The sequence below is a fragment of the Bidens hawaiensis genome, unplaced genomic scaffold (assembly GCF_021521415.1).
Source record: "Bidens hawaiensis isolate Kalapana, Puna unplaced genomic scaffold, B.hawaiensis_p1.1 tig00003004_1, whole genome shotgun sequence".
NCBI classification, from domain to species: domain Eukaryota; kingdom Viridiplantae; phylum Streptophyta; class Magnoliopsida; order Asterales; family Asteraceae; genus Bidens; species Bidens hawaiensis.
This window is the reverse complement of record NW_027491161.1, coordinates 1,333,478-1,405,566: the sequence shown is the minus strand read 5'-3', so window position 1 is coordinate 1,405,566 and position 72,089 is coordinate 1,333,478. Positions and strand designations below refer to the sequence as shown.

The 72,089-nt window shown below is 40.8% G+C and overlaps 2 protein-coding genes and 1 pseudogene across 3 annotated transcripts; 1 reads left to right on the top strand and 2 right to left on the bottom strand.

Annotated features, from left to right (window-relative positions):
• The first annotated feature begins 41,267 nt into the window (after window positions 1–41,267).
• On the top strand, window positions 41,268–45,582 carry LOC143622034 (protein NRT1/ PTR FAMILY 5.10-like; annotated as a pseudogene). The gene is made up of 4 exons (XR_013151623.1): window positions 41,268–41,379; window positions 41,450–41,688; window positions 43,599–44,128; window positions 44,717–45,582. The product of XR_013151623.1 is annotated as a protein NRT1/ PTR FAMILY 5.10-like (transcript).
• A 1,482-nt stretch (window positions 45,583–47,064) lies between these two features.
• On the bottom strand, window positions 47,065–49,140 carry LOC143622015 (patellin-3-like). Its single transcript, XM_077093272.1, has 4 exons — window positions 48,172–49,140; window positions 47,656–47,780; window positions 47,426–47,567; window positions 47,065–47,341 (listed from the first exon to the last, which is right to left on the bottom strand). Exons 1-4 carry the CDS (start codon window positions 49,093–49,095, stop codon window positions 47,087–47,089), a joined length of 1,446 nt encoding a protein of 481 aa, XP_076949387.1. The 5' UTR covers window positions 49,096–49,140; the 3' UTR covers window positions 47,065–47,086.
• A 12,308-nt stretch (window positions 49,141–61,448) lies between these two features.
• LOC143621975 (uncharacterized) lies at window positions 61,449–65,231 on the bottom strand. Its single transcript, XM_077093240.1, has 2 exons — window positions 63,999–65,231; window positions 61,449–62,009 (listed from the first exon to the last, which is right to left on the bottom strand). Exons 1-2 carry the CDS (start codon window positions 65,229–65,231, stop codon window positions 61,449–61,451), a joined length of 1,794 nt encoding a protein of 597 aa, XP_076949355.1.
• Between the last annotated feature and the right edge of the window lie 6,858 nt (window positions 65,232–72,089).

The window sequence follows — 72,089 nt, the reverse complement described above, 5'->3', positions numbered from 1 at the left end:
GATTTAAACCAGGCATATTTTCTAACAAACTAGTGAAGACCTCATTGAATCTATTTCAAGCTCTTAAATTTGCATATCTAAAATCGTATTAAAAACTTCAACCTCAAAATGATGATCTGTTAAGCATTGTTTATGTCTGATGTTTCTCGTTCATACTAAAGAAAAAATGGCTAATGGTTTCTATTTGCTTTAGGCATTTTGTTTGGGCTTTATTTGATTTGAACTTTTAAAAAACGATGATTCTGTTGAGCATGTATCTATTTGAGTTTGTGTTTGTTTAATGTTTCTTGTTCAAATGAAAGAAAAAAAGGTTAACGGTTTTTATTTGCTTTGAGCTATAAACTTTGTGCGGTCTTTATTTGATTTGAAATTTTAAATTGGTTGACTTTAAACAAATAGGGGTAACGTAATATTTTTTTCAGGAGTAACGAAATACGAAAATCAACCCAAAATGAAAAAAATTACACTACCGACGAAAAGTTGAGCTACCGTTGATTATGATGTCCGCCCCTAAATTATAAATCCTCATAAACCGTATTAGTTTTATTGGTTCAGTACTAGACTACTGGTTGATACACCATGCCAGTACTACTGGAAATACCAAAAACATAATACATGAAAACGAATACCAATACAATATATTTGTGGACGGTACCTGTTTGATACAGTACCGGGATAATACCATTACGGTTCCGTCTAAAATTTCTAATCCTTAAGGCCATGAGATATACTCTAACCTCTCTTAACTCCACGTAAGCAACAAATCACTCATTTTTCTCTTTTTCACTCCATCTCACCCAAAGGAAGTGGTTTAATCCATTTAACTCCATCTAACTCATATTAATTAACTGTTAATTTAATATGTTGTTCTTTGTCTTTTAACCCGTGAAAAGCATAATCCATAACCCCTTTTTAACAAATATAACACAAGTGATGAGTGGTTTAATCCGAGTTTTTCTTTTCTTTTTTTTTTTACTAAAATGAGGGATGTGAAAAAATTATTTATCAAAATAGGTGATTTGAAAAGTATTTATCAAAATACGTTTTCTTTTTAAGCTTATCTTTTCTCACTCCCATTCTTATAAATAAAATAATTTCTATATAAAAACATAGATAAAAATGAGTTAAAAATAGTAAAAATGATGTTTTATTTTGTTTAAAACAAAAATATTCAAAAAAATGTTTTTGGAAACTGTACATTCCTACACTCATATTTTATTTCTTAAATGTATCGAAACTGATTAGTAATAAAAGTCTTGTGTGTTTTTATTTTTTTATTATTTTTTGAGTTTTTCATTGCCTTTCTTTTATTGTTTTCTCACTTTTTTTAATTAAGGGTATGACATATATTAATATGAATGATAATACAATCATTTTAGATAGAAAAAAAAAATATCTTAGAGTTTTATGATCAAAACATGCTTTAGAAAAATATACAGTATTTTCTTTCTCTTTTAAAATTTCATTTTCATCTTTTTGCTATTAGTGATATACGTGAGAAGAAATAATTACGTTTCACTAACTTAAAATAAAAAATAGAATGCATGGTTGTGTTTTTTATTTATTTTTTTTCTTCGGCATTCAAGTAAACACTCCTAAACAACATCTATACCAATATCAATGTTAGGTCCAATTTAAATTTTTAACATTCATATACAAGAAAACAACTTGAATAGTAATATGGCAGTTAAAAAAAGACAATAAAAAAATTTGAAAGATATATTTTGTTTGAAACCTGTTTTGATAAATAAATAAAAAAATATGAATATAAAAAACAGTTGCAAAGAAACAATTTTTTCTTTTTGAATTTTTTTGTTAACGAAATAAAATTAAGAAATAAAAGTTTATATAGAAATTTCATGTTTCGTAACTAAAGTGCTTAAAAGTTTATTATTTTAAATTCACTTTCAATAAATTATTTTATACAATAAATTTAGGATTGAGGAAACATCACTTTGTAAAGAAAAACATAATTGGTTAAATAATTTTTAAATCATCAATTTTCGTAAATAATTTCCCCCTCACCCATTTTTGTAAAAAAATCGTTTTTAATCAATCATTAAAGTGTTATGTCATCTTAATTTAATTTAGGTTAGGGTTAAAGTATACTCCTAATTAAAAGGAGCATGTCATTAAACAAGAGTAAAACGATAATCTCCTTACGTAATAAATCTCCCTATGGAATAAATGAATAGGATTTGAGCAAAGAATTCACCAAATTGCTTCATTTTGCCACATGTCATCTCATCTAAGCATACCCATTTTTTAATTTTTTGTTTTTAGAAAAAATACATTATGCTAACCCAGGAAGACCCGATGTTAAAAATCCATTCTCAATGTAGGGGTATGGTACTAAACCCGGTTTTACGACCCTAAATTTATTATGTTTGGCTTGTTTTATTATATGGACTAATACAATGTTATTGGGCTGAGGGGGTTTTGTGGAGGTAACCCTAACTGGGCTAGGCCCATTAGGGTACCATGATGGTGGCCATGAGGCTCTCTATATAAGGAGGTCTCCACCTCCTTGTTAAGGGGTCATGCTCAATAAGAGCCACCACCATATTTTTGTGTCTGTAAACAAGAGATCCTTAGAATTTCTTAGCAGTCACCTCCACACCCCCGAAAAGCCATTGCAGGTCTCAAGCAACCGGAGAAGAAGATCAAGACGTGGTTCGTTCATCTCGAAATCCGTGGAAACATCGTCATGGATCAGGTCAGATTCGTTTCATGTTTCGACATTGGCGCCATCCGTGGGACGGCAACGAACTACCCTTCGATTTTCGTCTCGGCTGTCAGATCTCTCCCAGGAAAAACCCAGATCTGGAAGTTTACAGAAAAAAGCTTCAAGGCTTGTTCTATTAAAGCTCAAAAAGATCCATAGATCTAAAAGAGGCTTCCAGATCTGTGCAAGAAGAAACTACCTGATTCGGATGATCAAGCCTCCGGATCTGTGATGGTTTTAAATCCGCTCCGAGCTTCAGATCTATCTAGATCTGATTTACAGATCTAGATCTAGATTACAGACCTGGATTTTAGGTTTAAAATTGCAGATCTAACTCTCAAATTGCAGATCCAAAAATTACCAGACTTCCGCCGCCATGTACGCGCGCCCGCGGATTCTCACTCCGCAGCCATGCATGTGCCGCCGCGGGAACCACCATGTGGGTTTTGCGCAGAAGACTGCCACCACGCATGCTCACCAGCGGATCACCATTCCGCCGACAAGCGTGAGCGCCCGTGGAAACCACCACGGAAACCACCATGTGGGTTTTGCGCAAAAGACCTCCGCCATGCACGCGCGCCCGCGAGTCACCACTCCGTCGCCGTGCATGCGCACATAAGGCCAAGTGCCAAACTTAAAGGTTGGGAATCCTCATAAACCCATAAGGCCAAGTGCCAAACTTAAAGGTTGGGAATCCTCATAAACCCATAAGGCCACGCGCCAAACTTAAAGGTTGGGAATCCTCATAAACCCATAAGGCCACGCGCCAAACTTAAAGGTTGGGAATCCTCATAAACCCATAAGGCCACGCGCCAAACTTAAAGGTTGGGAATCCTCATAAACCCATAAGGCCACGCGCCAAACTTAAAGGTTGGGAATCCTCATAAACCCATAAGGCCAGGCGCCAAACTTAAAGGTTGGGAATCCTCATAAACCCATAAGGCCATGCGCCAAACTTAAAGGTTGGGAATCCTCATAAACCCATACGGCTTCGCGCCGAATACAAGACCGAACGCGGCTCCGCTCCATTCAACACGCCGTCATAATTAAACCTATTAACACAAGCCACGTTACATGCGCGCCACCGCGGATCAACCATTCCGCCATTCCACATGCGCACCGCCATGATGCTTGAGCGCAGTCGCATATCACATGCTCATGCACCACATATAATCACGCATCACATATGCTTACGCATCACATGCTCATGCATCACATGCCCACGCGTATCACATGCTCACGCACCATATATGCTCACGCATATCACATCTGCGCGTGGCGCATCTGCGCGTGGCGCATATCACATGCTCACGCATCATATAGCTCACGCATATCACATCTGCGCGTGGCGCATCTGCGCGGGGTGCATATTACATATGCTTGCGCATATCACATCTGCGCATGAAACATCTGCGCATGACAAAGCCAAAGCCTATGCGCAAGCGCATGAAACATCTGCGCATGACGCATGACACAGTCTACGCGCACGCGCATGCAACATCTGCGCGTGGCGCATGACACAAAGCCAAAGCCTATGCGCAAGCGACACAACAAATGAGAATAGTCTAATCCCAAATCAGGATAAGGACAACCTTATTTAGCAGCAATGAACTAGGGGACTATCGTGGTATACCACCACTACATTATCGCGATGGAAGACATCCGAATCTTAGGGCGGGAGCCTAACAATATCCCAAATGGCCACGCGCCAATGTTCGGCTACGAGTCGCACAAGCACCTATGACATTATTACTATCTGGCCGTTTGTGCCTCCATTATTATTTTGAAGACAAGCCGGGATAGTCATCCTGCGTAGAAGAGGCCCTTGTGGGCCAGTCATTATCATCATATTAAAGCTCATAAGCCGCAACTCGCGCAGGCTTTATTATTCTTATAGCTCGTAAGTCGCCTCGCGCGCAGGCTTTATTATTCTTATAGCTCGTAAGTCGCCTCTCGCGCGCAGGCTTTATTATTCTCAGATCCGTAAGTCGCCTCGCGCGCAGGCTTTATTATTCTTATATCTCGTAAGTCGCCTCGCGCGCAGGCTTTATTATTCTTATAGCTCCTAAGTCGCCTCTCGCGCGCAGGCTTTATTATTCTCAGATCCGTAAGTCGCCTCGCGCGCAGGCTTTATTATTCTTATAGCTCGTAAGTCGCCTCACGCGCAGGCTTTATTATTCTTATAGCTCGTAAGTCGCCTCGCGCGCAGGCTTTATTATTCTTATAGCTCGTAAGTCGCCTCTCGCGCGCAGGTTTTATTATTCTTATAGATCCGTAAGTCACCTCGCGCGCAGGTTTTATTATTCTTATAGATCCGTAAGTCGCCTCGCGCGCAGGCTTTATTATTCTCATAGCTCGTAAGCTGCCTCGCGCGCAAGTTATGTTACATTATTATCAAGATGCGCGCTCTATCTTTTATCAGGCCTCGCGCCACTATTGTTATGATGCGTGCTATATCTTATTCATGCCAGGGCACCATCATTATCATAAGGACCACAACATGTCACCATCATGAAAAAAACCTCCCAAAACTCAAAGATAATAAAGACAAGGCCGAAGAAAAGGGAAAAAACCGCCTCATGGCCTAACACACCTCATAAAGTCCAGCGCTCCACCTAAACGCTTGCGCGCCCAGGAGCAACGCTGGACTTGGGGGGCTTGTAGGGGTATGGTACTAAACCCGGTTTTACGACCCTAAATTCATTATGTTTGGCTTATTTTATTATATGGACTAATACAATGTTATTGGGCTGAGGGGGTTTTGTGGAGGTAACCCTAACTGGGCTAGGCCCATTAGGGTACCATGATGGTGGCCATGAGGCTCTCTATATAAGGAGGTCTCCACCTCCTTGTTAAGGGGTCATGCTCAATAAGAGCCACCACCATATTTTTGTGTCTGTAAACAAGAGATCCTTAGGATTTCTTAGCAGTCACCTCCACACCCCCGAAAAGCCATTGCAGGTCTCAAGCAACCGGAGAAGAAGATCAAGACGTGGTTCGTTCATCTTGAAATCCGTGGAAACATCGTCATGGATCAGGTCAGATTCGTTTCATGTTTCGACACAATGGATGGTTTAAAAATCATTTTTAATCCTAACCCTATTAAAATCTACAACGATTATCCATCCGAGTTCCTTCGTCATTTAATCAAAACTTCAAGAGGATATGTTTGATCCTGAGGATTTCAAAACCACGTTCAACATGCTCCCCTGCCGCCGCTAACAAAATTCAAATTGCAACTCAATCTTCCTCTTCCTCTTCCTCTTCCTCTTCCTCATCCAAGTTCTTCCAGGTTACAATCTGGTCTCTTAGTGATTGTACTTCTTTTCATCCAGTTCTATCTTTCTCGCCAATATCCTTTGGTCCTGATTTTGTTCCTAAAATGTAAATAAGATTCTGTAGTTGACTTTTTCTTATGGTTATCTGATCGAGGTGCCATAAAGATATGCAATTTACAATATTGATTTATATGACTTCTTATAATTAATAATTTGTATCCATTTAATCTCTTATTAAAATAGCTAGGATGATGGTGAGTGGGCAATCCCAATTTCTCTCCGTATCATGTTTCTGTTACTCTTAGGTACATATACATGTGATGAATATCTTGAAATAGTATGAATTTATATCTTGATATAATCGTGTGAATGATTTAGCATATTATAAGTCACACAAATTTGGAAGGATATATGGCATAAGTATTTAGTTCCAATGCTGCTTGGTATTGGTTTGTGATTAATGTGTAATGATTTTGCAAATATTACTCTTTCATTAATATAATTAGTTTTGATAATATGAATCCTTATCAATCTTTGCTTTTATTTATATAGCAAATATTAAAATTTTAATTTTATATACATCTTATGCAGGTGCTTCAGATGTAATTTTTTAACAAATCCAACTGGCACATGAGTTGTATTTAGCAAAATTCAAATGAATTATGGAGGATAATTGTTAACAAAGATAAATGAAGAGGTATGCACCCGCCTTAACATCGAGCGGGGCGGGTCAACCCACAAGATATAGACAAGAGGCTTGAAATCAAGATGTCATGAAGGCACAAAGCCAAAACCTATGCGCATGACGCATATCACATATGCTCACGCATATCACATATGCTCACGCGTATCACATGCTCACGCACCATATATGCTCACGCATATCACATCTGCGCGTGGCGCATCTGCGCATGGCGCATATCACATATGCTCATGCATCATATATGCTCACGCATATCACATCTGCGCGTGGCGCATATCACATCTGCGCGTGGCGCATATTACATATGCTTGCGCATGAAACATCTGCGCATGAAACATCTGCGCGTGAGAATAAAGAGAAGACCTCGCGCATCCTCAGGATAGGCGCATATCACACATGCACATAATCAACCTCGTCCTTATCCAAATCAGGATAAGGACAACCCTGATTGTGCTCATCAGACAACCTTCCAGAAGGTATCCTTTAAGGAATAAAGAATATGCTGATGTTGACAGCTGCCAATTAAAGGTGGACAACTCAGCAAAACCCATGTGCTACCACGTGATTGCATATGGGTCAGGTGAAATACCTTGGTCAGAGAATAATTAATGAAAAAGCACCAGGTGTCCTAAGGACACGTGGCGCGAAGCAATAGGAGGAGGCCAAAAAGGCTCTAATGGGATCTGAGCCCAATCATTGGAAACCCTAACACTATAAATACCACACCACCTCCACAAGGGGAGGGAAGCAAGAAAATACACTCTAAATCCTTACTCACTCTCAGATTATTATTATCTTCTCCTACAATCTCTTATTCTCACACCGGAGGGTTACCCCAATGAGGACCCCTCTGTCCCTTTCTGAGGGGTAAGTTCACGGTGCTGCTCGTTTTGTAGGTGGAAGAATTCATACTCCGGAGAACCATCGGTGATATAGCATACCCATACCCGAGGAAAGTTGATCGTCTACCAGTGAGCCGATCCACGTTTCTTCACAACGGCAACAAAACCACTATCTCATCAGTTCTCTCTAAAAATCTTCACCATGGTTTCCGGTGTTCGAAACAGCGATCAAGTTCTGGAGGATAATGAGCTTGAGGATGTTAATGAGGGACAGCAGTTTCTGAGGGCGCCGCGTGATACTGCGCGCACCACCAGTAACCATCCCTTCATCACAACACCTCATAGCCAGACTGAAACTCCTCCAGACGATCTCACGTTCCAAAATCTGACTGGTGCAAAACAAAAAGGACCAATGGGTCCAGAAGTTGAAACCAATGACCCTAAAGAATGGCTCATAAACGAACAACGGCGTTTAATGGACAAATACAATGAGCTGGTCAAACACAAAAAGTTAGCAGACTTAACACAAAGGCTCGCATTTGATAAGCAAACCATTCAGGGAACAACAAAAAGGGCGCGCGCGCCGGAAGATGGTCACTCTGTTCACATCGAACATGCTGATTTTAGTGATGAAGAAGTGCACAGCATGAGGAAGACGCGAGATACTCATGCAGGAGGCTCACAGCTCCGCGCGCACATGAACATAGTGCCTGGAGCCAAAGCCGATATGGATCTATACACACCGTACAACCCACCAGCGAGAGGGCAAGTGGACGTAACCACACCATATAGGCCAGCCATCTTGGTGAAGCATTCAAAATTCACTGAGCGCATCGCGAAGGCTCCCATTCAACACAAAACCAAGATGCCAAGTGGTTTGGGCAAGTACGATGGCACAACAGATCCAGACGATTTCTTACAAGGTTTTTACAACACTGGAAACCTAGAAAGCTGGACGATGCCAACATGGTGTCACATGTTTGCTCGCTGCCTCACGGGCGCAGCGCGTGTCTGGTTCGAAAGCTTGCCGACTGGACAAATCGATGGGTTCGAAGAGCTATTGGAGAAGTTCCAGGCTCACTTTGTACAGCAGCGCAGACACACGCGCGACCCCGATGACATCATGCACTGCGTGCGCAGGAATGATGAAACCATTGAAGACTACATAACCCGTTTTAATCAGGAATCTCTTGCAATTGGAGGTATCACTGAGCAACTCTTGCGCATGGCCTTTATACAAGGTGCGCGCAGTGATCAACTCCGCAAAGCTCTCGTGAGCAGAGATGGCATGCCAACCACTTGGGCTAAGCTAATGGAAGCATCGCGAGTCTTCGCGCGAAATGAAAAACAAATTGCCCAAGATAGAGCAAGAGATAGAGGGCATCAAACAGAAGCACCACGCAACAATGAAAGGAGGGGCAAACAAAACTCCGTATGGTCCAGGTTGCAACAAACCAGTTTTTCTCCCGCAGAAAAGCAGGCGCAACCAAGTTCACCCCAGCCCCAAAAAGACATTCGTAATCGCGGAGAAAGTGACAAGAGGGAAGGCGGCAGAGAGCCTAACAGACCTCTACCAAGAATATGGACTCCCCTCACTAAAACGCCTTCACAAGTGTTAAGCACAGAGAATGTCCAGTTTAAAAGCCCCAAGCCATTACTCCATAAGGGACCACCAAACAGTGGCAAGTATTGTGAGTTTCACAAGTCCACAGGGCACAACACCGATGCATGCCACCATTTGAAGGATGCGATTGAAAGAGATGTGAAATCAGGCAAGTTGGCTCACATGGTGAAAAACCCAAGACCAGAGAATGAACAACCAGATGGAGCCTCAGCCAGTAAAAAATTCAAAAGAATCTGTGTAGCCGAGGGAGGAAGGCAAAGGCAAAGATCGAGAAAGAGAAGCTCGCAAGTCCAAGGAGATTGGCGCGAGCAACAAGTAATCTTCCCAAGAATCAGAGGAGGCCCGTCTATCAGCAGTCCTCTAGTCATCACTACACACATTGCTCATTATGAGGTGTCAAAAGTCCTGGTGGACACCGGCAGTGAATCAGACATCATGTATGAGCAATGTTTCAGGAAGTTGGATCCAGCAGACCAAGCAAGGCTCGAAATTGTGAATGCACTAATCTCGGGTGTCTCAAATGAAATTATTCACCCCCTAGGTCAGATACAATTTGAACTAACTATGGGGGATGTGAAACACAAGCGAGCTGAAATTGTCAACTTCTTGGTCTTGCCCACCACTTCATGCCATAATATGATCTTGGGTAGAGGAACGATTGCCCAATTCAACGCCATACTGTCACCAGCGCACGACGCGTTGGGGTTCCCAACACCAACAGGTGTAACATTTGTATACCGAGATCATTTGTGCGCAGTGACAAGTATACCGCGGGAAGGGAGAATGAGACTTCCAATGGCAAACAACGCGCCGGAGGAATGGATTCTCAACCCAAAATTCCCAGAGCAAACAATCACAATTGGAGCTACGATATCAGACGACACAAGGTTGAGAATGAAAAGATTGCTCACAACGTATATGTCGGTCTTCGCGTGGTAACATTCTGATATGACTGGGGTTCCGCGAGACCTGGCACAACATTCTCTCAACACGTTCAAGTCTGTAGAGCCAATTGCTCAAAAGAAGAGAGTCATGGGGGATGAGAAATCAAAGGCCATGAATGAGCAAGTAGAAGATCTACTGCGCGCAAATATCATCCGCCCAACACGATACCAAACATGGGTAGCCAATCCTGTGATGGTAAAGAAGAGCAACGGGTCATGGAGGATGTGCATTGATTTCAAGGACCTCAACAAAGCATGTCCAAAAGATTGTTACCCCCTCCCAAACATTGACGCGAAGGTGGACTCTGTGGCGCCATTTAAGCTCAAATGTTTCCTGGACGCCTATAAGGGCTATCACCAAATTCAAATGGCACCACAAGATGAGGACAAGACTGCCTTCAGAACTGACAAGGGTGTTTTCTGTTACACAAAAATGCTCTTTGGTTTGAAGAATGCAGGAGCCACTTACCAAAGACTCATGGATGCGGTTTTCAACGAGCAAATTGGAAGAAACTTAGAAGTCTACGTGGATGATTTGGTGATTAAAAGCAGGGAGGAAAAACAAATGCTCAAAGACATCGAAGAAACCCTTTGGCGCCTAAAGGAAGTAAACATGAAGCTCAACCCGAGCAAATGCACATTCGGCGTAGAAGAAGGGAAATTTCTCGGTGTAACGGTCACCAAGGATGGTTTCAAGGTGAACCCAGAGAAGGTGGAGGCTATCCTTGACATGCCCTCACCATCCACCATGAAGGAAGTTCAAAAGTTGAATAGTAGATTGGTATCAATTAACAGGTTCCTAGCGAACCATGCAAGCAAATCTACCCCATTCGTTAACACATTGAGAAATTGCTTAAAGAAAAGCCAATTCAAGTGGATGCCTGAGGCCGAGCAAGCTTTCAATGAGATAAAAGAATGTCTGATAAATCTGCCCGCGCTTACAGCTCCACTACCTGGCGAAACTCTAACGTTGTACCTGTCAGCAGGAGAGCGCGCCATCGGCGCAGTGTTGTTGGTGGATCGCAAGAGAATCCAAACACCAATCTATTATGTAAGTCGGGTGCTGACAGATCCTGAGACGCGCTACTTCATCATGGAAAAGTTAGTTTTATCACTAACGCACGCGTCACGCAAGCTTCACAGATATTTCAATGGTCATCCTATTGAAGTCCTGACTGGTAACAACATCCAGCAAGTCTTGCGGCGTCCTGTAACGATTCCGGCAAATTCAGGTATACCCTAGCCGGAATATACCATTTATGTGTTATTTAATACTAAATATATGAATTATAATGTGTCTGTACGAGTATATAAGATTCCCAGTACGAATTATACTCGAATGTACAGTTAGTCGTATTGGAATTACGATTAACCGATGAGTTATTGAAACCCGAACGAATCGGGGATTACGTCATAGATGAAATATATGATGTTTAGTAAGGTTTACGAAGTATTAATGCTTCGGGATGAGTGAATTATAGCACAGAAAAAGGATTTCGATTTATTAGTACGTCGATACGTTAAACGAAACCTTTAACATCAAACCAAGCAAGAGACGATCGATCAAGCCGAAAAAGATGCACAATGACCGACAATATGATGTGTTGAGTCAATAAATGTCATGGTTTAAGTTTTTAAAGATTTTAAATCTGTTTTATATAAATTTTATTTTTAAGCCAAAAAACGACCGTTTTAGCCTCGTTTTAAGCCGAATTAAGTGTTTAACCGAAAAACGAACTGAACCAGATTATCCACAACATTATCCGGATTACACAATCCAAATGTGTGGCCATGGTTTGAGATGTGAGCCCCCCCCCACCTTACATTGGACCGATCGGTCCTATGCACACACACACACATTTCATTTTTCTTTTTTCTGCATCCCAACTCTCCAAATCCTCTCAACCCTTTACACATTCATCCAACCCCCTTTGATTTATACCAAGAAACCGAGGTAAAGATCGGATTATAGTCGTGTTCATCGTCTTTTTCTCGAGTCATTTACAAGAAAATGAGGTTTCAAGTGAAAAAGGGGTGAAAACCCGAGATGAAACCGATTCTTGCATGATCAAGTGATGTATACAAGTTATACAAGGGATCTTGGTCCAAGAAAGGAGTTAAAAGAGTCAAAAACGAATTTTTACGGTTAAAATCTTTGTTTTGATGTCTTAACCGAAACCATGAAAGAAATGGCTTGATTGTGGGTATAACTTGCTTGGTGTGGTGTTGTTGTGCGTGTAGGTGTTGTATCTAGTTGTTAGCAAAGGCTAGAAATCAAGATCTTTGCGATCTAAGGCTAGAAACACAAGGTAGTTCGGTTTTCGTATGATTTGTAAGATTTGGACAGATTGTGGTAGACTTAGAGTTGAGTCATGAAATTTCACAGAGATGATCTACACATGAAAATATGAGATCTGTGAAATTTTGGTAATTTTTGGATAAAGGATGAATATTTGGTGAATTTAATTCTCGGTTTTGGCTAAAAAAAGGTGAAAAATATCTAAACATCATGAAAAATTCTGGAAAATTTAATATAAGCTTTTTATAACATATAAAAGTCACACACAAAATTTCACGTTCATTGGAGAAGTCTAAGTAGGCTTTTCGGTAAAACGAGTTATAGGGATTTCTAGCTCGGTTTTGGTAAAAATGGCATGAAAAATGAGTTTTTGGTTCTGTAAAAATTACAGGGAACTATTTGGGTGACAGGGGTCATCCCAGAAAAATTTGGGATTTTTCGAAGGTCGTTTGGTATTTTCGACATATTTGGTGTTTAAATGACGTTTAAAAATGGTTAAATAAATTTTAGATATAAAAATTAATTCTGAAATAATTTTATAAAATTCCTTATTGTCAAAATATGGTTTGTACAAAATTTCAAGGTCCGAGACTAAACGGATATTTATTTGGGCTAAATGGAACTTAAAAACAAACTTTTAAAGCTTAAAACGAGTAAACCGGCGAAGTTCGCCTAAGCGAACTGACTGGTGTTTGAAAACCTTAAAAATGGATGATTTTTATGAAACTAAGTTAATCAAGTAAAAATAAATCATCCGAAAATAATTCGGATGATTTGGGTAATTTTACCCGACTTAACCGTTTCCGGTGTATTAAAGGCGGAAACGGGCCCCGCGGCCAAACGGGGTGTCTAACCGAGCTCTAATTTCACCACTTTAATGAAAATATCAATAATAACTATTTTCGGGTCGTATGTGGTCAAACTCTTTTTTTTGAAAACATAAAGACGGATAACCGTGCTAGGCACGTAAAACGAGAAAACAAATTAACGGTAGTTTTGACTAAAGAACTCTAAGTGATATCACAATCTAAGTCATGAAACGTATTTCGGGGTTAACATTGTCCCCGGATCGTGTACGGTACTGGGTTAGCAGTGTCCCCAGACGTACCGGTTAACACGAATTTAAGTTATATTGATAGAAATTGTGTAGTAACGATTTGGGGATCGTATTACAGATCTGTACCAGTAGCCGTGCACCGTAGTACATCTTTGCTCACAAGAAGGTGAGTTTTCACGAGCCCCTTTTACTGAACTGTTTTAAATATTTTCCCGGGGCGGAAAGCATGTTTTTATCAAAGTGTTTAAGTACATGCTGATCACATGGAAATGAACGTATTTATATAATGTTTATTGTATGGGAATCGTACGGTAATGAATTAAGATGGTAATTGTCTGAGTTGCTAACAGTGTAAGGCCCGAAACAGTGTTCTGGGGTAACCGAGTTCCCAGAGGTTATTAAATGTGTTCTGGGGTAACCGAGTTCCCAGAGGTTATTAAATGTGTTCTGGGGTAACCGAGTTCCCAGAGGTTATTAAATGTGTTTCTGGGGTAACAGAGTTCCCAGAGGTTATTAAATGTGTTTCTGGGGTAACAGAGTTCCCAGAGGTTATTGGAAGTATTCTGGGGTAACAGAGTTCCCGGAGGTTAATCGATATGTTTTGGGATTAACAGAGTTCTCACTTGTGGACTTAGCATAATTACATCGCTTATTTATGATTATTATAATGATTTGTTATGGTTTATTTAAATTAGTGAAACTCACCAACTATTCGTAGTTGACCCGTTTTCTTTACATGCTTTCTAGGTACACTCAAATTGGAATGAGTGATATGTGTTCGATGCTGTGTGCTATTTTGTGGAAGTCTAGAGATCTATATTTTGCATTAAATATGTTAATGTACTATCGGTAACACTTATGTGATAACGCTTAGATGGTTATGAAACTCAGAACAATGTAATACGTTTAAATTAATGTAGTGGTGTTTTCTTTATAAACAATGCTGTTGATATCAGATGTGTCTGTTGCATCCCGTGTACGTTTCCGCTGCGGTTACGGGGTGTTACAGAACTTGGTATCAGAACCATTGGTTATAAAGAATTAGGATGTCTTTAAAAGATACCTAAAATATAACCAGTAGCTCAAGTATTATAGGATCTGAATATCAACTAATAATTTATTGTGACGAGATCGGGATGAACTTGGATGGACAAGTGGGTTATTATGGTCCGGAACATAATAACAGACTTGTCTGCACGAGGGAATTCAGGGAAAGTCACGGGGGACTTTAATAGGTAAAATTGGCAACATACGTGCAAATATGTGATAATATTGTTATGTTGTCAAGTTGTATAAGTAAGTGTATATTAATTTGATTATGATTTACACTATGGAAAGGACTATATGTTTGCTAACTTGTGTACAGGTAAGCATGTCAAGATCAAGAAGTTTATCTGTAGAGGAGGACCCGGAGGAGGCCAGTTCCGGGGACTCTAGGAGTGTACGCTTAGCTTCCAGCACCGAGCCTTCTGAGACTAGCCTTAGGAGTGCTAGCTTGTCCTCCCCTGCTAGGGTTACCCGGTCTCCCACCCCACCCGCACCTCAGGTCACCCTCACCCCTCCCAGACCCGGTCCCCGCCTCATGGCGCGGATCAGTGTCCCGTATGTCCCACCTACCTCTACCCCACCCAGATCCACTTACCACAGAGGCGAGTCCTCCCGCCCCCAGCCCGGGCCTGTGCCGCCACCTGTGTAGGGTACCCCCAGGCCAGTGAGGGATGAGCGTCCCTCCACCGAGGCGGCGTGGCTCCGGGTGCTCACCGAGCGGATGAATGAGCACACCACCGCCTTGACGGTGGGTATTCAGAGGAGGAACCTCTTGGTGGATTGCATACTGGACAGCCAGCATGCGATCGTGCAGCTGAGGAGGGAGGACGCCTACTCCCTGGGGTTGATTGACCGGATGGAAACACGGATCCGGGGTTTAATGGCAGTGATTGTGGGGATGGCGGCGGTGCTGGTGTGGTTGGTATACCACCGTGTTTAGTTGTGTTAGGACGAGAGTAGACAGGGGCCGCTTTTTGATACTCTGTGTAAGCAGTTAGTGGTGATGCTAACATAGAGTGAATCTTGGGTAGTTATAATACAACCACTGGCCCTTAGAGGGTCTCTTTTGGGGTATATCGTTATAGATACTTTTGGGTATCATTCAAGCACTGACCCATTGTGGGTTATGTCGAGATGATGCCGACATAGGCCCTAAGTAGGAAAACTTAACTTATGTAATGATGACAGGAAACGTATGTGAACTGATATGGATGTAAAATGTACTAATGTTATTAATGAACGGAATGTTTATTGTGTTTTATGATTGGAACTTGTATTAATTATATATATTTTCTTGATGTTGTGTAGAATGGCACCAAAACGTTTAGCTCAATTGTCGGAAGTAGACGTGAGCCGTTTGATTGCTCAACAGTTAGAGGCGGCGATACCGGATATAGTATCGCGCATCGCCGCCAGTATTAACAATTCGACCAATCCAGCCCCTCCGAGCAATCAAACGACCACCAATAATGACGGGGAACAAAATGATAATCCTCCACAGAATGATAACACGATTCCGAGTAATGACGCACCGCCTAGGGTGGTCGTTACAGATAGTAATGGCCCTATACCTACGGTAGAGACGAACCGTACTGAACCAATTCCTGTATCCAGGGGATGTTCAATCAAAGACTTTATGTTGTGCAAACCCCTAGAATTTAGCGGATCTGAGGGACCCAATGGGTTGGTTAAGTGGATTGAGAAAATAGAGGCTGTTGTGAACATCAGCAACTGCCCTGAGGATTACGTTGTTAAGTATGCTACCTGCACGTTCACGGACCATGCCTTGACATGGTGGAACACCATAGTGCAGACTCGCGGACAGGCGGCGACAAACCGCATGACCTGGACAGAGCTCAAGGCTCTCGTACTGGAACATTTCTGCCCGAAAAACGAATTGCAAAAGTTAGAAAACGAATTGTGGAACCTGGAGATGCAGGGGGCAGACCACTTAGGTTATACAAACCGATTTAATGAATTGTCGCGATTAGTGCCTTGGTTAGTCACCCCAGAGTCAAAGAGGGTTGAGCGTTATATATGGGGACTAACTCCACTAGTAAGGAGTATAGTCAACTCTGGGGGACACCAGACGTTTGAGAGTGTAGTGACGCTAGCTGGTATCGTCACATACGATTTCGTGAGGAGTGGGTCACTGAAGGTGGCAGGAGAGTCTGCTGGGGGAAAGCGAGGTACGTATGACAATAGGATCCGGGAGAAGCAGCAAAGTAAACGTGCTAGGCCCGCTGCCCAGAACTACGCCATGACTAGTTCAGGCGGAAGGCAGGAATCGCAGAAAGGGACGTTCCCTAAATGTGGGAAATGCGGTTGCCAGCATGGTGGCGTGTGCAAGGAGGTAGTGTGCCACCGGTGTGGCAGGAATGGGCACTACGCACCGAGTTGTAGGACAACCCTACAAAATCTGAACCGACAACCGCAACCTATCCGTGCGCAGCCATTTAAGACTCAACCAGCCCGACAGCAGAACCCGCAAGGAAACCAAATGGTGACCACCAGCCGTGCTTGCTATGAATGCGGCAGCACGGATCACTTCAAAAGACACTGTCCGAAACTGAACCAGGGAGGAAATGGGAGACAAGCAGTGGGTCAGGCATCGTCGTCCAATCCGGCGAGAGGCCGAGCTTTTGTGTTGGGAGCGAACGAAGCACGCCAGGACCCCAGCGTAGTGACAGGTACATTCCTCGTCTCTGATCATTACGCTTCTGTATTATTTGATACAGGCGCCGATAGAAGTTTTGTCTCTGTCAAGTTTCTATCAATAGCAAACCTTCCGATTAGTGAAACCATAGAACCTTATACTGTAGAAGTAGCTAACGGTAAAACCATGATAGTTAATCAGATATTTCGGAATTGCCCTTTTATTCTGAACGATCAACCCTTTCTGATTGACTTGTTACCAGTAGAATTGGGTAGTTTCGACGTGATAGTGGGAATGGATTGGTTAGCACGTAACAAGGCAGAAATAAACTGTGAAAAGAAAATCGTCAAGATCCGGGTGTCGGATGACGAAGAGGTATTAGTGCAGGGTGAGAAGTCGGGTAATATAATACCATTTATATCCCACCTCAAGGTGTTAAAATATATACGCCAGGGATGCGTGGCGTATCTAGCGAGCTTGACGGCCACGGATCCTGAGAAAAAACGGGTGGACGATATTCCAGTGGTACGCGAATTTCCACAAGTTTTCCCAGAGGAACTTCCTGGATTACCGCCAACCCGACAGGTCGAATTCAGAATCGACTTATTACCTCAAGCTGGCCCTGTTGCTAAGGCGCCCTACCGACTTGCACCATCCGAGATGCAAGAATTATCCAACCAGTTGCAAGAATTGTTGGATAAAGGATTTATACGTCCTAGTTATTCCCCGTGGGGTGCACCGGTACTATTCGTGAAAAAGAAGGACGGAAGCCTTAGAATGTGCATTGATTACAGGGAGCTGAACAAGTTGACAATCAAAAATAGGTATCCTCTTCCCCGAATTGATGACCTGTTCGACCAACTGCAAGGTGCGAGCTATTTCTCAAAAATTGATCTTAGATCGGGATACCATCAGGTTAGAATTCAGGAGGAGGATATCCCAAAAACCGCATTCCGGACTCGCTACGGTCATTACGAGTTCTTAGTTATGCCTTTTGGGCTAACAAATGCGCCAGCAGTGTTCATGGATCTCATGAATCGAGTCTGTAAACCCTACCTCGATAAATTCGTCATTATGTTTATTGACGATATTTTGATATACTCGAAGAGTAAAGAAGAGCACGAACAACACTTAAGATTAATTTTAGAGCTTCTAAATCAGGAGAAGTTGTATGCAAAATTCTCCAAGTGTAACTTCTGGTTACAAGAAGTGCAATTCCTTGGTCACGTTATAAACCATCAAGGAATACACGTTGATCCAAGTAAGGTTGAAGCAGTTAAGAATTGGCAAGCGCCTAAATCGCCAAAGGAAATCCGCCAATTCTTAGGCTTAGCTGGATCTTATCGTCGATTTATAGAGAACTTTTCCAGCATCGCCCAACCTTTAACCCTTCTGACCCAAAAAGATCGAAAGTATGAATGGGGTGAAGAGCAGGAAACGGCGTTTCAAACGCTAAAACAAAGATTGTGCCAAGCGCCGATCTTAAGTCTCCCCGAAGGAGACGATGGTTTTGTCGTGTATTGTGACGCATCCCGGAGAGGGTTAGGATGCGTGTTGATGCAAAATAATAAGGTCATAGCCTATGCTTCTCGACAGTTAAAAATACACGAGAAAAATTAACTACTCATGACTTAGAACTGGGAGCAGTTATCTTCGCACTTAAAATCTGGAGACATTATCTCTATGGTACAAAGTGCACCATCTTCACCGATCATAAAAGTTTGCAACACATATTCGATCAGAAAGAACTGAATATGAGACAACGAAGATGGGTCGAGTTGTTAAGCGACTATGACTGTGACATCCGTTATCACCCCGGCAAGGCTAACGTCGTAGCCGATGCCCTGAGTAGGAAGGATCGGGTTAAGCCATTGCGAGTGCGAGCACTAGAAATGATAGTCCAGTCGAACCTTTCAGACCAGATTTGAGTCGCTCAACGCGAGGCGTTGAAAGAGGAACAATTGGTAAAAGAGGGACTTTATGGTAACGAGAAGAATTTCGAACAGCGCGTGGACGAAATTCTCTATTTCAAAAATCGGATTTGGATCCCGACCCTCCATGACCTTCGTGAATTAATCATGGACGAAGCGAATAAATCAAAATATTCCATACATCCGGGATCGGATAAGATGTACAAGGATGTGAAGGAATTCTACTGGTGGCCGGGTATGAAAAAGGATATAGCCACATACGTCGGCAAGTGTAAGACGTGTGCGAGGGTTAAGGCGGAGCACCAGAAACCCTCGGGAATGTTACAACAACCGGAAATTCCTGAATGGAAGTGGGAGCAGATCACGATGGATTTTATGACACATCTCCCCAAGACGTCCCGAGGACATGATGCAATTTGGGTAGTCGTTGTTCGATTAACCAAATCGGCACATTTTATTCCGATTAGAAATAACTATAACACAGAGAGACTTGCGCTGATTTATATAAATGAAATTGTGTCTCGTCATGGGATACCCATCTCAATCATCTCCGACCGAGATAGCCATTTCACCTCCAATCTTTGGCAAGCTGTACAAGAAGCGCTGGGAACGCGTATTAATCTAAGCACAGCTTACCACCCTCAGACTGATGGTCAGTCTGAGAGGACCATCCAAACCCTGGAGGATTTGCTTCGTGCGTGCGTACTGGATTTTAAGGGAAATTGGGATCAACATCTCCCATTCGTTGAATTTTCCTATAATAACAGTTACCATAGCAGTATAAAGGCAGCACCTTACGAAGCATTGTATGGACGGAAGTGCCGATCACCACTCTGCTGGACTGAAGTGGGCGACACACAGGTTATTAGATCAGATCTGGTCCAGGAAACTACCAGCAAAATTCTTGAAATTAAGAACAATCTGAAGGCCGCACGGGATCGGCAGAAGAGTTATGCCGATACCCGTAGAAAACCGTTATCATTTGAGAAAGGTGATAGAGTGTATTTGAAAGTATCACCTTGGAAAGGAGTAGTCAGATTTGGAAAGGCGGGGAAGTTAGCCCCTAGATACATTGGACCGTTCGACATTATTGCAAAAATCGGTCCTGTAGCATACCGATTAGAACTGCCTGATGAACTGAGTGCAGTTCACAACGTGTTTCACGTGTCGAACTTGAAAAGGTGTCTGTCGGATGAGACATCGGTGTTACCTTTAGAGGGTGTCCAAATAAATGATAAGCTCAACATTGTAAAGGAGCCCATAGAAATAGTAGACGGGAAGATCAAGCAACTTAGACACAATAAGATCACGTTGGTCAAAGTTAGATGGAACTCGCAACGAGGCCCAGAATATACTTGGGAACGAAAGGACGAATTTCGGAAGAAATACCCCCACCTATTTCCGCAAAAGGAAGTAGTTGATGCGTAAAATTTCGAGGACGAAATTTTTATAACGGGGGGAGAATGTAACGATTCCGGCAAATTAAGGTATACCCTAGCCGGAATATACCATTTATGTGTTATTTAATACTAAATATATGAATTATAATGTGTCTGTACGAGTATATAAGATTCCCAGTACGAATTATACTCGAATGTACAGTTAGTCGTATTGGAATTACGATTAACCGATGAACGGTTATTGAAACCCGAACGAATCGGGGATTACGTCATAGATGAAATATATGATGTTTAGTAAGGTTTACGAAGTATTAAGGCTTCGGGATGAGTGAATTATAGCACAGAAAAAGGATTTCGATTTATTAGTACGTCGGTACGTTAAACGAAACCTTTAACATCAAACCAAGCAAGAGACGATCGATCAAGCCGAAAAAGATGCACAATGACCGACAATATGATGTGTTGAGTCAATAAATGTCATGGTTTAAGTTTTTAAAGATTTTAAATCGGTTTTATATAAATTTTATTTTTAAGCCGAAAAACGACCGTTTTAGCCTCGTTTTAAGCCGAATTAAGTGTTTAACCGAAAAACGAACTGAACCAGATTATCCACAACATTATCTGGATTACACAATCCAAATGTGTGGCCATGGTTTGAGATGTGGGCCCCCCCCACCTTACATTGGACCGATCGGTCCTATGCACACACACACACATTTCATTTTTCTTTTTTCTACATCCCAACTCTCTAAATCCTCTCAACCCTTTACACATTCATCCAATCCCCTTTGATTTATACCAAGAAACCGAGGTAAAGATCGGATTATAGTCGTGTTCATCGTCTTTTTCTCTAGTCATTTACAAGAAAATGAGGTTTCAAGTGAAAAATGGGTGAAAACCCAAGATGAAACCGATTCTTGCATGATCAAGTGATGTATACAAGTTATACAAGTGATCTTGGTCCAAGAAAGGAGTTAAAAGAGTCAAAAACGAATTTTTACGGTTAAAATCTTTGTTTTGATGTCTTAACCGAAACCATGAAAGAAATGGCTTGATTGTGGGTATAACTTGCTTGGTGTGGTGTTTTTGTGCTTGTAGGTGTTGTATCTAGTTGCTAGCAAAGGCTAGAAATGAAGATCTTTGCGATCTAAGGCTAGAAACACAAGGTAGTTCGGTTTTCGTATGATTTGTAAGATTTGAACAGATTGTGGTAGACTTAGAGTTGAGTCATGAAATTTCACAGAGATGATCTACACATGAAAATAAGAGATCTGTGAAATTTTGGTAATTTTTGGATAAAGGATGAATATTTGGTGAATTTAATGCTCGGTTTTGGCTAAAAAATGGTGAAAAATAGCTAAACATCATGAAAAATTCTGTAAAATTTAAGATAAGCTTTTTATAACATATAAAAGTCACACACAAAATTTCACGTTCATTGGAGAAGTCTAAGTAGGCTTTTCGGTAAAACGAGTTCTAGGGATTTCTAGCTCGGTTTTGGTAAAAATGGCATGAAAAATGAGTTTTTGGTTATGGAAAAATTATAGAGAACTATTTGGGTGACAGGGGTCGTCCCCCAAAGTTTGGTATTTTTCGAAGGTCGTTTGGTATTTTCGACATATTTGGTGTTTAAATGACGTTTAAAAATGGTTAAATAAATTTTAGATATAAAAATTAATTTTGGAATAATTTTATAAAATTCCTTACTGTCAAAATATGGTTTGTACAAAATTTCAAGGTCCGAGACTAAACGGATATTTATTTGGGCTAAATGGAACTTAAAAACAAACTTTTAAAGCTTAAAACGAGTAAACCGGCGAAGTTCGCCTAAGCGAACTGACTGGTGTTTGAAAACCTTAAAAATGGATGATTTTTATGAAACTAAGTTAATCAAGTAAAAATAAATCATCCGAAAATAATTCGGATGATTTGGGTAATTTTACCCGACTTAACCGTTTCCGGTGTATTAAAGGCGGAAACGGGCCCCGCGGCCAAACGGGGTGTCTAACCGAGCTCTAATTTCACCACTTTAATGAAAATATCAATAATAACTATTTTCGGGTCGTATGTGGTCAAACTCATTTTTTTTAAAACATAAAGACGGATAACCGTGCTAGGCACGTAAAACGAGAAAACAAATTAACGGTAGTTTTGACTAAAGAACTCTAAGTGATATCACAATCTAAGTCCTGAAACGTATTTCTTGGTTAACATTGTCCCCGGATCGTGTACGGTACTGGGTTAGCAGTGTCCCCAGACGTACCGGTTAACACGAATTTAAGTTATATTGATAGAAATTGTGTAGTAACGATTTGGGGATCGTATTACAGATCTGTACCAGTAGCCGTGCACCGTAGTACATCTTTGCTCACAAGAAGGTGAGTTTTCACGAGCCCCTTTTACTGAACTGTTTTAAATATTTTCCCGGGGCGGAAAGCATGTTTTTATCAAAGTGTTTAAGTACATGCTGATCGCATGGAAATGAACGTATTTATATAATGTTTATTGTACGGGAATCGTACGGTAATGAATTAAGATGGTAATTGTCTGAGTTGCTAACAGTGTAAGGCCCGAAACAGTGTTCTGGGGTAACCGAGTTCCCAGAGGTTATTAAATGTGTTCTGGGGTAACCGAGTTCCCAGAGGTTATTAAATGTGTTCTGGGGTAACCGAGTTCCCAGAGGTTATTAAATGTGTTTCTGGGGTAGCAGAATTCCCAGAGGTTATTAAATGTGTTTCTGGGGTAACAGAGTTCCCAGAGGTTATTGGAAGTATTCTGGGGTAACAGAGTTCCCGGAGGTTAATTGATATGTTTTGGGATTAACAGAGTTCTCACTTGTGGGCTCAGCATAATTACATCGCTTATTTATGATTATTATAATGATTTGTTATGGTTTATTTAAATTAGTGAAACTCACCAACTATTCGTAGTTGACCCGTTTTCTTTACATGCTTTCTAGGTACACTCAAATTGGAATGAGTGATATGTGTTCGATGCTGTGTGCTATTTTGTGGAAGTCTAGAGATCTATATTTTGCATTAAATATGTTAATGTACTATCGGTAACACTTATGTGATAACGCTTAGATGGTTATGAAACTCAGAACAATGTAATACGTTTAAATTAATGTAGTGGTGTTTTCTTTATAAACAATGCTGTTGATATCAGATGTGTCTGTTGCATCCCGTGTACGTTTCCGCTGCGGTTACGGGGTGTTACACGTCCCGTGCTCTCAGGAAGGCTGACAAAATGGGCGCTGGAATTAGGAGAGCACACGATCGCCTATAAGCCCCGTCCAGCAATAAAGGGACAAGTCTTAGCTGATTTCATCGCAGAAATCCCTGAAGGAAAAATTGAAGAGGCTCAGCGCGAGGTAGACCCTCGGCAAGCCAATAATGAAGAAAATGTTTGGAGATTATTCATTGATGGAGCTTCAAACAATGAAGGATCCGGCGCAGGCCTCAAACTGGTGGATCCAGAAAGTCATGAGTATACTTACGCAATCAGGTTGGATTTCAAGAGCACCAACAATGAAGCTGAGTATGAAGCCCTGCTGGCTGGTCTGCGCATCGCGCACAATTTCGGAGTTAAAAAGCTAGAGGCTCATGTCGATTCATACTTGGTAGCAGCACAGGTCAATGGCCTTTATGATGCCAAGGAGAACACTATGCCTCTGTATTTAGAGCAGGCAAAGAAGCTCACCGAGCAATTTGACTTCTTCAGAATCATACATATTCCGCGCAGTGAAAACAAGTCCTCCGACGCGCTGAGCAAGATGGCATCAACCAGCTTCGATCACTTTGGCAAAGATGTCAGGGTGGAAGTAATGAGCAACCCGTCGGTGGGAGCGAAGTCTGTCCTTGTAATTCATACGACACCTTCATCATGGATAACTCCATTAATGGAATTCTTGAAGGAGGGAAAGGTACCGGACGATCGCGCACAGGCGAGGAAGATAAGACACAAGTCGCAGAACTACGAACTGCTTGATGGTACGTTATATCGACGCTCTTATCTTGGACCGCTCAAGAAATGCCTGGATGCCGAGGAAGCAAGCTATGTGATCAGAGAGATACACGAAGGAATCTGTGGAATACATGCTGGCCCGCGCATGGTGGTTGCCAAAGCAATGAATGCAGGTTACTATTGGCCAGGCATGTACTTGGACGCGTTAAAAGAGATCCAAAAATGCAAAGCGTGTCAGAGCTATGCGCCAAACACCATGCGGCCAAAGAACAACTTGATTCCGGTGACCTCCGCATGGCCTTTCCACAAATGGGCAATCGATATTGTGGGTCCCTTACCACAAGCGCAAGGGCGAGTAAAGTTTTTGGTAGTGGCAGTAGACTATTTCACAAAATGGGTTTAAGCCAAGCCACTAGCAAAAATCACAGCCGAGGCAATGAAGCAGTTCATTTGGAGCCACATCATATGCCGTTTTGGCCTGCCAATGGAAATTGTGAGTGACAATGGCAAACAATTCACTGACAGGAAGATATCCAGTTGGCTCAAGGAATTGCGCATCAACCAAGTCTTCACTTCAGTATACCACCCTCAAGGGAATGGCCAAGTGGAGCGCGCGAACCAAAGCTTGCTGAATGGGCTGAAGAAAATGTTGGAGGGAGAATCCCATTCATGGGTCGAGGAGCTACCTAATGTCCTGTGGGCGCACAGGACATTAAGCAAAACCAGCAATGGCGAATCCCCGTTCAGCCTAACCTATGGAATGGAGGCAATGATCCCAGCAGAAATTGGATGCCCATCCCATAGAGTGCTCATGATGAGTAAGATGGATAACGAGCGCGAAAGGAGGTTGGATCTCAACTTACTTGAAGGGCGCAGAGAGGCGGCTATCATCAGTGAAGCCAAATACAAGAAAAAACTAGAAAAATATTACAATCAGCGCGTGAAAGAATGCCACTTCAAGAAGAATGATTTTGTCCTTCGGAACAACGAAGCTAGTCGCGCGATACACCCGGGAAAGATGTCCCCCAACTGGGAGGGACCTTATCAAGCCTCGGAAGAATTGGGAAAAGGCGCATACGCTTTAAAAGATTTGAATGGAAAGAAGATCCCGCGCGCATGGAACGCAGACAGCTTAGAAAATGTTTCATGTAAAAATTGTCAAGTTTGTAATCAAGGTTTTTTAAGCCATTATGAATAATGATACGCGCTATTTTCTCTTAATGTGTGTTCTATTACCTTTTGCATACATGTTTCACACTTCCCTTTATTAATTTTGAGCAATATGACAACATTGTATTGACATCAAAACTAAAAATAAAACGAAGTAAAACATACATGCGCGAGCTCCAAGCTCAAACGCGTTAACGAGTTTTAACTCTAAAACGTCAAGGCCTTAGCCCAATAATATGAGCCTTAGCTCAGGGCCTTAGCCCAATAATATGAGCCTTAGCTCAAATTACTCACAACATTCATCCTACATGCTGCACAGCTAGACCATAGAAATACCTAAGCACAGCTAAGGCAAAGAGCTTGCCAAAACATAGTTATTAAGGTCTCAGGTCGAGGTCGCGCATGAGATTGTAATGGATATCACAGTAACACATACTGACACGTAAAGGCTAAAAAACTCATAATTCCCGATAATAAATGCGCGATAACGTCGCGCAAAAGAGGAATAATGAAATGCCAAAGCACGTGTCAACATATTCGGAATATTGCAAAATAACTTGAAATATGACAAGGACTGAGTAAAATAATTTCCTTACAACCTTGTTCAAGTTTCAATGTGCAAGCATATCTTATATTCAACAAGCAAACACACGCAATATAAAGAGATGAATTGGGAGTGCGCAAGATGTGAATAAGGGGAAAACAAAATTTCATTCCAAAACACAGAAGTTTACAAATTTACAAAATGATGAGATAAAAACTACAAAAAAAAAAAAAAAAAAACATGAAGGGCTTCTCAGGTCTCTATATCAACATCAGCCTCTTCACCGTTCTCATCATTACCCCCTCCCTCAGCATCTGGCGCAGCCCGCTCCTCGTCATCTCCAAACTTACCATAATCAAGCTGTTCGTCTTGAATGGAGTCGTCTTCTATCACGATAGTGTCAGGAGTAGGTCCTTTGGCCACGCCAGAGCCGCTAGCAGAGGCAGCATTGCCCGCGCCATCATCGCTGCCACCAGGCCCTTCACACTCGTTAAGTAATTTCTTTAGCGCGCCGAGATCAGGCTGGTCAGCAAGCGCGGCTATCTGCAAGTCAAAAGGAAAAGTATGAGTACAAAAGACTAGGAAAGTAAGTCAAGGTAAACTCATTAAGGTTAAAATACCTGCTCAAGGATGGGAATCGGAGTATTCAAATACTTCTCCCCCACCTCGGCCATGTCAGCGCAGACAACGTCGAGCTGATAAGGGTAGTCGGATGGGTTCTTCTTCAGCATGCTATATTCATAGCCATCCTTAAACCCTTCAGCTCGACCCACCAAGCGCGACGCAGCGTTGCAATCCATCACAAGGGTCTGAAACTCGTCTGAGTATTTCATCGCGTAAGCGCAACGAGTCACACCCTGTGAAACTAGCCATTGGCGATCCTGCGCGAGGGAAGAAACAGACGTCTCAAGAGCAGGAATCTGAGAGTTTAACAACTCAACAGTTTCCTTGGTCTGTTTTATCTCTTTTCTGTCGGACGCTGCTGCCGCCAAGGCCTCATTCCTTTCCGCTCGCGCAGCATCGAGCTCTTCGCTGTTAGACGCTGCTGCCGCCAGGGCTTCATCCTTTTCTGCCCGCGCAGCTTCGAGCTCTTTCTTCAGGCTCGCAACCTCACACTCTAATAAAGATTTGTCAGTGATAGCCTGCACAAGAGTTTGATCACGCGCCTCTGCCTCTAACTCCAAATCACGCGCTCGCCGGGCGTACCTGGCCGCATCCGCCTCTGCCGCCTGCAGCTTCTCCCGCGCAGCCTGCAGCTCATGCCCGCGCTTCACAAAGGCAGCGTTGGCACTTTCTCGGTTCTCGCTAAGTTCTGCTTGGAGTTTCTCAGCTCTCTCTCGAGCGTCAGAAAGATTCCAAGCAGAAACCTTAGCCTCTTGCTTGGCCTCCACAAGAGCATCACGCACTTTTATATAATCATTGCGATGCTGTTGGGAGGCAGCAAAGAACGCAGACCCAGCAAAAAGATGGTCGTTGAGCAAGTCCACGCGGGCGCGGTCCTCCTGAAACCTCCTTTCAGCTGGAGGCACAGAGTGAGCCCAGAAGTCTTCACACACACCCATGGACTGAAATGAGCTATCCTCAGTAATATTCCATCTCGGGCGGTATATGTGATCGGCTTCCTGCAAACACAAAGCAACGTTCTAGTCATCTAAACACTAATATGGAAGTCCGCACAGCAGAGCAAAACGAACTTATACCTGCGGAGAGCAAGCAGAAAAGTCAGCGCCAGCCCCACGAGAAGGCTGCGCCACGAAATCTCGTGGCGCTACAGGGCTTGCGCGGCCGCCATCGGAGTCTTCAAAATTGACCTCCTCATCATCCTCTGTAACATGTCTTTTCTCCTGCGACTTGGAAAAATCAAAACCAGTCTCGCGAGGAGGGATGTGCGCAGGAGGAGGTGAGGGAGGTCTCGACGCCGCTAGATCAGCGCGTAAAATAGTCTCCTGCTCCTTAGTAATCCCAATGAGAGGAGATTCAGTGCTTGTCGGAGCAGGAGCAGAACTAACGGCGCCGGCGCCGGCGCCAGCAGTGCCACCAGCAGCTTGCGTGCCAGCTATAATTCCTATGAAAAAACCAACAAGGAGAAATGATTCATGACTTGATCCAAAGGAAAAAATCAGAAAATCAAAGCGCAATGAATACCTTGGCGCACCGCCGTCCGCGAATTGAGCATCGCCATGAAGTCCATTTTCCCCCTCTTCGAGGGTAAAACAGGGGACTTCAAAGCAACCTTCGGCGCAGCCTCGGTACCTTGCTGCGCCTGAGGTTGAGCCACCAAAGTCGCCGGCTCTACAAACATTTGAGCGAGCAAAGATTCATTAATAACTCTATCGGAATCACGCTCATAAAACCACAAAATATAAACAAAGTATACCTGTTGGAGAAGAGGAAACAGCAGGCGCAGCGCCGCTTCCCTTGTCCGCCGCGCGAAGAGATGAGGTGGCGGCACCATACCTCGTGTGGACAGGAGGACTGCCCACACCTCGAGGTAAAGAAGACGAGGAAAACTTGGAGGTAAACCCCTTGGTTTTCTCAAGTCCCTTCGCTTGAGTAGGAGGATCCTGAGCAACATGGGCATCATTTTTCTTCTGTTTTTTACTGGCCCCTGCGCCAGTTTTGCCTTAAGCTTTGCGCTTGAGTTGTGGCGCCTCAGCTTCTTCCTCCACCTCTTCTTCCGCGAGCTCCAGCTCATAGTTCTCGAGCGCATCTACAATACGTGCAACAGAAATGTTAACCAAATTTGGTATTCTAAAGGCATAAGCATAAGTACAAAGGCTTACCAGGCGCATCGCTGTCAAAGCAAAATCCCAAATCAACAGGGATGAACATATCATCGAAGCGATCGGGGAAGGCAACTTCCCCAGCGCCCAGCGTGACAGAGACACCCTCCATATGCTCATCATAGGCGGCGTGGACGTATTCCTTGCTTACTGCATAATACAAGACAAATGATATCAGCAAAACGAATTATATTCGCGCAGAAATAATGCAATGAGCTAATAACTCACCTAAGCCATCAACTTGAATGACAGGCTCAGTCGCGCTGTCGGTCCACCTCTTGCTCATACTAACCCCCACCAGCGCCTCCTCGCAAATATTCTTGGCGGGGGATGGTTCAGCAATTAACTTGTTAACCCACGTGCCCCTGGGGTTCTTAAGAACATTCTTATCCGCAGGCGCAGAAGTGATCGCGCGCATTGTCATACGGATGGGAATCACACCAGCCTTAATATAAAAAAAATTCTAAGACCAGTCATGAAGGCTTTTGAAGGAAACAGTGCAGCACTTAACCTTCTGACTGCGAGGTATGAATGAGAACCAAAAATCTTGGATTTTCGGCTTGTAAAAATATTGAAAGCGCCGAGGGGTGGGCTCCTCGCGCTGAGCTTTGCACATGAACTCAAAATGAGTCATGCGCACTAGTCCACAAGGATGGACTTGGGATATGTGAATCCCAAAAAACTGAAGCGGCGCACCCATGAACCTTGTCATCGGGAGACGAAGGTTACAGTGAGTGAAAAAGTGACAGTATAAGGAGATATAGCCGGTGGGCGGATCTGCCGCCGTTTGCCCGGCCGCCGGGAGCAGACAGCCGTACTAAGGGAGAAAACCCTGAGAGGCGATGAGACTGTCGAAATCAGACTGTTTCAGTTTGCAGGGAATCTCATCCCATCTCTTCACTGTTTTGCCCTTCCCCACCTCCTCCGACGAGGCCTCGGCAGCCCGTTTTCCCTTGCCGGTCTTCTTCAAAGTGGACATGACTAATGATTTTACACGGCGTTTGCTGGGGGAGATTGTGGTGTCTGGGTTATCAGACATTCAACTGTGAATCAAACAGCGGTTACTTCAAGAACGGAAATCTGGAAGCAAAAGACAGGCTCTTAATCGGAATGAAAATGGAAGGAAAGAAAAAGCTCTGAAATAACAATGAAGATGAAGAATAGCAACTCAAAAGGCTTGCTTTTATAGGCCCGGGAGAGAGAAAGAAACAGGTACTGATCAGAGTTCACGCGCCCCCACTCGCAGGTGCAGGCCAACACGAGCGCGACACGTGTTCCTGACACTGTGTGAGGAGACATGAAAGGCAACTGTAGCACCTCGAGCACACGAAAAGTCTGACACATGTCTCCATCTCTGACGCATGTCAGCACCAACCAACCACGTACATGGACGATTCATTTCAACCAAAAGGATAGAATTTCGCGCAACGATGAGAAATAAAAAAGAAAAGACAAACCCTATTAAAAGAGCAAACTATTAAGTCTAATATCTATCTTACCTCGCTCGCGCGAGACAAGACACACATTAGACTGGGGGGGCTTGAAGAGGTATGCACCCGCCTTAACATCGAGCAGGGCGGGTCAACCCACAAGATATAGACAAGAGGCTTGAAATCAAGATGTCATGAAGGCACAAAGCCAAAACCTATGCGCATGGCGCATATCACATATGCTCACGCATCACATATGCTCACGCATCACATATGCTCACGCGTATCACATGCTCACGCACCATATATGCTCATGCATATCACATCTGCGCGTGGCGCATCTGCGCATGGCGCATCTGCGCATATGCTCACGCATCATATATGCTCACGCATATCACATCTGCGCGTGGCGCATCTGCGCGTGGCGCATATCACATATGCTCACGCATGAAACATCTGCGCATGAAACATCTGCGCGTGAGAATAAAGAGAAGACCTCGCGCATCCTCAGGATAGGCGCATATCACACATGCACATAATCAACCTCGTCCTTATCCAAATCAGGATAAGGACAACCCTGATTGTGCTCATCAGGCAACCTTCCAGAAGGTATCCTTTAAGGAATAAAGAATATGCTGATGTTGACAGCTGCCAATGAGAGGTGGACAACTCAGCAAAACCCATGTGCTACCACGTGATTGCACATGGGTCAGGTGAAATACCTTGGTCAGAGAATAATCAATGAAAAAGCACCAGATGTCCTAAGGACACGTGGCGCGAAGCAATAGGAGGAGGCCAAAAAGGCCCTAATGGGATCTGAGCCCAATCATTGGAAACCCTAACACTATAAATACCACACCACCTCCACAAGGGGAGGGAAGCAAGAAAATACACTCTAAATCCTTACTCACTCTCAGATTATTATTATCTTCTCCTACAATCTCTTATTCTCACACCGGAGGTTACCCCAAAGAGGACCCCTCTGTCCCTTTCTGAGGGGTAAGTTCACGGTGCTGCTCGTTTTGTAGGTGGAAGAATTCATACTCCGGAGTACCATCGGTGATATAGCATACCCATACCTGAGGAAAGTTGATCGTCTACCAGTGAGCCGATCCACGTTTCTTCAATAAACATTATAATTTAGGTTTCAGAATTTCGTCCTGATGCTAACCCGAATCTTATTAGCCATTTTGAAGTCTTGGGTTTTTCTTCAACTAGGTTGGAAATTAAATGTAATGCTCAACCCATGTAAATTCCCATAGAGGTTTATATAATTTTATGCATTTATATTGTCTATTATATAATTATCAAATATTGATAGTTAATACAATCTGTTTTTTTTCAGGTACCGTTTATACGGAGATATATCATCGAAGGCTGGTCATATGCTTTATGTGTATTGCACTTATATCGAGAAAAAAATGCATCAAATTTGCCTATTCAGGTTTGACTATTTGACTTGCTAAGCACGCCGTTAGTTTGATGCTTTTGACTTTTTGTTTTCAATTCAGGTTACTGATCTATTTGCTAAACTGATATTGAGAGTTGCACCTATGAGTTACCAGCTGCCTCTTCGTGAATTCTATGTTACAGTGAAGTTTTGTGAAAAGTTCTCTGAGGTACGTAATTGCTCGATACATATTATAATGTGTAATTGCTCGATACATATTATAATGTTATGTTCATAATGCTATTTTTTGTTTGTATGTGTTTTATTATTATTATTGTACAAGTTAGATTAGATGTATTATCTTATTGATTCCAAATTATACATTTTTGCTTGTATAATCTAATCTAAATATCTATATAACTACCTACCAAAAAATTCTACGTCTTACGCTCTGATCTCTCCCTGCCTCCCATGAAATCACCAGATTGTTTGATTTCTAAATGCCAAGATCTCATTGATTTACCCACCTGGTTTAGACCCATTTAACCCTTACATGGATCATAACATCTCTGTAGGGGTATGGTACTAAACCCGGCTTACGACCTTAATTTATTATGTTTGGCTTATTTTATTATATGGACTAATACAATATTATTGGGCTGAGGGGGTTTTGTGAAGGTAACCCTAACTAGGCTAGGACCATTAGGGTACCATGATGGTGGCCATGAGGCTCCCTATATAAGGAGGTCTCCACCTCCTTATTAAACAGGGTTGTTGTTCTCAATAAGAGCCACCACCATAACCATTTTTGTGTCTTTAAACAAGAGATCCTCGAGATTTCTTAGCAGTCACCTCCACACCACCAAAAAAGCCATTGCAGATCTCAAGCTACCGGAGAAGAAGATGAAGTTGTGGTTCGTTTATCTCGAACACCGAGGAACATCGTCTTGGATCAAGTCAGATTCATTTCATGTTTCTTCATTGGCGCCATCCGTGGGACCGGCAATGAGCTACCCTTCGATTTTTGTCTCGGTTCTCAGATCTGTTCATCCATTATTCTAGATCTGTGATTTTCTTTCTCTCAAGAAAAATCCAGATCTGGAAGTTTACAGAAAGATGCTTCAAGATTTGTTCTATTAAAGCTCAAAAAGATCCATAGATCTAAAAGATGATTCCAGATCTGTGCAAAAATGAAGCTGAAAAAGATCTAGATCTAGGTTATAGATCTGGATTTTAGGTTTAAAATCACAGATCTAACTTTCTCTCATCCTCAAAATGGAAGAGACATCATATACTGCGCCATCGCCATCGCGGAAAAATGTGACGGCCGCACGTGCGCCATCGCAGATCAGTACTACGTCATCACGTGCGCTCCAGCGAACAACACTCCCGACGCCGTGCATGCGCGCCCGCGAGTCATCACTTCGCCGCCATGCATGCATGCCCGCGAGTCACCACTCCGCCGCCATGCATGCGCTCCCACGGAAACCAACATGTGGGTTGAAAGACTTCGTGCCTTTGGTTTGGCGCAGAAGACTCCACCGCCATGCATGCGCGTCCGCAAAAACCCACCATGTGGGTCGTGCCTTTGGTTTTGCGCAGAAGACTTCGCCGGCATGCATGCGCGCCCGCGAATCACCACTTCGCCGCCATGCAAGGGCACTGCGGAGGATCAAGATTCTGCTACCACGCATGCGCGCCACCGGAGATCAAGTCTCCACTTCCATGCATGCGCAGTGACGAAGATGAAGACTTTGCCACCATGCATGCGTGCAGCCGCGGATCTACACTCCACCACCTGTGGAAGACTTCGCCGCCATGCATGTGCGCCCACGAGTCACCACTCCGCCACCATGCATGCGCACTACCAAGGATCAAGCTTCCGCCGCCATGCATACGCGACCTTGGATCACCACTCCGCCTCCATGCATGCGCGCGCCGCAGATCAACACTCCGACGCCATACAAGTGCGTTGCGGACAAACTCTCCCGGCCATGCATGCGCCGCATCGGAGGAACACCCCGACGCCATGCAAGCGCAGTGCCGAGGGTCACTTACCGCGGGTCAACACTTGCGTGCCACCATGCATGCGCGCCGGCGGGTCCTCTCTCCGCCGCCATGCATGCGCAGTGCCGAGGGTTAAGACTATTGCCATGCATGCACACCACCAGAGATCAAGTCTCTGCTTCCATGTATGCGCACTGCCGAGGATCAAGACTTCGCCGCGATGCATGCGCGCCCGCGAGTCACCACTCCGTCGCTATGCATGCGCATAGCCGAGGATCAACATTCCACCACCTATGGAAGATCCCGCGCACATGGAACGCAGCACAACTTAGAAAATGTTTCATGTAAAAGTTGTCAAGTTCGTAATCAAGGCTTTTTAAGCCATTATGAATAATGATACGCTCTATTTTTTCTTAACATGCATTCTATTACCTTTTGCATACATGTTTCACACTTCCCTTTATTAATTTTGAGCAATATGACAACATTGTATTGACATCAAACTAAAAATAAAACGAAGTAAAACATACATGCGTGAGCTTCAAGCTCAGACGCGTTAACGAGTTTTAACTCTAAAACGTTAGGGCCTTAGCTCAATAATATGAGCCTTAGCTCAAATTACTCATAGCATCCATCTTACGTATTGCGCAGCTGAACCATAAAAATACCTAAGCACAACTAAGGCAAAGCACATGCTCGCTCAACTCCCGACATGCATGCGCGCTCAACATTCTGCCATTCCGCCACCATACGTACGCACCGCCGGGATCAAGACTGCCACCATGCATGCTCGCCAGCGGGTCACCATTCCGCCGCCATGCACGCGCGCCCGCGGATCCTCACTCTGCAGCCATGCATGCACGCCCGCGGAAACCACCATGTGAGTTCGAAAGACGACTCCATGCCTTTGGTTTTATGTAGAAGACTCTGCCGCCATGCATGAGCGCCCGCGGTAACCACCATGTCGGTCGTGCCGTTGGTTTGCGCAGAAGACTTCACCGCCATGCATGCGCACCCGCGAATCCTCAATACGCTGCCATGCATGCGCACCCGCGAATCCTTAGTATGCCGCCATGCATGCGCGCCGCGAATCAGCATTCTGCTGCCATGTATGCGCATCCGCGAATTGCATGCGCACCCGCGAATCCTCAATACGCTGCCATGTATGCGCATCCGCGGGTCCTCAATACGCTGCCATGTATGCGCATCCGCGGGTCCTCAATACGCTGCCATGCATGCGCACCCGCGAATCCTCACTACGCTGCCATGCTTGCGCGCCGTGAATCAACATTCTGCTGCCATGTATGCGCATCCGCGAATCCTCAATACGCGCCAAACTTAAAGGTTGGGAATCCTCATAAACCCATAAGGCCACGCGCCAAACTTAAAGGTTGGGAATCCTCATAAACCCATAAGGCCACGCGCCAAACTTAAAGGTTGGGAATCCTCATAAACCCATAAGACCACGCGCCAAACTTAAATGTTGGGAATCCTCATAAACCCATAAGGCCACGCGCCAAAATTAAAGGTTGGGAATCCTCATAAACCCATAAGGCCACGCGCCAAACTTAAAGGTTGGGAATCCTCATAAACCCATAAGGCCACGCGCCAAACTTAAAGGTTGGGAATCCTCATAAACCCATAAGGCCACGTGCCAAACTTAAAGGTTGGGAATCCTCTTAAACCCATAAGGCCACGCGCCAAATTTAAAGGTTGGGAATCCTCATAAACCCATACGGCCATCGGCCGCGCGCCAAACTTAAAGGTTGCGAATCCTCATAAACCAATACGGCTTCGCGCCGAATACAAGACCGAACGCGGCTCCGCTTCGCTCAACACGCCATCATGATTAAACCTCTTATAACCCGAAGCAAAGTATACATATGCAAAAAGGTACATTTGGGAAGCACCGGGTCCAAAAAACCGTACAAGCACTCCTAATAAGTCCAGAACTCCAACTAACCGCTTGCACGCCCAGGAGCAGCACTGGACTAGGGGGACTAGTGGAGGTAGGATCCTAAATACCCGGTGGGTTCAGTTTCCAATTTTCTTATCATCATCCAAGAATTTCATTGAAAAACCTATCACCGGAAAAAACAAAAACATGGCGGGCAATTAGAGTCCACGCCGCCTCCTGCTCCGGCAAGCAAGTCGCAAGTTGTGATGATCACCGTGGCACAACTCTCCGCCACCGCGCATGCGCTCGCCGTGGTTCAATACAATGCTAACATTCATGCGCACCACGACAAGTGAACCTCGCCACCGGGTAATGTCATTGCGCCACCACGCGTACACGCCACCGCGGATAACCATCTGGCCGCCATGGTGCATGCCACCATGCATGAGTTCCACCGCTATGAAGCAGCAGCGCGCCATCACGCATGCGCGCTGGCGCCGAGCACCGCACCACCGCGATCCAACACCTCGCCACCGTGCATGCGCATAGCTAAACAACACACCGCCATCATACTTGCGGATCACCACTACGCAATCACGTCGCAAAAGAACACTGCGCCACATGCGTGGGCGCCGTCGCGGAACAACACCGCGTCAATATGGATGGGCGCCTCCAAAAATTTGGTTTCTTTCATCCGCATCACTGTTCAAGCGGGAAGACATGAAAGCCGCCATCACGAAGACCACCATGTTTGTTATTTGTATTCCGTTCACGGCGTGCCAACCGCTTTCTCATGCGCGTAGGCGGACAAAAACAGGCACAGCGGATTAACACCCGCCACCGCGGATCACATACACACTAGCATACCAACAGCGCCACTGTAACGCAACAGCGCCACTATAGCAGGGTGAAATGCAAGCCCCCCCACGTATCAACACCGCGGATCAACATTCTGCCACCGCAGTCGCAGATCAACCTCTCCGCCACTCTATATGCGCACCGCCATGATGCTTGAGCGCAGTCGCGTATCACATTCCACCACCTATGAAAGATTCCAACGCCATGCATGCGCACACAACCCTTCGCCATGTATGCGCGCTCAACTCGCCGCCATGCATGCGCGCTCAACTCTTCGCTATGCATGTGCGCGCTCAACTTTCAGCCGCTATGCATGCGCGCACCTCAGATCAACACTCCGTTAGACGAACACCGATCACCGCGGATCATTATGAACGCCGCGGGTCACCTATGAACATTCGCAGGTCACTAATGCAAGTCAGTGGATCAAAACAACGTAAGTCGCCTCTGCAACCTCATGAAAGCTCCAGCATCTGCGGCCACGCACCAAACATAAAGGTCGGGAGCCTAATAATATCCCAAACGGCTATGCGACACACTTAAAGGTTGGGAATCCTTATAAACCCATATGGCCACGCGCCAAACATAAAGGACGTGAGCCTAATAATATCCCACATGGCCACGCGCCAAACATAAAGGTCGGAAGCCTAATAATATCCCAAACGGCCACGCGCCAACGTAGGTTGGGCACACCTCGTAATTGGCCCGAGGCTGGGAACCTTGTAATACATCCACTTTTAGTTGATATGTTTTTGCAGGTTCGGCTACGAGTCGCACAAGCACCTATGACATTGTTATTATTATCTGGCCGTTTGTGACTCCATTATTATTTTGAAGACAAGCCGGGATAGTCATCCTGCGTAGAAGAGGCCCTTGTGGGCCAGTCATTATCATCATATTATAGCTCATAAGCCGCAACTTGCGCATGCTTCATTATTTTATAGCTCGTAAGTCGCCTCGCGCGCAAGCTTCATTATTTTTATAGCTCGTAAGCTGCCTTGCGGGCAAGTTGCATTACATTATTATCGAGATGCGCACTCTATCTTTTATCTGGCCCCGCGCCACTATTGTTATGATGCGTGCTATATCTTATTCATGCCAGTGCACCATTATTATCATAAGGATCACAACATGTCACCATCATGGAGAAAACCTCTCAAAACTCAAAGACAATAAAGACAAGGCCGAAGAAAAAGGAAAAAACCGCCTCATATCCTAACACACCTTATGAAGTCCAGCACTCCACCTAAACGCTTGCACGCCTAGGAGCAACACTGGACTTGGGGGGCTTGTAGGGGTATGGTACTAAACCCGGCTTACGACCTTAATTTATTATGTTTGGCTTATTTTATTATATGGACTAATACAATATTATTGGGCTGAGGGGGTTTTGTGGAGGTAACCCTAACTGGGCTAGGCCCATTAGGGTACCATGATGGTGGCCATGAGGCTCCCTATATAAGGAGGTCTCCACCTCCTTATTAAACAGGGTTGTTGTTCTCAATAAGAGCCACCACCATAACCATTTTTGTGTCTGTAAACAAGAGATCCTCTAGATTTCTTAGCAGTCACCTCCACACCCCCAAAAAGCCATTGCAGATCTCAAGCTACCGGAGAAGAAGATGAAGTTGTGGTTCGTTTATCTCGAACACCGAGGAACATCGTCTTGGATCAGGTCAGATTCATTTCATGTTTCTTCAATCTCAATTCTCAAATAAGAATACCTACCATCACTCCAACCCTAATCAACGATTCGTAACTCTATACCCTGCCACCTTTCAATTTCGTTCACCAATCGTCTGATCTTTGATGGGTACTTTTAGTTTTCTCAAAATTAAAAGTTGAATTGTTTGTAATTATTTATATCTTCCTATCTAATAAAAGAATATGATTTTCATCAAATAGCTCTTAATATGCCACATGGCATTTTACTAATATTTTCATTTTTTTAAAAAATTTTGATAAATAAGTCGCGGGTCTTTTTTTATAACCCGACGTTATCATCAATTAAATGGATCCTTTATTAAACATGGTATCTCCTCATTCTCAGTTTTCACGAACAATTCTTCTTTGTAACCCAAATTCACTCAGCCGCATACAAGAAATCAGCATTCATCAAGTTCCTTCATCGTTTTTCTCTAATCTATGTCGCGACTTGCCGACTTCTCTTATTGATTCAACTATCTTACACATTCGATTTGTTTCAGGTTTTCAATTGATTGTACCTGGGGTTTCAATTTTTCCCTGTTTATAGTTTATGTTGATTATTGGTCGTTGTCTTGACGACTTTATCTCCGATTAAGGTGGAGCTTCTGTGTCGCCAAGTCACTCTATCCACCTTCAACTTTCTAGGTCAAGTTCGTTCAAATTTGTAAATTAATTTCCGTAGTTATGCCATGATTAATTACTGTTTTTAAATTATGATCTAGGGTTGAAGTCAATCAATTTATATATTCTGACTGACAGACTAGGTGTTTGTTGTTTACCATGATGATGAATGGGATTCATGCTCAAGATGTGTTTCAAAGAGGTGGTTCTTTTGGCAATGTCTTTTTTCATTTTTCTTCAAGAGCAATAGCTTTCTTAGAAGGATCAGCTACTGTAAGTCATCTTTGTTAATGTGGTATATTTTCTAGAACCATTAATATAATTTTTTTTTTAAATCTTGATCACTGTCATGTAGGTTGTTATGTATAAATATCCAAGTTTCAGTGTTGATGGAATTATGGGGATATATCGTACAAAATTTTGAACAGGAAAAGACATATTATGGCTAAGGTAACATTGAATTTGCCTTTTCTTAGTTTTTAATAGTTAAATTTTTTGGTTGTTTGAATTTTGAAACCTATTTACACTAGATCAGTTACTTAGTTAGCATAATCTTTTTTATGTTTTGTCATTGTTATTATGAGAAGGAAAGTGACTCAAAGTGTTGGACCGTTATCATGAGGGTTATTGCAGACTAATAGTTCTGAGGGTAAGTCTTTCTTAGGTTCTTATAAATAGTTTACAATTTTTTATGAAAATTAGATTTAATTTTTGTTTCCTTTCCTTTGCATGTAATTAGATGCAAAACTAATCATATATAAGAAAAAGAGAAAAAAGAATTATCAATGAACGAAAGGTCATAATTAGAATGGTAAGTTAAATCTATTTGCAATGTCAGCACAGTTACTTATAAATGGATTGTTATTCATTTTTTAAAGTTTTAACCTTTTTTTTGCTCAAAATAGTGAAGGCTTGTGGTGCTGCACTTTGTATGGGTTAACAGGCTTTTTTTTACTGTATGGAGAACAAAGCATGTTACGCACTTATGCTCAAAATTATTTAGTTAGGGTTTAGGGTTATTAATATAAATTGTTTGAATTTGTTTCTTGATTTGCGGATTATAAGCAAAATACCATGCACTTCGATTTCTTCATATTTCGATGTAAGGATTGAAAATCTTGCATAAATATCTAAAATTTATTACCTTTCTATAAGCTATCTAATTTGCAGGATACATTGAATGATAAGAAAATGATGACATCTGGTTCATAAGACAAATCAGAGGTTTAAAAACACAGGTCAAGAAATGAGTTCAAGGTCAGCTAGCAAAGTTCATGCAAGTCCTGAGATGCAATAGGGTATGTTTAACGTAGTTTGATTAGTGTTTTTTGGTTAAAGATGGTTGATTTTGGTGTTGTAAGGTGTTAGTTTTCAATTTATCATTTTGACAATGATCGGTAGTTTATGTTAATTTAATTGTCACTTCAGTTCCCTAATTCCATTGCGGTCTAAAACTTTTATTTTAGGTTCTTGTTAGATTCTTGTTAAATTTATAGTTCAGTTGTAAATATATAAAAAAGTATGAAATAACTCGATGTTTTATCGGCCTGGATTGGCATTTAACGACCAATTTTGGATACAAGCCGCGAAACCAAGGTGTCCACTATATTCTATTTATGTTTAATATTATGTGGATAAAATAGTCTTTACCTCAGTTTATATGGTTAAACCAATGGTCAAAATATATTCGAAAATTCCATTGTAACAAAAAAGAAGGAAACACTTTTAAATGACTCTAAATCGTATTTTTTTTTCATGTTTCACCATGTGTAATTATTTATATTATTAGGTTACTAGCTTTTGAACCCGTGTATTATACGGGATTTATCAAATGATAAAAATAAATAAGGTCCATTATTTCAATTATGATTCTCAAAATACTTATGAATTAATTTAATGTAGACTTAAAGGAAAAACAAACGGGTTAATGAAAATTACTAAAATGGCATTGTTTTGAAAACGTCAGGTGTGGATTTGTAAAAAATTTAAAAAATGTGCTAAAATTGCGTAGTTGATCAAACTTCAGGTATGAAAATGACACTATTTTATAAAATCCACACTATATTATAATCCGCTTGATAAAATGATTTTGACCCATGACCCATAGATAGCTAAAATGAATGAGATGAGATATTAGAAATTAGAAGAAATGTACGCTTGACACCAGGTTCAACACTTTTTTTTATTAGTATTGTAAGATAAGATATTTTTTGTAAATTTTATTATATTATCAAAACACGGGTTCTAACCTAGTTAAGGGAATAAACTTAACGTGACATTATTAGATATCATCTATTCAATCATATAAACTAACACGTGAGGCGTGCATTATCCTCCCCTCCCGCCTTCACTTTTTTGTGGTTGGTGGAGTGAGTCAACTGACGTGACATGGAACCAACAGCCACCGAAACACCGTTGCTCCACAACGCCGTCGTTGACGGCTTCGTTGACTACAAAAGCCGCCCGGTTCTCAGATCCAGATCCGCCTATTTCATAATCGGTCAGTCAGTTGACCAAATTTGTTTCTATACTTCATTGTTAGATTATATATTACCATATTTTCAATTCAGGCGTTGAAGTTGCTGAGAGGTTTGCGTATTACGAAGTCAGTTCGAACTTGATTACATATTTGACCGGACCGTTGGGCCAGTCCACGGCCACGGCGGCTGAAAATATTAATGCCTGGGCTGGAGCGGTGTCGCTTCTCCCGCTTTTTGGTGCTTTTGTTGCCGATGCGTTTCTCGGTCGATACCGGACTATTGTTATTGCTTCTTCGGTCTATATACTGATTAGTCGTATGGACTTTTAAGTTATTGCTGGTTTGAATTTGTGATTGGTGGCTTAAGTTGAATTTGAAGTGCATCTTATTAAGGTAGACAGTAAGGTCAACTGAAAGTCAGCTTGATTTGTAATTAGTGGTCAAAGTTAAATCTGAAATGCATCTGATTAGGTCAACTGAAAATCAGCATAGTGGAGTGAAATAGTGAATGCATTTGTAGATTTGAAGCTTTTGGTGGTGGTAGTTAGCATTTTAATGATGTAGTTATTTATAGGTTGACCTTAAATGTTTCATTTGCTCTGAATATTATGGACCACAATTTAAACTAGATAAGGAGTCATTTGATTTTTTTAACAGCCAATTTTTATTATCCACCTTTTTTTACCTCTTCTGAGACTTGAACCCTAGTCTTTGCTAGGCAACACTAACACCTTTACCACCACACCACAAAGGGTGGGGCAGATAAGGAGTCAATATCTTCTTTTAGATGGAAGATATTGCTTTCAAGAACTGCAAATTATGTTGAGCAGGTGGCCTTCATGGTTTATGCCTTTAACACATGAAGGCCGTCTACCCAATGTAAGTTGCGGTTTACACGATCACATCGTTTAGCTGGGTATTACCGACTTTTTTAGTGTCGGGTTCTGATGGTTATTAAAGGAAAGATACCATATTGTCACAGGTCGTCTTTCTAGGCCCCGTGTGTCATACTTGGTTGCCCAAGGGCAAACCATTTCGTCCCGCTTGGAGCATCTACAACAACAAACTCATACAAACCGTCATATCATCGTCACATCATATTCCAAACTTTTCTTAAAAACATCAATTTCTTCCACAACAACAAACCTCCACAATCCCAATTAAAACAATATTAAATGTGCATATGTATATTATATATATATATGTATGTATGTATGTATATATATATGTGTGTGTGTGTGAGAGGGGGTGCCACATCATTGGTTCTTTACAAGCTTGCTGGAAAGGACTTTACACTGAAAACCTTCACTCTACAAGAAGGAGGTTTGTGCCCTTCAAGTTTGCCCATTGCCATGTAGATCCAAACCTAGAGAAAAGGAGCTTGTTGTGGATGCTCTTATGACAAAGGGTCATTGGTTTCGTCCCGCCATGGATTCATCAAGAGTGTGGCCACAACTCTCGATAGTGGTGCGCCAGATGTGCGAACACATTGGGGCAAGCACACTTTACAAAATCACTAAGCAAGAAAATATGATCATCAATAGGCAGGCTTATTTACATATCTTAAGTAAGAATTACCTTTGTGGAACAAACAGAAAGTTATATATAAGATATTCATTTGGTCAAAAACAACTTTTGTTAATGCTCTAAATAGTGTATTATGTCTTCTAATCTATCCTAACAAATGTGAACATCATATTGAAATCACATATGGCATACCTTCTAAATTGTCAAGCCCACCACTTCTTCCTTTAAACTGCATAATCTCTACAGTATAGAGTATTGTTTTTTATTATTACTATTAGAGACATATATTATCTTGTAATTCAAAATGTTGTACCTATCCTTAAATTAGTTAGGTATACTTGTATTATATATAGGCTAATCAATGAGAATGGAGATCAACCGGAAGCAGCTTCTCTATTCCTATGGGGTAGAGGTAAGGCTGTCTACATCTTACCCTCCTCAGACCCTACCATAGCTTTGCTATTGGTGGGATTTACTGAGTACGATGACGATGATGATGATGATGATGAATGAGAATGGAGATCAAGCTTTGAGCCTATCTTTTATAATCTTACATATGCAATATAAGTGGCATGCATCGGTTTTTGAATTTGATTTAGATGCACTTTACAATTCTTCTTTCCAAGCATGGAACTTGGATTGAGAACTTACTAAATAGAAATACTGGATCTGATAGTGATAAAGTTTTTAACTTTGATTGTGATAATTAACAGGCACTCGGGTTGCTGACTGTTTCAACTTTACTTCCATATTTCAACTGTGAAACCACCACATCATGTTCTCCTCCTCAGTACCAAATAATATTATTCTTCACATCACTATATCTTTTAGCATTTGCACAAGGAGGACACAAGCCTTGTGTTCAAGCATTTGGTGATGACCAGTTTGACTCAGGGGACCCAGAAGAATGCAAAGCCAAAAGCTCGTTTTTCAACTGGTGGTATCTTGGATTATGTGGTGGCCCACTTATGGCTCTAGGTGTTCTTAACTACATTCAAGATAACTACAGTTGGAGTCTTGGATTTGGCATTCCTTGCATTGTTATGGGCCTTGCACTCCTTGTATTTTTGGCGGGAACCGTCACGTACCGGTTTGAAGAAAAATTAAACGAAAAAAACACGTTTATAAGAATCGGTCAGGTGTTTGTTAGAGCATTCCAGAACCGGAAAACTACAAGCTCATCAATTTCCATAGAAGAAGAAGCTTCTGGAACCTTGCCTCATCAAGGTTCTCAACAATTTAGGTAATTATATATGGCAATTTGCAAACCATGAATAGTAACTTTATTAATCATAATTTCCCATTTTTTTCTTGAAGTTTCAATTTCATTTTTTATGCTATTAATAATATGCATCTTTAACTCGTAACTTTTCATAATATTTAATTTATTCATTTATTAAAAAAAATTCCGAATACACAACTATGTTTACTTCTTTTTATTAACATTCCAATATAAGCTTTATTGAAAATTGAGTTGTATACACGATAAAAAAATTTTTGGTACCGTAAACGACTTTTGCACGTGCTTTGATAGGCCATATTGTACACATGTACAAATTCCCACCTCATCGTGTTGGCCAACTCAATGATGTTGAATTTTTTTTCTCAGCATTCCGATACAAATTTTATTGAGAACGTAGTTGTATTCAGATTAAAGTATTTTATGGTATCGTAAACGGCTTTTTTACGTGTTTTGATATGTCAGATTGTAGATATACATGTACAAAATTCCCACACAGAAGGCAACTTCGACTACTTATTTTAAAATTCTTTTTTTTAATAATTCCGTTTTCCCTATGTTTGTTGCAATAAATTATTTCTATTTTAACAGGTTTCTCAATAAAGCGTTAATTTCACCAGATGGGTCAAAAGAAGAAGGCAAGGTTTGTAACATTAACGAGGTTGAAGAAGCGAAAGCAGTACTTAGATTATTTCCAATATGGGTAAGTTGTTTACCATTCGCGATCGTTTTTGCTCAATATTCAACATTATTCACCAAACAAGGAGTCACAATGGACCGGTCAATCGGGTCAAACTTTGAAGTCCCAGCTGCCACGTTACAATCTTTCATCAGCTTGACAGTTGTCATCCTCATCCCCATCTATGACCAAATCATGCTTCCAATTGCCAGATCAGTCACTGGAAAACCATCCGGAATCACAATGCTTCAAAGAATTGGAACTGGAATATTCATTTCCATCATTTCAATGGTGGTTGCAGCGCTCGTTGAAATCAAACGGCTTCAAACCGCAAGCAAATATGGGTTGGTAGATGATCCAACTGCAATAATTCCGATGAAAGTATGGTGGTTGTTACCTCAATATCTGCTAACTGGTGCTGCTGATGTTTTTACAATGGTTGGTTTACAAGAGTTTTTCTATGATCAAGTACCGAGTGAGTTGAGAAGCATAGGTTTAGCATTGTATCTGAGTATATTTGGCGTTGGTAGTTTTTTGAGCAGTTTTCTTATCTCTGTCGTTGAGAAAACGACTGGTGGAGATGGTGAAGACGGGTGGATTTCTGATAATCTGAACCAGGGGCATCTTGATTATTTCTACTGGCTTTTAGCTGGTATGAGTGCAGTCGCGTTTTTGGTCTACTTCTATGTTGCAAAGTCGTACATATATAATCGAGCAAGCACTGTTTGAAGATCATGTATAATAGTTGTCATGATTACATATATTAAAGTTTTGTATCACTTATGCTGCAGGGTTTTATTTTTTTTACTTTTTTTTTTGTATTTAAAACTATGTAGTTCATTATGGTATAGGGAGATGTTCTAAATGATAATATATGGATGTTTAGTGATTTAATTTTCTGTATTTTTTGTAGTTTTGTCTTGATTGGAGTAATATTTGTACTCATATTAGGCCAGTGAGAGAGTGAAAGACATGAAAAACTGTGATTAAACTTGGATAATTTTCAATATGTTTTTTGAATTCCAACTAATGAGCAATTAAGTTGTTAACAAGTCATGAAACTATAGGTTGTCAAGTTGTTACCAACTCATGACATTAGTTGTCGCTTCTAACTTCTTAGTTGTCAAGATCCTTTTTTACTATATTTATTTATGAAAACACAATGTAAGCTTAAAATTCACACAGATAAATATTCTATAATGCATATTCTTTTTTGATGACGGGCGTAATCCCAAATGTGCACTATCGGAGGCAGATATGGACCTCTGGTATGAAACAAACATGCCATGCACCATTAGAGGCCGATATAGCACTTGCATATAGGACAAGCATACCTAACCTAACCTAAATCAACCCTATTTGAGCATGTGGAGACTCATTAAGGGAAAGGATAAGATCAAAGAGTCTGATCGAATCTCTCTTCAGTCGAGAAGAGATTATCCACGACATATAAACAAGGGTCCAAAGCATGCTATGTGGCAAGCACCGATGAGGGGTGTGACAATTCTTGCACAGAAGTTCTAGTTTATACAATATATATTAGAGACTAATATTAATCACATTTATTTAGGTTTATATCTTTTATGTTTAGGAATTAAATATAAAAAAATTGTCTAACTAAAGTTAATTATATAACTTTAAATGTCAAGTTTCAGTTATCTCACAAGCATCTACTGTAGATAACTTTTATTATTTTTAATTGAAGCGTAAGTTGGTTAGTAGCCATGTTGAATTACATGTGCCTTTCCTCTTGTTTTTTCACAGTAGTAATCCAGCTCTACTTCTTCTATCCAAGTTGACGTTTAAAACCGCCGGCCACCTGTCAACTCCCATACATAACTGCTTTTTAAGTACGAAACGTCTTGTGTATTTGAAGCCCATGCCTCATCTATCATGACCTAAGCATCCACACTTTTTAGAACCAAGCATCCGACCCATAATCTACCAGCCTAAAGAAAATTTTTGAATATGTCACTGGTTTCATCTATCTCTAGTGTCAAGAGTACATTCAAACGCCACTTTTAAATTGGACTTTCGACCGAGCCAACCAATACAACTGGTAAGAATCAAACATACGAGATTTCATCAATGTTTTCAATTGAGTGATCGATGTAGTCGATAGAATCAAATAAAGGTCATGCGCGCAATCCATTTCTATATGTCAAACTCCAAACACATCAAATTCCAACTATGATTAACACAAACCAACCAAACAAACAAATTAATGACCAACATCAATATTAAGTTGCAGAATAATGTATAGATGCAATATTAATCAGCTTTCACTCAGATGCCACCTTCTTGAACCTGTAAAACACTTTCTTCTTCTTAGAGCTCTGATTAAAGAAAGTAAGCACCACTTTCCCTGTTTCACCACACTTAAACCTCCCACAAATCACCGACTCGTCTCCGGTAACCTTCCTCGACTTCTGAACAATAACCGTGTACCCGTCTTCCGCACCTGGCACAAATTCTGCCCCATAAGAAACGTCACATCCCATTCCCACCACTCTTGCTTCCCATACCAATGTACATGCCTAAACTCATTTACCAAAGTCATTCATAAACACCATTAAAAAGCAACAACTAAATCAAAACATGTCTAAATTTAACTTAACTACCTCTGAAACCGCGAGCTCGATCACGTGCTCACAAGACGGCTTGATGATGTCCTCTGTGGCAAGGTCACTTGAGGTGAATTCTTGTTCACCTTCCCTGCTAAGCCCACCGTATTGAACCGGAACTAGCTCGGGTGATATGTATCTAAAATTTTATTAGAAAACAAAAGGTTAATAATTTCATGTAAAAACTTAACGGTTATAAATTATACTAATCTATAATTAATCTTTACTTGAACAGTGTTTCAGTAGTCTTTGAAGGACCAGCAAAAACAAACTTGCTTTTGGTCCTTTGGGTGAAGAATGGATTAATCATCTTGTAGAAAGCCAGATACCACCATGGAACATTGACAAACACCTTCAACAAAACAACAGACAACAAAATGTTAAGAACTGAAGTACCGAACCGAACCATGTGGTAGTTTGGTCGGCCGTTAACTCATGTCAGAATGACAAATATCAGAATATGTCATGCCCCTATAGAATAAAATCAACATTTTGGTTGGGTATCTTAAAATTAAAAAATATAATAATAAAATAACATAATATTTTATATAGTAAGTTTGTATTATTTAAAATGTAAATTTTAAGTAATAATATGTGAAATAAAAAAAATTTCGTGCCAAATGGGGATCTACCCGTGAACATGTGGACCGTGTTCAGGTTCACGTGTCTTTCATGATATTTGGGTTTGTATCAGGTTGGACCCATCAACCCACGAACATGACATGTTTGTTTAACACCCGTACCTGTTTGGCGACGAATTCGGGGTAATTATCTTGGAGCAACTGGAAGACTTGGCGGAGTTCTTTCCTCAACGGCGCCGGAGAATATCTCAGATCATTAACTTGAACAATGGTGGAGATTCCGTCCGGACTAAAATCAAGCTTCCTGATACTCTTCTCAAGAAACTGGATCCTCCACCGGATAAACTTCTTCCGTTTTTCTTCATCGGAGAATGGTTCTTGATACAAATCTTTGTTATGGTACTCTCCGAACGCGTTGTAGCATACCGGATGGCCTTCTTTATCTACGCCGTGCATGTACACCACTTTCCCTTGATCGACTCCTAATACTTCTTCGAGTAGTGATTCAATATCAAATTCTTTCCTCCACGCCACCACGTTTTTGAGCATGGTCAAGGCTTCTTTCACTTTAAAGTCTCTTGCACGGAGGAACTTTAAAAGGATGACGTCACTACGTTCGTCAGCAAGTAACGGAATCCCCCATATTGACACTTTTTCCGGCGAGACTGGAGTTTCCGGAGTTGTCTGCTCGGATTTGACTATTGTTTCTTGGATCGCTTCGATCTTTTTCGCTCCGTCTTCGTCTATAGATTCGGTTTTCACGATCACCTCTGTTACTTCTTTTTCCGTTGGTTCTGGTTCTGGCTCTAGAACGGGGGCTGATGCATCTTGTTTGCATTCAGCCTCCACTTCCAGAGCCGGAACCAGAACCGGCGTTTCCTGCTTTGCTGGCTCTGGTTTGGGAGGCAGCAAAGTAGAAAACTCATGTTTGTTGAGAGCTTCTTCAACCAGTTGCTTTAGTTCATCTAAAGCCTTCTTTTCTGGATCAGGAAGCTCACCAACAACATTGGTTTCTTCCTTAAACGAAGTACAAGCCGCCACCTTCTTCGGTTCCGGCTCCGGAACCGTAGATGCGGTTTCTTTCATGCACGTCTCAACCTTCTCGTCCACCACCGGAACATCGGCAACTGTTTTAACGGCTTCTTCCGCCATTGATGGATTGAAAATAGTTAGAAGAACTGGAAGAATGGAATCAGAGAGCAGTGAGGAATATAAGATTGCACCGGAAGGTGGTATATATTTGAAGGGATTGAAAGAAAGAGAATGTGAAATGGTGGGGTCCAAGTAGCGGTTGATTCACAGCTCAATGTTGGTGTGATGGGGGCAGTGATCATATGTAATGGACCCCACACCACCTATTCCGACCGTTGGTCAGCCGTGCGCCGGCAGCTTTGTAACGCATTCATTTCACATTTTCCCTTTTTTACCAACAATTGTAAACCCGTTATTTATTCTATTTAATTAATATTTAAGGCACAACGATTTATGTGTACTGTGAGTTTACTTTTACTTAAAACCACATTAAATTCTTGGTCAATTCTAGTTGTATAATTTACCTTTATTAGCAAATTAAAATTTTAAATTTTAAGCTGTCATTAGTACAAAAAGGAAGTTTAGCAAAGGTTTGGGTTTTTAGTTAAAAACAGTTTTTCTCAGAAAGGGATAACGGCGTAGCTTGTTATCCGTCTGTCTTCTATTTTGATGTCCGTCTGTCTTCTATTTTGACGTAATCACTACCTTACTTATTACAATTAAAGTATCAATCAACTTGAAAATAATAATAAAAAAGACTAACTGCTCATTTGCTCCTAATATCTTGCCTCTTGAATTTAGAAGCGGTTTTAGATGAAAACCGCGAGGATTTAAAAGTTCATATTCTCCGGCTCAATGTCTTCTCCATTTTCACTCCGAAGCTCTCATCACACATTCATGAAGGCTAAAAAAGTTAGATTTTTTTCACATTTATTGCTATTGTACTCACCCACAATATTTCCAGACCTAGCCCGGATGTTGACCCGGGAGTCTTACCGGGTCAAAGGTCGGACCAACTCAAAAGGATGGATCAGTGTTTGACCTGAATAACGTCACAAATAATAATAATAATAACCATCTTTCATGTGCATTTTACACATTTTTTTTTAAATATATAGCATGCTAACATAAATACAGTTTGGTTGGTTGATTAGTTAGTAGAGTATTCAACAATACTTAATCTCGTTCATGCACCTGGGTTCGATTCCTCATATTATTTGTTTATTTTACCCAAAAATAGTGTTTTTATTTATTTTTAGCTAAAACAAAGAGTGTATGTGTCATATATATGACAACCCTACGGAAGCTACTCTTGGAACAATTAGATTCCAACTAAAAGAAACATTTTCAATTAGAGAGCGAGAAATGAAAGAATTCCAACCCTAGCTCGAAGCCTTACATAGGAGGAATATTAAGATAAGCTAAAGACTATGCACGGTCTGCAGGGATTACATGGAAACAACGTATCAGTTTTTGTTTCTTGTTGGTTGGCTAACTCGATTTGGTACTTAAATAGTCAATGGTAGAAATTACCGTTAATCTTTGTTTTTTCTATTAGAGATATCTTGAACTATCATAAGCTCATCTCCATTTTACTAGGCAAAAAGAATATAATTCAGGAGATCGTTTAGATTATGTGTTTATGCATTTGAAGAGCTCGAATCAATGAAAAATAAAAAGTTAAACAAAAAGATATCTTTGCACAAGGTTAATGAAGATATGAAAGGATAGGTGCCAAGACATAAAAGTGATGGGTGCTAATAACCTTACACTGTAAATGAATATATCATGTAATTCAACTTTCTTTGAGTTCTAGTTGAGATTGTTTTTGTGTGTTGAATCGGCTTTGAGCTACTTAATTTCTAATGCCTTTTTTTGTATTAAAAAAAAAGCATGGTAAAAAAATTATCGTGTTATCTTTTTTTTTTTCCTAGGGTTTCATAATTTCTTCATGGACCTTGGGTTTTCACTTATTGGTGGCACTTTTGTATGATTATTTGTTTTAACTTTCACGTTTTCTCCTAGTATTATCATTACATCTCATTACTGACTAATTAAATATTTTAAGAAACGTGTCACAAAGTTACATGTTATAACTTTTTATTTAAACAATAATAAAGGATACAATATAAAATATAACTACTTAGGTAATCATATTCTACATTTTAAAGCATCAACAAATGTCAGAAAATCAAACATCTAAATAAAATGGAGGAAAATGTTAGGTTGGGACAACCGACAATAAAAAAGCCAATAACAATGTTTCAATCTAATATTAAAAAAACGGGTTTTTACATATTTTCCCTTCCTAAACTATATAAATTACATATTTCTTTAAAATACAAGCTTTTAATACAAAATGTACAATACTCTTTAAGTATAATTTGAAGAAATATGTAATTTCAAAATTAAGAAAAGGAAAATATGTAAATGCCCCTTTAAAAAATAGTGTCGTAAACAAACAACGAGTTACGCCACATGAATTAACTATGGTAGGCCTCAAGAAACAAATAAATAAAAAATTTTAATAAAGTTGCATACTTGCAAGATAGCGTCTTTTAAGTTGTATATATTCAGCAAAGGAGTATATGAGAGAGAAATTCTCTAATGAGAACTTTGAAATACATTTTCCAAAATAAATTTTGAAATTTTCTTTCCAACCCAAAGGTTTATAGAAGTTATTTCTTTGTAAATATTGAAGCTGATCAAGTTTAGTGCCTTAATGGATAATCTCTCCTCCCTTTGATGATAGATCCTTTCAAGCATTGGATGGATCAACCGACTTTAAGGCTGTATGCTATGGTGAAGGGCATCAAAGCCCCTCCACGGTGTCACGTCAACGCTACGTCATCGCCTCATAAAAAACGGGGCATCGAAGCCTGTCCCGCTATGGTTAATGCCCCTTGGGCACCCCCAATATATATATATGTGTGTGTGTGTGTGTGTGAGAGAGAGAGAGATGAAGAAAGAGAGGGCCCACCACCCTCCCTTCCGCGCCCGTCGTCCAGACGACAGATCCCCCTTCCGCGCCCCCCGGCGGTGTTCCCCCTCTTCCGCGCCCCATAGTACATAGTCTAACAAGCGTATGTAAAAGTCTGCCACCTTGGTATTGGTTGATATGGACAAAGAATATTTTTAAACCATCTCCAGTGACGGAACTTAAGCAGTTACATTGGAAGGGCCAAAAAATTTAAACTAGTCATAAGTTCATACATATAAAGCAACCAAAATTTTTTCATCATATAAAGACCATAAATTCCAATGTTCTTGCAAATAAATAAATATGAGCTTTTGGACAAGTTGGGTAAAAGATATAAAACATAGCATATTTATAAAGACATGGGCTATATATCCTACTTCTGAACTGAAAACCCGGGGGGCCACAACCCCTCCCCGCCTCCGATAAGGTCCGTCCATGACCATGTCGGATTTGTTTTATTTCACACTAGGTTAGAACATTGTGGGGCATATCTCATGTAGGATGACGCATGCCTGAGACCATTCAGAGGGATTCCTTATACAAATCTCTCATTTATGATTGGGATGATGGGGGAAACCTCATCAATAATGATGAGTCAATAAGGGAGTGAATGTAACACCTACGCTGTAACACCTCGAAAATTTCAATATAAGATTTTGCCAAAAATGCCAATATTCAAAATTCAGGGACTTCAAATAAAAATTTCTGATTTTTTATCTAGGGGTGCAAACGAGCCAAGCCGAGCCCGAGCTCGACTAGGCTCGAGCTCGGCTCGTTTAACTTACACAGAGCTCGAGCTCGAGCTCGGCTCATTTCGAGCTCTATTTTCAAAGCTAGAGCTCGGCTCGTTTACTATTTAGCAATTATTTTTTATATAATTATAATTATAATTATTTTTATGTATTTTTTATATTATTATTTTATGTATATATATATATATATATATATATATTATTTAGTTACTTTTATTTATTTTTACATAACATTATATATATATTAATTAATAAGTATTAAACATTTATTTTAAAAAATTATATAAATGGCAGGCTCGTTTAGGCTTGCGAGCCGGCTCGAGCTCGATACATGAAGCTCGGGCCCGGGCTCGGTTATTAAATGAGCTTACTTTTAGGCTCGGGCTCGGGCTTGATTCAGCTTGGCTCGATCGAGCTTTTTAACGAGCCGATCTTGAGTAACTAACGAGCAGCTCGGCTCGTTTGCACCCCTATTTTTATCCCTTCGCGCTACAAGAATTATCAATAAGAAATTACTTAGCGCTACGCGAAGTAATCATCACGGAAATCGAGATAATGCTAGTTCGCGCTACGCGAAGTAATCCTTCAAGCTACGTGAAACCTCGTTAAGTAACCTGGTACACGTGTCCAACCATGTGGCACGATTGTACAGGCCATGTGTCAGCAGGTGGCAGAGTGTTGCTTCACGGGACGCAAATGGCCAAATGCTTCGTCCTTTGCGCTACGCAAAGAAGCCAAATTTTGGCTACAAAAGGCTGATACCCTGTTTTCTCGAGATTCATGCAAGTATCAAAGTTCTGACACTCTATTGATCATTTAAGCAAGATAGTATTGAGACCCTATCAATTAAGTTGTCACTCTTTTCTTAGTATTAGCATTCTTGAGTGTCCACTAAGGTAGGATATACGTTTAAGTTATTTCAAGTATGTTATAAATAGCTTAGACTCAGTCAAGGCTATCGCCACTTAACCTTGAAAAGATTTTTAAAGCATTCACAAAGATTTTCAGTAAAACGTTACTTCTTGAGGAAGTAATGTTAAACAAAATTATATTTTGACGGGCATCTAGTAACTGGAATGGGGACATACTAGTAGTGGGTTTCTTGCCTAAGGAAAGTAATTCGTACATCTCAATCAATCGTGTGACCCGTATACTTACCTAGAGAAACTCACCAACATGTTAGAACCTATTAGGCCAAAGCATGCTATATCAAACGTCAAACAAATACAGATATTATTATAAAAATAACGTTCACAAACCATATCAAGGTTAAAACCAAACTTAAGGTCTGCAGCCTAATCAAGAAATACCATCAAGGTAATCATACAAACCTATTTATTTGTAGGTTAACATCATTCACAATCAAATCAAGAAGGTTTATCAACAACACATCGACGGTTCAGGTGAATACGTTAAACCTTTACAAACAGTTAAAATAGATTTATACTCTATAAGATAAACAGGTTGTTTGTCTTAGAGACTCAGTCAAACGTTTACATGAGATTACTTGATCTCTAAAACGTTATAATACAAATTAGAGAATAAAAAGCAACTCATACCGATTGCGCATGTGTATGGATCCAAACATAACTGTTTAGCCTATACATTCGAAGGCTACGTGGCCATTGGTTATGATGTAACGTTAAATATATATAAATCCCGTGTACATTTTATTTAATATTTTATTACTTTTGCTCGGTTATATGTAAAATTTGTATACTACTAACACATTTTTATATTTTAGATTCCGGGTTTCAATCATGTCGAAAAGAGGACGAAAAAAAAGCGAAAACAATCCAAAGCGGAGAACCTGAGGATCAGGAAACAAACCGGACCGCATCAGATTGAACGGGACCGGACCAGACCAGCTCCCCCCTCTGATCCTAGACTGTCGCTATCTAGTCAAAAACAATTAATTCAGTGTCCTAATGACCTAAGCAAGCTAGGGTAAGTAGGGTGGCGAACACGAGGAGTATATGGTCAGTGTGAAGTGAAATCAATTCCTAACATTATGAAGTAGTTCAAGTAAAGTGCTTATCACACTAGCAAACAAATTAGGGTTTATAATAAACAAACAAGTAATCAAAGATTCAATCAGTTAACAAAGACAAATCACACTCGGGAATCCAAGTAAGCCAATTAACAGCAAACTCATGCACATAACAGATAAACTATCCTGTGTCAACTACAGACTTGCTAACCGGTTAAACCTTAGGCATCCACGCTCGCTAACACACAGCACTTGGTTATTAAACGGTCCCTGCCAGTGTGACTCAACTAAGGGCAAACGTATGCTTTCTCACAATTAACAGGTCAAACAATCCTATAACTCTATAAGCAATTATCATAGCAAATGGCACACTAATCGTGTTGATCAAAATAAACCTAAACTGACGTTGTGCACAATAATACTAGACATCAATACTCATAGATTAACATCAACATAATTACAATCAATTGTTCTAGTACATGAGAAAATAACTGAAAGATTACAAACTATACATCCCGGGTATGACTCGAAGGATTTAGCCGCATCTCAGCATCTCTCGGGCTTTGGTTATGATGGATAGGATCATGTACTGGGCCTTGAGATGATTGGGATCAATCGTTCTCCTCCTTGCTACTCTAAAAATCGTCTGGATAGTGCATAATGGCGTCTAGGGTCGTTAAAACAAAATATGAAATCAAAACCATAACTTTCACGATTCTGGGGACCATCGCGTAGCACGATGGTCTCCTGTCCTGGTCCATCGCGCAACGCGATGGACCAAAAGTCAATGCCAGTTAATAATTATAGGGCATCGCGTAGCGCGATGCCCCACCTTCAACACCCATCGCGCTACACGATTGGTCACTTCACTCAGCAAGTCCATATTAATGTCTCGATTCACGTGCTGGACATCCCGGGTCTTCATTCCGTGCTCGTACAGGTCCAAATTAAGCGCGTTAAGTACCTGTGACCTGAAATACAATAAACACGTATGAAGTACTAAAGTTCCTAAACTAAACAATTAAAACGAGTATGTTAACACGTTAATATATGTACAATTAAACCGAACATCACATCCCCACACTTATCTTTTGCTTGCCCTCAAGCAAAACTCTAAAGTAGACATTAACCGCCATAATAGGTCAATCAATTATCACCATTAATACTAGTAAGGTTTAAGGTCATACCTAGTTTTCCAGACTGACACTTTCTAGATTGACAACCCACAAATAAAGTTAATGCTACAATAAAACCCTAGAATCGCCCAGAAAAGTGTACTTTGTTTCCGGTTAGGGCATACATGTTCACACCCCTCACACTATCAATACTCCTCTCGGTTTAATATCTGGACTAGCAAAAGATGTGTTAGTATATGTCTCTGCCATCAAAATACCTAATATGAGTTACAACTTAATACGCTTGAAGGTCAGTCTATCTCCACCCATTAACCATCGGTTGCATAAAGACTCGGACTAAGGTTTTGCTGAGGCTTAGGTTTGGGTGCGGATTAGGCTTATTTAGTGACTCGGGTGGATGAAACCCAGTTAAACAAACCAATATACAGACTCAAGAATACAAATGAACAAATTACACAATCAACTGCTGTTTACATACTCAACTGCTAAAAACAACTGAAATACTAAACTGATAACTTCTTTTTATCCTTTTGCTATATTTTTTTTTTGCATCAATAACTGATATTTACAATTCAGAACTTTACAACTCGTCTGACTAAGTACAACTCGAAATATATACAACTCGATAACGAATTGGATTTCATCACACGGGTAAAAATAAAACAAACGCCAAGGCTGAAATGGTATGTAATGTTCAGTTTAGCAAATGAAAAAGGAATATGATCCAAACGGCTCCTAGGGGATAATGTCGGGTAAGGAATTTATTTAGTGAGGAAATATGTACGGAATGGGTTTTCTAAAGTCCTAATATCCATACAGGTGGTGGTATTAAGATCTCGAAATGCATGTGACAAGCAAGTTCTACTTCTGTAAAACATACCGGTTTCCCTCAATAAATGACAAGACATGTTTTATATCTATTATATAATATGTGTATTAAGTATAGGGGCTAATCTCACAATATGTCTGGAAATAAAGGCTGCTGATATGAAACATGTATACCCGTCCTCTTGACTCGTTATCCCCGCCGAAACGATTCCATTTTCAACTTTTCATTTAAAAAAAAATTTCGGGAAAACTATCGAGAAGCTGAAAAACCAACCATGACCAAAAACCTCTAACTTGACATTAATAGCAATAAGTGACAGTTAATAACTTATGTTACTGAATACTCTTCGAGGTACTATTGGGCTAAAAATTTCAATTTTCCCCCATCTCCACACTTGAGGTTGACATTGTCCTCAATGTTAAAATAATAAAACAATTAATAATCATTTGAGGGACAGGGTTGAACTGGTAGTTTACTACTCAAAAACTCGGGGAACAAATGTGATGGGTTTAAGCAAATTATATAATTACAGTTTTAACAACTAAAATAAAAACAACAAAATTGTTTATGAAACCAAAATCACCTGATAATCACGACAATGCAATGCTAAACTCGGCCCATAACTCTCAACACACTCGTGACATACGTCTCCATCTCTGACCAATACCGACAAACCAAATATGCACAAATCTCGAGACATGTATAAGCAACCACTCACAAGTATAAGACTTAGGTTTTTTGAGAGTTAAATTATTATATTATAAAAACATTACCGAGTCGAGTTATTCGGTTTCATAAAAAATTTTGTTAACCAATTCAAAATAAAAAAAAATCCTAACTCACTTTCATAGAAATCACGATTGCATTTAGCGTACGCAACAAGCCCTTTAAACCCCCCGGTAGCCCGGGTGGATAAGTGAGATCTCGTGAGGGTTTATAGTGAACACAACCACAATTTTCCAAAAGCAACACAAACGAAATACAAATATATACAAATATACAGATCAAATACAGCAGACAACCATCACAAGATATATATACAAGTGTTACCCAACCGGTTACCCATGCATCTTTTCCCAAATATAATATAATATAATATAATATAATATAATATAATATAATATAATATATGATATGATATGATATGATATGATATGATATGATATGATATGATATGATATGATATGATATAATATAATATAATATAATATAATATAATATAATATAATATAATATAATATAATATAATATAATACAGACCATATGAATAAAAACAAAATAAATGGAAAAACAACCAAAAACGGTAACCGGCGTCTGCTGCCATCTACTCGCCTCCCACGGGGTCAGGCTGATCAGCTGCCTGACCCGAGCCAGATGCCTCCGCCTGATCTCCAGCGCTCTGATGTGGCTGTAAGGATGATGGGATCGGTAATTGCAGATGAGTAAACAAAATACGAATATACTCCTCCTAGCGGGCCATGTGGGCCCGCATCTCCATCTGCTGCTGATGTATGCTCTCGAGTGTGACTGGCTCTGCGGCTGCTGTGGCTGGCTGAGAGGATGCTGTTGCTGTGGTCTCATGATGTGCGGGACAGATATGGGTTGTCGATGAGTCGGAATACCCATCTGAAGCGCGACAGCCACGTCTGTCCCACGAGGTGGTGGTGCCTGAGGACCCTGTCGGACCAGGACGAGCGTAGGTGGATCGTGTAGCTCGCATATCCCAGCCTTCCGGGCGTCCTCCAATGCGTACGGGGTCGTAGCAGGCCCTCGGGTAAAATACTCTAGCGGGTAACGATCAAATACCCCGATGTGCTCTGCAATACGAGTGATGTACGGCCCCATAGCTAACTGGGCTGACTGGCCCTGCCAACCACGGCTTCGGGAGAACGACGCAAGAAGCAATGTCGCTATATTGGCCTCCCGGCCCGTGATCATCGATAGCAATGAAAAAAGATCAATATTGCTGCACTTCTCGTGGCCCGAATGATGGCCCATGATAGAGCAGGCAACAATGCGGTGAAGGTATTGGTGGACGGGGTCCCGAATGGACGACTCGACAACGGTGCTCGAGTGGGCCCCGTTCGCTATCGTGGCCCAAAACTGGCCCAACTGGGCCTCAGTCAGCCAAAACTCTCGGTCAGTCTGTGCCCGAAGAGTATAACCCCGGACACTCGTAAGGAATGTCGGGGTCAGCACCTCCTTCGTGGTGTAGAAGCTGGTAGATACGGCAAAATGAGGTACGGACATCTCAAATGTCTGCCGGCCAAGGGCAAACGACACCGCGTGGGGCTTGGAGAAATCGATGGGAACGTTTCGGAAAGTAGAAAAGAACTCATGTGTGAGCTCGACGTACTGTACTGAGTCACACGTGAGGACCTGGACCCACCGATCGCTCAACATCGCCCAGACAACCCCCTCCTGGTCTATAGAACGGAGCAGTACCCAGTCAATCGTCCGATGTCGGAGCAGCTGCATCGCTATAAAGTGGCGATACGAAGTCTGCTCCTCCGACAAATGAGCGAATCAGAGAATGATATGAGGGATCAGGCGGTCGTCCCCCATGATCGACTCCCGAACCGTATCAGGAGTGATCGAGATCTCGTCCCCATCGTACCTGATGACCCGTGGTGGGCGCACCACGAACTGTGGGGGATCCGGAGCTCCTCTCGGGCGCGTAACAGGACCACGTTATCCCGCGCCTGCTGGTCTCTGTCTCTTGCGCCCGACGGTGCCTGCTGAAGAACCTTGACCCTCTAACATACTGCACGACAGAGATAGAATATCAATATAAGACGCGAAAAACGAGAAAAATTCGGGATATCCTATTTACATCTAAAATGAATCCAGGTATCTCCGCCCAAATAGAGATTGAGTACGGGCGGATAACCGAACGACGATTAACGCTCAAAATCCCGAGACACGACACTACCAACAACTCGACTCGAACAAAACTGACTCGAACGATCAGAAACAATTGACAATAGTCTCAAAAAACGTGCAATGCAACGAACTCGACTTGGGACTCACAGAATCGGGCAGATCGGGTCTCGAAATCCATTTATTTTATTATAATATTATTAAATTAAATTATTATGTTATATTAAAATTATAGATTAATTCAAATTATATATATTATTATTAAAATATTAAGTTAATTTAATATATATTATTAGTATTATTATTAGTAGGTAAAATTTTAAAAAAATATTATATTAGATTATATATTATTATAATATTAAATTATATTAATATATTAGAAAAATATTATTAATATTATTATTAGTATTAAATAAAATATTAAAATATTATTATATGATATTATATATATTATATATTAAATTAAGTCTTTTATAATTCTTATATTAAAATAGTATTATAATTTCAAAATTTTAAGAAATTTATTATTCATTATTTATTTTACTTGTATTATTATTATTATTGTTATTATTATTATTATTAAAAATACGAAACTCGACCCATATCCGAACATTTAAAATCGACCCGACAAATACCAATTCCGCTAAAAATCAACCCACAAAAACCCGACAACCAAAATTTAATTTCAACCCCCATAACCTTTTCAATCCAAGTGTCCTGACATCCGCAACTAACTACACACTAATCCTAACCGCAGTTAATACGAACACCAAACTCAACCATGACTCAAGAATCGACTTACATACTAACCATGACAACTAAATCCGACCTTAACTTATGCTACGAATAGATTAAACAGTTACCTCGAAAGCTGGAATCCCAAATATAAAAGAGGAGCAGTGACCAACTATGGTGGCGAGTAGGCGGAGAGACGGTAGTGGTCAGAGGTGATGACGAAGGATGGTGAAGATGGATGATGTTGGTGAACAGAGGGGCGATGGTGGTGGGCTGTGACCGGCGATGGTGTACAGTGGTGGTAGATGGTGGTTGTGGAGTGATGGAAGAGGAAGGAAGAGAGGGAGAGAGAGGTGATGTGGTGAATGATGGTGGCCGGCAAACAGACGGTGACGGACGGTGGTCAGTGGATAACAATGGCGTTGGGAAAGGGAGAAGAGAGAGACGAGAGAGAAGAGGGAAGAGGGAAAGGGAAGGACGGTGGTAGTGTATATATATATATATATATATATATATATATATATATATATATATATATATATTCGGATGATCCACGACCCATCGCGTAGCATGATGGGTCATGGATAATGGCGTCGCGCTACGCGACCCAAAATCAGTCAAATTAGGGTTCAAACACTTTCGCGTAGCGCGATGGTGTCTGGTTTGGCGTCATCGCGCTACGCGAAGACGTCAGACGTCAGGATTGCCTCAGCTACCATCGCGTACCGCGATGGTGGGCTATCCAGGGCCATCGCCCTACGCGATGGTCCCGCTGAACAGAAAGTTTTTGCCGACTTGGGGTCGGGCATTTTCCGACCCAGTTACTTTTCAACATCCCGACATCACCCTGAACACGTTTTGGAAGTCGGAATTTGCAATATGTACCTGGAACACCGTGAAATTGACCAAAAGCTTACCGAAGCTCCATGATGCACACTTCACCAATAGCCTTCCCACACTTGGGATTTGCTTCACATAACTCGAGACAAAAGTCAAACAACGACTCGACAAACAAATAGTAAAATAGAACACACTTACAAACCCCGGTTTACCTCCCGGTCAGCGCTGAATTGCGTGTCTACAGCTCGACAATGCCCCGAATATTTCAATTGTCTTCATAAACCGGTGAGGTCACAATGAATCTTACCGATTCTTTGTCCATCTTGTGAATATCATCCATCTCTAAATATGGCTTCAACCTATAGCCATTTACCACCTGTCGAATGTGGTCATCTAAGTCTTCCATCTCAAACTGCTCGTGATTACCAACTCCAACAATCACAAACGGGCCCGTCCACTTACTCTTCAACTTACCCGGGAAAAGCTTCATCCTAGTGTTGTATAACCATACCTTTTGACCAATCTTAAAGCTTTTCAACCGGATCTTCGCGTCATGAACTTTCTTCATTTTTGCCTTGTAAGCCGATGCACACTCATACGCTTCATCCCACAACTCCTCGATCTCGCACAATTCTAATTTCCTAGCTTTACATGCATCATCATAGCTAGTATTAACTTCCTTAGTAGCCCAATAAGCACGTTGTGCAATCTCAACCAGTAAATGGCAATCCTTCCCATACACAAGTCTATATGGTGTGGTTCCAATCGGCGTTTTAAAAGCGGTTCGGTAGACCCATAGGGCGTCGGTCAACTTCGTTGACCAATCCTTTCAGTCCGTCCGAACAGTTTTCTGTAAAATCTGTTTAATCTGCCGATTTGAAACTTCAACTTGTCCACTCGTTTGTGGATGGTAAGGTGCTGCAATTCTATGATCCACCCCATATCTTTTAAGAAACTTTCCAAATTTAAAAATTTTAAAATGAGAGCCCCCATCACTAATAATAGTTCGGGGAATTCCAAACCTTGAAAATATGTTGCTTTGAACAAAATTACACACTACAAGGTGATTATTGGTCCTAGTGGCTATCGCCTCGACCCATTTGGACACATAATCGACGGCGAGGATGTATAAATTACCGTACGAGTTCGGGAATGGATCCATGAAATTGATCCCCCAAACATCAAAGATATCAATTACTAGGATCGGTTTCAAGGGCATCCCATTTTTCTTGGAAATACTCCCGAGTTGTTGACACTTTAAACAACGTGTCGCGAACTCATGAGCATCTCGAAACAGTGTTGGCCAATAAAAGCCACTAGTTAACACTTTTCTCACGGTTTTCTGTCCGCTAAAATGACCACCACACGCAGATGAATGTGCGTGCTCCAACACTAATCTAACATCCTCCTCAGGTATGCATCACCTAATCATCTGATCAGCTCCAATCTTGAACAGATCTGGGTCATCCCAAATATACTGCTTCGCATGTGACACCAACTGTTTCTTCTTCCTCCTTGGCCAATGCTCGGGTAAATCACCTGCGACTTTAAAATTGACAATATGAGAAAACCAAGGGTTTTGAGAAACCGCCAAAATCTGTTCGTCGGGGAAAGACTCGTTTATGGGTCCGTCCCGGTCTCCATCCTTTAACACAATCCTGGACAAATGATCTGCAATGACATTTTATGTTCCCTTTTTATCCCGGATTTCCAAATCAAATTCCTGCAATAACAAAACCCATCTTATTAACCGAGGTTTTGCGTCTTTCTTGTCCATGAGATACCTCACTGCAGAATGATCTGAATAAACAATTACCTTGCTACCCCATATGTAAGAACGGAATCTATCCAAAGCATACACTACTGCGAGCAACTCCTTCTCGGTTGTGGTATAATTCAACTGAGCATCCGAGAGGGTTTTGCTTGCATAGTATATGATAATGGGTTTCGTCTCAACCCGTTGACCCAAAACAGCCCCGACTACATAATCACTCGCGTCACACATAATTTTAAAAGGAAATTTCTAGTCGGGTGATTGCAAGATCGGGGCTTCCACTAACTTCTGTTTCAGAATGTCGAAGGCCTTAGCACATTCCTCATTAAAATCAAGTACGGCATCCTTTAACAATAGGTTACATAAGGGTTTGGTGATGTCACTAAAACCCTTAATAAACCTTCTATAAAACCCAGCGTGACCGAGGAAAGATCTAATGCCTTTAACATTTTTGGGATGAGGTAGAGTGGAAATAACTTGAACCTTGGCTCGATCCACCTCGATCCCACGACTCGACACAACATGGCCCAATACAATCCCTTCCTGGACCATAAAATGGCTCTTCTCCCAACTAAGAACCAAATTTGTTTCAACACATCTTTCTAAAACTCTTTCGAGCTGATGTAAACAAGATTCAAAAGATGTGCTAAAAATTGAGAAATCATCCATAAAGATTTCTAAGGACTCCCCCACCATATCAGAAAAAATACTCATCATGCACCTTTGAAAGGTGGTGGGGGCGTTACATAGTCCGAATGGCATTCTCCTAAATGCGAAAGTACCATACGGGCATGCGAACATAGTTTTTTCCTGATCTTCAGGATGAATAGTTATCTAGTTATAACCCGAATAACCATCTAAAAACAAATAGAATTTTTGACCTGATAGCTTTTCCACAATCTGATTGATAAACAGAAGCGGAAAGTGATCTTTCGATGTTGCTGCGTTTAGTTTTCGATGATCAATGCAAATACGCCACCCGCTTACCGATCGGGTGGCAACCTCGTTACCTCAGTCGTCCTTGACGACTTGGATGCCCACCTTCTTTGGGACTGTTTGAGTCGGGCTCACCCATGTGCTGTCTGAAATGGAAAAAATAATTCCAGCATCGAGCCACTTCAGCACCTCCTTCTTCACAACTTCCCACATGTTCGGGTTCAACCGTCTCTGTGCATCATGTGCGGGTTTCACATCCGAATGTGTCAAAATTTTGTGCATAACTATCGAGGGACTAATCCCTTTCAGATCCGCGATGGTCCCCCCGATCGCCTCCTTATTCGCAACCAACACCTTCAGCAAAGCAGATTCCTGTTCCAAAGACAAGTTAGAAGCTATAATAATAGGCAATGTATCATTCTTACCTAAAAACGCGTATTTCAGATGCCTCGGTAGCTCCTTTAGCTCGACTTTCGGTGCTTCCTGTAAAGATGGTTTCAACCCGGTATCGATCTTCTCGGGAAGCGGTTCCACCTGAACCGACCACGGGGGTCGATCTCCCCGTAAAGCTGCAACCTCCAGCTTCTTCTCCTCCTCTTCCAGCTGATTATCAGTTTCCACCTGTAATCTGTCAAACATAAAACACGTCTCCGCTGTGCCATCCGTGTCCACGACTGAGTCGTATAGCGGAATGCACTCGTCAATAATGTCCGCCATAAAGCATTCATCAGCAACTGGAGAATTATTTACGTGTGTGAAAACATTAAGTCTAAGCTTGTGGTTACCAAATGCTAAGTCTACAATACCGGTTCGACAATCGATTTTGGCATTTGTGGTGGCCATAAATGGCCTACAGAGGATAACCGTGGGCTGTTTGGTTCTCTCACCCGAAACGTAATCGAGAACCAAAAAGTCAACTGGAAAGTAAATATCTTCCACCTTGACGATTACATCATGTAACATTCCCCGGGGAAGTTTTGGTGTCTGGTTTGCGAGAACAACTGTAGTCGCGACTGCCCGAAGCGGACCGAAGTCGTACTGATCGTACAGACTTCCCGGGAGGATGCTAATGCTAGCTCTAAGATCTAAGAGTGCCCGTGTCATTTTAAAATCACCCACCTGAATGGATATAATAGGCGTTCCTGGATCTTGTAACTTGGGTGGAAGAGCACCCGAAAGAATTGTACTTACATTATCTGTTAAATTAATCTGTTTAGGGATCTTTCGGTTCCATTTCTTTGTGCACAAATCTTTCAAGTACTTCGCATAGGTGGGAACTTGTTTTATGGCATCTAAAAGTGGAATGTTAGTTTTAACCTGTCTAAACGTTTCCCACATTTCTTCCTGTTATGGGCCCTGTTTAGATGCCATCTTCGCCTTTGGTGGTGACAACAAGGCATCGGGATAGGGGACAGTTTTAACCTTCCCCTTGTCCTTAGCATTGTTGTTACCATCCTTCAGAACCGGTTCGTTTATTTTAATTTCACTTTTATTATTTTCAATTAAAACCGGTTCTAGTTCGTCATCGTTGACGACTGTTTCATAAATATCTTCCACCACCCCATCAACCCGAGATGGTGGTCCCCCAACCTTATTATCATACTTTTTCCCATTTCTTAAAATGCTTACCTGATTGATGTGCTTCTTCGAACTCGAACTGAAGTGCTGCAGGTTCACTGTGGTATCACTCGGTAACTGACCCGCGGTTTTCTGCAACTTTGCCATGTCTGCTGCAAGCTGACCAATATGCTTTGACATTGCTTCTGCTGAATTATCTCTCAACTCGAACTGTCTCTGCGTTTCCTTCTGATTATCAGTCACGACTTTCAACAACGCATCTAACTTTGAATGAATTGACTCGTCTGAGTTTCCCGAACTACCCTTCTGCTGGTCCTGATTCTGATTACCTGACGAACTATTACCCCGGTAACCATCTCTGTTATAACCCCGACTATTACTCTGACTGTTCGAACCACCCGGACGGTAGCTGTTCTGCTGTCGGTTCTGACTGGACCCTGAAAATTCGAATTCGACTGACTCAACGCGTTCCCGTATATGAAATTCGGGTGATTCCTTAGGCCCGGGTGATATGTATTTGAATTGAACCCTTGGCCCTTAGAATCCCCGTACGCGTAACTGACTTCCTCCTCGTCGGGGTACTCGTCATCATCATCAAACCCGGGGCAATCTTCAACTTTATGCCCCAACTCTCCACAATCTGCACAAACCGGGAATTTCACCCCGACTTTACCAACCTCTTTCTTCTTCTCTTTTCGATAACCCGCGAGTTCCCGTTCCAACTCTGCAATTCTGTCTGACTCGCTCGAGGCTGATTTAACCGTTCGGGTGACCCCGTGTTTTCGCCTTCGGTCTGCAACTGCCTCTGCCTTGGAATCTTCACACATAAATTCCAAAAATTCCCAATCATCTTCCTCGGGTTGATTCAACAACTGACTATTACACGAAGCTTTCAAATGCTTTCTGTCTTCATACGTCAACCCATCAATGAAACACTTAACCAACTCCCACAACTCAATCAAATAGTGCGGGCACTTCTTATCATTTCCTTGTAACGCGTAAAGGCCTCATGAAACAACTCACCCAGTAACTGTGAAAAGTGTCTAATCTCCATGCGGACCTCGATGGTCTTCGACTGTGAATAATACTCGTTAAGGAACACTTGCCGCATCTCACCCCAGTTCTCAATACTGTGCACCGTTAGCGAGTTGAACCAGTGTTTGGCTTTCTCTTTAAGTGAGAACTGAAACAACCGCAACCGAACCTCATCCTGATCATACGTACCGTCACCAATAGACCCTCAAATAGCTGAAAACTCTTACAGATGTGAATACGAGTCTTCAGATCCCAGTCCGTGAAAATGGGGAACTATGTTGATGTAGGACAGACGAGATTTAAATGTCGGTTGTCCCTGTACGTGTAACTGTGGGACAATCGGTGAGGCACCATCTGAAATAGCTGGTCTGAACCGACTGTTAACACCTTGAGCCGGGAGCCCATAATTCCTTCGTCTAGCCCTTGGTTCCTCAAAACATCCTCGGTTCACCTGAATCGGCTGTCTTCATTCCTCCCGATATCTTCCTATACCACCCCGATCCGGATTTCTGTTCCTCCACCTGTTACCTCTCACCCTAACCAGTTCCTTGACCTCATCAACGTCTTCAACCTGTATACCCTCATCTGCATTTCTCGGCTCAAACCCGTCATTCATTGGTCCCCGTTCTTCCTCATCCCCCTCTTCTTCGTCTTCAGTGTGAATACTAACATGGTCAAAATCTTGTATAATCGGCTGTCGATGACGAGGGGTGTTGTTCGGGACTGATGGCCCGGGTCTGTCAAGGTTTCGGTTTTGGTTTCGGTTTCTAAATTTTAGGGTTGTTGATTGGTGTTTATTGGTGGTGGTAGGTCATTAATTGGTGGATTTTGATTATTTGGTGGGTTAGGTTCGGGTTGGAAAACTTTTGGTGGTGGTTTTTGGTTTTGATTCTGGTGCTGACCTTCCATATCTGACTGTCTGATCTGAGCTCGGTTCTGCCGAGCTAAACGTTCAATCTCTGGCTCGTAAATCAATGGAGAATTTCTTCCTGTATAGCGGGTGTGCATAAACCTGTTACCTGCACAACGAACACACCCCACGTAAAATGGGAAAATAAAGTAAACTTAGCTAAAAATAAAAATAACAACTAAATTAAACAAAGAAATCAATTAACAAAAAAACACTAAGCGCACAAACTCCCCGGCAATGGCGCCATTTTGATGCTAAACTGTCGCTATATAGTCAAAAGTAATTAATTCAGTGTCCTAATCACCTAAGCAAGCTAGGGTAAGTAGGGTGTCGAACACGAGAAGTATGTGGTCAGTATGAAGTGAAATCAATTCCTAACATTATGAAGTAGTTCAAGTAAAGTACTGATCACACTAGCAAACAAATTGGGGTTTATAATAAACAAACAAGTAATCAAAGATTCAATCAGTTAACAAGGACAAATCACACCCAGGAATCCAAGTATGCCAACTAACATCAAACTCATGCACATAACAGATAAACTATCATGTGTCAACTACAGACTGACTAACCGGTTACTTAGGCATCCACGCTCGCTAACACACGGAACTGATTATCAAACGGTCCCTGCCAGTGTGACTCAACTAAGCAATTAACAGGTCAAAGATTTAATCATATTAAATTAGTAAAAGATTTATCATATTAAATTGATGCATATGGATACTTAGGATTGTTTGATGAATTTTATTCCATAGTTGCCTTGATTATTGTTTGTCATATGATAGGTCGCTATTAGGTCAAGTTACTTTGTGTTCTTGATTATTTTGTGCTTGATTTGCAATAAGATCATAAGAATAACATTATCAAATAAACTTAAGTGTGTTGCTAACCTAAATAACTGTTAGGTGCTAGGTTATTGATAGGTATTTGTTAATTAATCTTGCTAAATTTAGTTCTTGATAAGGAGTGCATCTAAGTTTGATTATTTAGTATTGCCTATTGAATCAATTAAATATATTTTGAGATTGAGGCATAGCCTCAAAATGAGTGTTTGCTTGCTTGTACAATTGTATACGATAAACAATTTAAATATGTTAAGTTATGTATAAAAATTTAAACAAGTAGGGTGCACTAAGCATGCTACTAGGTCGTTACGTCTAACCATCTATCTTGTCACACCTCAACCTACAACGGAACATGCTGGGGCGCGACATAATTTATAACATAGCTCAAAAGACACTAAGTAAATTACACGTGTCAATATCTAAATTATTTATTTCATAAAACGGACACCTACACAAAAACTTAACATTGTCTCAAAGGGAAAAACATTACAATTAAATCTTCAAAAACAAAAATAAATCTTTATTCGACATGCAACCTAAGGTCCATTCTAAACTTCATCACTTGCTTCATCCCATATAGCTGCATGCGCTATGTGTGAAAATATGTAGGTTGTCAACATAAAGTTGAGCAAGTAATCACGATTTTTGTACATAATAATATTGAAAATGACAAATTTTTTGCTAAAATATGAACTACAACAATTAATATAACAATAATATAAAAGGGTCACTTCCCTTGTCCCAAACGAGTCGAGTTACTCCGATGGTGTGTTTGGGATTTTGAAAGAAGTTCTTTTTTTAGAATTAGTAAGTAAGTGATAGACTATAAGTTAAGAGGTGATGTCCTTGTATATTATCCATCTGTAAATTTTGGATACTCTCTAATGCTACAAGTATAAAAAAAGGCCTCAAGATTATAGATAGCTTTAAGCCTCCGACTAAATTGAGCAGGCCCTAAATGTGACATGGCATATGTGAAACAAGTGAGTTGTAACAAAGACTTACGAAAGACTTCTTTGTCCGCATGCAAAAACGACATATCAGTATGACACAGCATGCATGTGTCATCATACACATTTACACAAAGTATACACATACTTATAATAATTTTATGTGAATTGTATATAGTAGTGCTTTAAATGAATTACCTAGTATATACGTATATGACGCATTATAGAGTTTTTTTGGTAAAGAATATTTATTGTGAAAAAATTGATACACAAACTTTTTGAACGGAAGGACATGTTTGGTAAGAAAAAGAAGAAACTCAGAAGGTGAGTTTAATGATTCCCAAACCTTTCATTGTGTTTCGTTATTTTTTCAATGACGATAATCAATGCATAAATTGGGTAAATTTACTAGTGGAATGCGTCTATGCAAAAAAATTTCAAAAGATATTAGATCAGTGTATAAAAGATTAAAGATGTGTAATTTTTATATTGACAAGCATAAAAATGATGCATACACTATACACACGCTATACAAAAAAATATGTGAACTCTCCCTCTGAGTTAGGCAACCACGCACAAATAACAAAAAGTCTCTCTCATCTAAAGTGACTTTTTATAACAAAAAGTTTACATTTATATATGTGGATGAGTGGATCAAATACAAAACTTTTTTAGGCTAAGAGGTTGAAAGCAATATGTATCATTAACTTAGAGTAATTAAAAGTTATTTAACTTGCATTAATTATAAGTTATTAATTTACTTGAGAAGTAAAAAAAGGGAGGGGGGGGGGGATTTACCATTGCATTAATTTAAATAAAACATGTTTCGTTTACATTAATCAATGGAATGGATCATTTCAAAGGAATGAAATTCCTTCCATATATAGCATTTTTCATTCCTTGATAAAATGTGTTTTTTCTTTTATTTTTCATGAAATGAAATGAAAAATTATCAATAATTATTAATTATTATTATTTTGTTGTAGTATAACTATTATTAAATTATAATTATTATTATATTTTTATTATTGTATCGTATTATGTTATTATTGTTCCATTAACCGACAAAAAATATATGCGTGTATAGTTTACTATTTAGTAAAAAAAAATGATTATTCATTTCATTCCTACTTGGTAACCAAACAAGAGTATATAATGATAATGATTTATTTCATTCATCTGTCCATTCAATTCTTTTGTTCATTTCATTTCCTTGTTCATTTCATTACCTCATACCAAACAGACCTTAACTTTTATCACTTCTTTTAAACTAAATAATTTCATATATTCGTTTTTTATAAAAAGTTATATCTTAAGATCAAGAATTTTGTTACGAGTACAATAATTATACCATTTGCAAAGTCATTATTTTGTTGTAGTATAACTATTATTAAATTATAATTATTATTATATTTTTATTATTGTATCGTATTATGTTATTATTGTTCCATTAACCGACAAAAAATATATGCATGTATAGTTTACTATTTAGTAAAAAAAATGATTATTCATTTCATTCCTACTTGGTAACCAAACAAGAGTATATAATGATAATGATTTATTTCATTCATCTGTCCATTCAATTCTTTTGTTCATTTCATTTCCTTGTTCATTTCATTACCTCATACCAAACAGACCTTAACTTTTATCACTTCTTTTAAACTAAATAATTTCATATATTCGTTTTTTATAAAAAGTTATATCTTAAGATCAAGAATTTTGTTACGAGTACAATAATTATACCATTTGCAAAGTCGAGTTCTCACTTTTTAGACAGCATAGATGTGTATCTAACCAATTTACATGGTCGTCAAGGTCTGTAAATAGTTTCGGTTATGCTTTAACAATGTGCATTTATAGCATATTACACGTGCTATTACGTTTCATAACCCAATTACATAAATATACGCAAATATCATCACCGTTAACTCACTCTCATACACTTGTGCCTTCTCATTGTTTCACATCCTCTTCCTCAGGCCAAATCCTTTTTTACCAATACCCTCACATATGTATAAACCTTAAACCCTACAATATTATAAACTTTCAGTACTAATCATTTTCTCCAGCGAATGGAATGCTGATTCCAGCGAAGTTTAAGGGGGTTGGGGAATCTTTTACTTTTAAGGTTATGATTAACTATGAGTGCATATTCTCTGTCACATCCTCCTTACAACTTTATTTTTTCAACTTTAGACTTTCTGTTTAAACAACATATAGTTGAATATTATAGCAAAGTTTAAAATTAATATTAGTACAATCACTTAAAAAAACAAGTGTGTATTTGAAAATTATATATAAGAAAAATCAAACGAATAGTAATAACTTTTTTGTTGTGTTTTATTTTGATAATCAAAAGTTTTCCCATCTTTTTAATAGCTAAAATTGTTTTTTTTTCCAATGGGTTTTGAAATAAATTATGGGCATAAAAAGTTATTAATCACATGATAGTGGCTACAAAAATTAACTTATCATTCTGACTACTTATACCTATTAAAAAAGAGTTTAAAATAATAGTAATAACTATAGAAATAACTCAAGGACGAATTGATCACTAAAACGTAAATACACAATGATTAATATTGAATAACTCTCAATATTATATAAAGAAAATATAATTGAAAAACCCCTATTACACATAACTCGTGTTTCTCTAGATGAACTCTAACAGGTTGCATCTCGTGTGTTTTTCTAATATCTAACCGTAACTCGGTTTATATAGACTAACCTAGGGGTGAGCATTTCATGAGTTATACCCGTCAAACCCATGTACCCGACCCACCAAACCCGTTTAACAGACCCTGATTAAAAACCATGTCCAGGTTCCGGTTCTGTATTTTATGGCTAAACGGGTTCCGGTCCGGTCCGGTTCTGAACC

Coding starts and splice junctions, on each gene's coding strand:
- LOC143622015 (XM_077093272.1), bottom strand. CDS start 49,095: ATGAAAGAAACCGCATCTACGGTTCCGGAGCCGGAACCGAAGAAGGTG. Junction 47,781..48,171: donor CCGAATTCGTCGCCAAACAG/GTACGGGTGTTA, acceptor GTTTTGTTGAAG/GTGTTTGTCAATGTTCCATG. Junction 47,568..47,655: donor ACTACTGAAACACTGTTCAA/GTAAAGATTAAT, acceptor ATAAAATTTTAG/ATACATATCACCCGAGCTAG.
- LOC143621975 (XM_077093240.1), bottom strand. CDS start 65,231: ATGTGGGAAACGTTTAGACAGGTTAAAACTAACATTCCACTTTTAGAT. Junction 62,010..63,998: donor CTCAAACAGTCCCAAAGAAG/GTGGGCATCCAA, acceptor ACGGACTGAAAG/GATTGGTCAACGAAGTTGAC.